Raw genomic sequence first — 72,089 nt, forward strand, 5'->3', positions numbered from 1 at the left:
AAGTGCCTAAGTATGGCGAACAGCACCACATAATGCCATTTTTTTTTTTTATTCAAATAATCTGATGCAGAACTACACTACTTTGTCAAACTTCCCGGAAGTGCAGTGCATCCTTAATGTACAGCAGCTGCATGTGGTTGTCATTTTAATATTATTTTAATAATATGATTTAAATGTGTATTAAACTTTTAGTGCTTTTCTGCACCAGTCATACTGTGCAGTAACACTAACAATCTCTTGTTTTTTAATTACATTCAGTATACAGAATTATTAGTAACTGTGTACAAATAGTAATCTGAAAACATCATTTTCTTTTAGATTTTCATTATTAAATATATTATATAGTAGTTTTAAAAACATATGTATTTAAAAGCAAATAAAGCATGTAAAAAAGCCTAGTAGTAAGCTGAATGACTTACAAAGAATGACATTTGGTCACGTACTGTTAGTTGCACTGAAGCCTATACAAGCATATAAAGGGTTTTACTTCAAGGAAACCACAGTTTTGCCACAACGACGCAGCAATAATTACAACAAAATGTTTTTGATTTATGATATACTGTTTTGTATTGTGTTTCTGAGTAATTTCTTTGCAGTATAATAGAATATGAAAAGTTTATTTTAAATTTAGCTCTCCCAAGCACAGTGATACATAGGTGATTCATGGTATAATTCTCAACTGTCACATGGAAGGCCTGGGTTCAATTCCCAGCCAATACGAGAGCTGAACTTTTAACAAATTGGCCCTTAGGATTATAAAGACTCTTTTTCAAATAATAAAATATTAGAGTTTATGTAATTGAAAATATGTAGACTGACCAGGCTCATACCTGCTTAGCTTCAGTGGGTTGCCAGTTGTGAGTTGCCAGGATAATAGCTGCTGTTAACTAAGATGATAACATGCATGTGGGTTACATAATGCCAAACTACTGTAAGTGCATGGCATATTGTTGGGAAAAGTAGCATGTTTATGTTGTTATAGTGAAAAGTAGACCTCACAAACGTTTGTGCTATATGAAAACTCCATAGTCTACATTAGTTGAACCTCAGAGTCCCAAAAAAATCTTTGTTCTACATCTGTGTTCTTGATGTGTGAAGAAGCACAAACCAAAACAGCAATAATTAACTTACCACCAGAACCCAAAGTGTTTACTGTTTTATTTGTTAAACCATTTGTAGCTAATCCTAATCTTCAAGATTAAAGTGTGCATTAAATCTGCACATGTATATTTGTGCTTCAGAACATGATGACCACGTAAAAGTCTCACTGAATATCACATGATATCAAATTCCTGTTTTTTTATATTTCTTCTGTGTCATCCTTCCTCCACCTCATCTCCACCTTTGCAGCAACCCTTGGTCACTTTTCACTCTGCTGGGGGTCCCATTCTCCTTGTCCTTAAAGAAAGGGAGGAGAAGGGGGGGATTCAAGGGAGATATTAACACATTTTTGGTTTGGTTTTATTACATCACTACCCTTAAAACTTTGTTGTTGAATGTTTATTGTCTTTTTCATGCCACTTTGAGGTGTAATGGAAAATGAAACTGTCAATTAAGTCAATCTAGGCCAGCTAGAGAGAAACAAACTGAATGTTCTTTTCAAATACTGTAGATTCCCCAGAAGAGGAGATTATATGTGTTCTCTCTCGCACTTCCTGCTCCTTTTTATGATATCATGTTCTGTGCCCCAGATCAGGATGTTCTGTTGGCTTTTTAAACCTAGTACCTTCAACACAATGCATTGTAGATATCTGATGAATCCATCCATTCATCCATCCATTTTCACTCCGCTTTTCCTGCTAAAGGTCGCAGTTGCAGCAAGCCGAGCAGATCCACCCAGACTTTCCTATCCCCAGCAACAGATTCCAGCTCCTCCTGGGGGATCTCCAGGTGCTCCCAAGTCAGCTGAGAGATAGAATCCCTCCAGCGTGTCCTGGGTCTGCCACAGGGTCTCCGCCCAGTGGGATCCCCCCACCTTGACGTTGTGGTGTGGCTTGTGTACTTCAGGAATGCAAAGAGCTATGTTGTCTGGAGCCTTGTGCTCCTGGCAGAGTCTCCCTTGGTGAACAGGTCTGAGTTAACAGGTCAGACAAAGAAGGGCGCAAAAAAGATTCTCATGACAGTACAAACTAAGATTTTTGTGTTATAATTTTTACATAAAATGCTTAGTTGAATAGAATATAATCTAAAAATGTAAATTAAAAATATGCATGGCATAGTATATCATGAATAAATAAAAAATTGTATTTATTATAAAACCATGAACATTTATGATCTTATCATTATCTAATCAGACAATTTTCCTGACCCCCCCCCCCCCAAAACCCAGCTCAGGTAGAGAAGTCTGTCATGTAAATTGACCCAGAAACCGATTATTCTAATTGCCCACTGTCATTATGTTTTTAGAAATATTTCCTGCTGTCTGCATACTAATACTGATCAGCTTAGTACTTACAGAAAACCTTCATTTAGATGCCATTACTAGTTCTACTGTTTTGCAAGCAATCATTAAAAATATATTGCATAAATGTTTTTGAGCAGAGCATATTATACATTGACTCAAAAGGAAATTGCAACATCAACAATTTAAATATACTGTTCTAAATATAGAGCAGACTTGTACTGGATGCAATGCAATGTACTGTACAGTGCACGATCAAAATAACACATTCAATTGTTCTTTTATTTATGTGATCATTTGCCTTTAAATACATTATGATACTGGACAATTTTAAAGCCACTACAGTACTGTATGTTGGAAATGAAAGCACCACAAAAGCTAGGTGTGGCAACAAGTAGAAAAAAAGGGCAATATACAAATATACAGTACATAGTGGCTTTAAAAAATAGTATTTAAAAGTAAATATATATGCCACCTATGAAATGTGATTTCTGTTTAAAGGCATCTTTAAATGTCCTTACTTTTTCAACGATCCTGGAAATTGTTGGTCTGGTGGTCAAAATGGCTGGTAGATTTGGTTTTCTTTACTACATAGGTTTTTTCATGTTATTTCATCACTACTTATTAATATTATGTTAATTTTTAATTAAAAGGTATTATGTAAAATTTAATAAAATGGCAAAACAGTATGTATCTTATTAATTATATTTTATTATGAGAGACAGAATCTTTATTATGCCCCAGGGGCAATTTGTTAAAAGTGCATTGCCTGGGAATGGAACCTAGACCTTCCCTGCAGCAGGCGAGAATTCTGCTGTTCATTCTGGGCTAGAATGGGCTGGGCTGTTGTCTTTGTGGGTCTGCTTCATGTGTGAGGTCTTCACTTGGCAATCAGGTTTCCTCCTGATTTAAATTCACCCTATAGGAACGATCCTGAGATGGTCTGGTGTACCATCCAGGTGAAAGCAGTTGTCTGTTCTTATGTGACCCTTGCATGAATTAGCAGCTGTTGGATATTGGATAGATAGAAAAAAGGACAAGCTTTCAGAAGATAAAGTTAACAAATCTTATTACAAAGTAAAACACAAAATCATTCAGAAAAAAAACATGAAATGATTTGATTAGATGCAATTTTGTCTTGAGGTGATAGGAGTGTATAGCTATTCCAAATACTTTGTAATATTTATGAATTGAGCTTTTGTTGTTATAGTGATAGGCAGAGTGTATCCACACCAAAAGCTTGAAGGTATGCAAGTTATGAAAGATGCATGAGACTCTTAGCAATAGCACAACACATTTTCTTTGATGGATAGACTCTTATACTAACAATATACAGATAGTTATTTGAAGTCAAAATAAGCAATAGAAGGCTTGTTTTTCAATTTCACTTTATTAATAAAAACACATTGAAGAGAATCTATATGGTATTCAGTTTAGATCCCTGAATCCCTGCATACACTTATTGCCTGACCACAATTTATTCAAGAGTCAAGAACCAAAGATGTTTGCTAGAATGAAATTTGCAGCACATTTTACTCTGAACAAAAATGCGAACAGTGTTACCAGGATGAAGAAGTCAAGACTCTCAAATCAAAAACGTTTATTTAACTCTATAAATATCTAATAAAATATTTTAGAATATATCTGTTGGAGCAAAGATATCAGTTGATGTTGTACATAAATATTCCAATCTTTCAAAAGACCGAAATCCCTTCTAAAAAACATTTTAAAACAGCACATTCACAGATGAAAAAATATTTTAAATACACATTCAAAATATTTTCCATTGCTAATGTACTGAAAAGGCTTCCAGTAGAGGCCTGTGTGTATGCCTGACTGCTTGCTGCTTAGCAACAGAACAGAGTAATGCATATGAGTTATTACAGTAGGTGTCTCATAGACTAATGAATGTATCAAATATATTTGAAACTGTAAGAATAAAAATCTTAGAACTGCTACAAACAAGAGAGGGCCATTGGAACCATAATGTTCAATTAATTTCAATGTCAATAATGAAAGAATTAAGCTTATCATCTTCAACAACAATAAGTTGCTCGCTAACTCAGATTACTGGGCAACTTATTCCATACTCACTAGATGTGCCTTCTGTACTCAGTTTTAAAAACACTGAAGAACTTTTAAAAATGTCCCATAAGTTTCCACTTGGGTTTTGGCTTTTATTTCTGTTTTTCAGCCGTTGAGCTTCTTCAGGTGTGCTTTAGCTGCCTTAACACAAGGAACGCTCCACAGCCAAAGCATGTTTTTTTCTTGTTGCTTTTCAACATGGAATTTACCTTTATTTGTTCCTTTGCAGCAAACACATGCTAGACAGAGCTCCCAACTTGAACTTTCATTGTACCTTACAGTTAGCAATTAAAATCAATGTAATTATTTTTAAAAAACACCGTCCTGTAATAACAGGGGTATAAGTACATTTGGAATTTTGTGTATAACTTTTTGTATTAATGTAGTGTTAGAAAGTATTTTAAGAATATGAAAATCCTCTATTGTTGCTTTTCACATCCTTAAAACACACAATAACAGATTAACAGCATTCTAAATTGTCTTTTGCTTCTGCTTCTTCTTTTTGGTCTTTTGTTCAAAGTCGTTCGGGGCAGGATAAATAAAAGGGAGAGAGTGGGAATGAAGTTAAATATATTCAGTAGTAAAGCTGAATAAATTACTAACTAAAACAGTGCTCAAAATAATTTTACCTCTGCTGGTGTAATCCACGCATCCTAGAGTACAAGAAATTGTAGCACTAATCCACATAAGCAACACTCTCAGAAAAAGGCTGCATCAAGCTTTAATACAACTTTTATTTATTAGGAACATCATGGAATAGCAATGATTGTGTGAAAAAAGATATGGAGCTATGTGAAGTGAATGACGAAGATGTGCTCGACAGAGACAAGTGGAGAAGAGCAACCAAAGCAGCTGACCCCAGGACAGTCTGGGACTAAGGCTGTGAAAAAGAAGAAGAAGAAGATCATGGAATAGCAATACAGTTAATACATTTTAAGCAAAATTACTATATAAACATCAATAATACATTATTATTATTACAATAATAATGTGAGAACAGAAATAGTAATTTTATGGTAATTTTGACATTACTTCTTATTACTTTATTATTTCTGAAATATACCGTATGATATAAAAACTTTTACTTTCAAATCTGAGGATGTCATTTGTCTTGTTGTTTGTTAGTTATCCTGGTATCTCATCCATCTGTATCTTTCTCACTGCTAAAGGTTTTAAAAGGTCCTTAATATTAAAGATACAGTAAATCAATAGTGATATCATAAATATAATTATACAATATACTACATATGGCCTGCAAATGGTTGTCTGCAGTAATGCATAGATGTGATTAATAGTAATGTGAGGGTGACTGTGATTTAAATTCCTCTCCTAGTCATCCAATTACAATGGACTATTCATTCTTTAAATGACACCTATTTCTAAAAAGTGGACTCTACTTGGCTTTTTAGCGCATAATATAAATAGTACTGACCAATTAAAAATCAAACTTATTTGTTAATTATTCGTGGATTAGTTAGCACTGGTTGTAGACGTTTAAGCTGCATCAGCATGTGTAGGCTACAAAGGAACAAGTAAAGATTTATTCCATGCTGAAAAGAGAAGAAAAGAAACAAAACTTTTAGGCTGTGGAGCCTTCTTCAGGTGTGAAGTGAGTGTTTACTTGTTCCTTTGCAGCACCAGTTGTAGGCTACGTTGTCTAAATTATATCTAAATAGTGTCATTACATTTCTCCTAATCACAAACTAGGTATCAGTGCTGAGTACTGTCTCATTAAAATGAATCATCACCTTCTAGATTGCATGAAATCACAACTGAAATAGAAGCAGAATTTATTTCTGAGCTGTTTACTTCCCTTGTTTTTATTCCCAGATTCGGTATGATGATTTAGGAGACATGAATTAAATTCTGAGTAAAAGCATACTAACATTTTAATAATGATGACTTTAAGTTAATTTTTCGCTTTATGCAAAAGAGTAAATAGTAACTAAAAACATCAACAAAACACAGCATTGATTCATCACAGTTTCATTGCAACATCAATCAGTTTAATTAATCATCTGGGTAATCAAAATGGACATAATTTTCAATAAATGTGTTGGACTTTACTAATTTCAAATGTTGTGACCTTTTGCTTCAGTTATAGTGGAAATATTAGTTATGCAGCATCAGCTATCATACCAGAACCCATGATTTAATAATACTTTTGTGACCTTTGTCTGTGAATTCCACTAACAAAAGTAGCTTTGATTTTTTTTCCCACCTGCTGTAACGTTAACCCCATCCAGTTGTTTACAAATTATTTTTATCCCTCAACTCACTTAGGTTTGGTATCGATAAATGTGAGTCGGAGAAGGGTAGAGCAAGCCTAGAAACACAAATGAACTTTAGAGTATTTCCGAGTACATATAGTATGGAAGAATATTATTAACCAATAAACAATACACCATTTAGAGCAGTGCTGTTAAAAATAGATAAAAGTGGAAAAATAGTAAAATAGTAAAAATAGTAAACTAGTTTGAAGATATACTTTATTATTGCTATTTAATTCTTTATCTATGCGTTTTCAAACCAATATTTCATTATGCAGACCAGGGAAGCTGTGCTGTATTTGATGCTTTTCTTTAGATGAGATTTCAAACAATGTCCCTCATTACTTTGTTATTAAATGTTGCACTGTTCATCAAAGAAGGGATGTTAACCACATGTTGTGGCTAAATTCCACTCTTGGTTTGGAAATAGCCTACCTAAACTTCCCCCCCAAATCCAATAAAGGAAATAATTTGTCACATATTTGTTTTATCTGTTGTGTAATAGCTGAACAAACTCACACCAGGGACAACTTCCCCAGAAAACAATAAACCTACAAGTATGTTTTTGGACTTTGTGAGGAAACCAGAGTACCAGGAGGAGAACCACATGAACGCAAACACTAAGTGAATCTACTGTACAACTCCACACACATAACACCCCAGGTGAATTCAGAGCATCAGAAGAAACCAAAGAAAACCAGTAGACGTTTAAAGGACAGATACCATTTTCAGAGCAAGGTGATGAAACAGGTTAAAATTGGTCTAGATCCTAAAGGAAGGGTGACATCATCAAGACAAACCAGAGGGAAAGGCATCATGTCGAAATCATTGTTTTACATGGAGTACAGATGCAGCCATTCAAAATGCGCGGGCGATACCGCATTATTTTCCGGTACGCTGTACGCAGTCTACCGCAAGCTACCGGTAAATACCGCGAGTTACCGGTAAATACTGCTAGTTACCGTAAATTCTCCTATAATACGACAAGCAAAATAATAGTATCCGGAATTTCCGCAAGGTGGAGCTAATAAAGCTCAACCTCTCATGTTTGAGCTGTGGCCATCGGTCTTTAACGAAGATATTACTAATAGTATTAATAATGATTGACCTTGGACAAGCTGTAAGTGTAAACTCAAAGTATTGCCCTGGTCAACATTCTTTTTTTCATTCACCGTCTTTGTAAAAGTAACACCACAGCATTTCACAATCACGCATTTGTTTCCAATCATGCAAAGTACAGTGATTCACCATGCCTTTCACATGCTCATAAAAGAGATTGATTTAGGAACATAAACATATTACCGTATGCAAACTGTACTGTATACAGTATGTATATGTATATTTAATGTCTTAACTGTGCCCGTTTAAGTATTGAATATTCATATCTAATTTTACCACTGAAGGGAAATCTTAGTAGCTGAGCATAAAAAGAATAGGAGCATACTGCAACACGTGTGAAGGCCATAAACGATATTAATTTTGGAACATAAACATACAGTATATAGCTGGTCTTGGTACTTTAAAGAAAAAAATACACACCAGTATTCCATTTCTCCCTAAACATTTTAACCTTCGAAGTCTTTAACTAATGTGATACCGGAGTCAACAAGCATACTTTTAGAATTTGATTGATAGGGAATATAATATGGAATCGCGTATCTAAAGAATTTAATAACGGTACGATTATATTCGTGTACTGCGACAGGGCTGTGTAAGGCTGTTTCGCCTCCCTGTTCATGCGAGTTCCCCTGTTGCCTACGGGTCTAGGTGCGTGACTAACAACACACAGGTTTTGTGTTCGAATCCAGCTGGTGCTGGCCTTTTCTTTTAACAAACATTTCTTCGAAAAAATAGAATAGCGATATTATGGACAAACAATTGACTTTTATATTTCAAAATATCGCAACATGATCGATTCTAAGTCATTTTTGATAACAATGAATAGTCACCTTCTTCCCTTCTGGCAGCGGTTCCTGCTTCTATTGTGTGTGTGTGTGTGTGCAACAGAGTAAATTTTTATAGAGAAATGGAGGCTGGACAGTATGCGTTACAATATAAACATTTATATTGATTTCAATCGTGTTCTGATTTAAATCGCAAACACGTGTTTAATTATGTGTTTTTTTATCATAATCAGGCTAATGCATTTCTACATTTTCTGTATGAACCAGCTTAGAGGTTCATACAGAAAGACAGCTTGTGTTTAAATTGAGTGTAAGGTAATTTTACTTACACTCAATTCCCTTACACAAAGCAGAAGGGAAATCTTCTGCCCCTTATGCAAAACCCTTATGCAAAACCAAACCCTCCTCCCATCCCAGTTTACCCTCTTTATCATCCTCAAAATCTACCTCGATTTTCAACTTACTGTAAAGCATTACTGCTTACTGGGTTTTTGAGGGGGAGGTGTCTTTCGCTGGAAATCTCGCCTGCCTCAACTACTCAACCCCCTCTCTCCCGGAGTGCTGGCTGTGACTAATTAAACCGGTTTCAAAGGTATTCAAAGTAGGAAGTACAGTGTTAAGTGGTAGCTGGGCTACTCCCTCAATAGAATCGCTTTAACATGCTAATGCGTTGGTTTAACAGTACGCTGGGCAAACGTTCCGAGGTCAAATTCTTCCAGCACGGGGGTACCTTTAAAGCGGAGACGATGGCACCGAAATTTTTTGGCGCGCCTTCTCTTTAAAGCCCTGGCCAAATATGAAGACAGTACGTACAGTTATAATTCAAACGGAATTAAAAACTACACATCCCAGTTACCATGGTGGTGCTTGTGATCATTGTGTTTAACCAACGAAACAGGGCGAAAAATCAGTCACATGACTTTGGGGCAGAGTTTCGAAAGTCCCTTAAATACATTGAGCACAGCTTTCTCACCACTTAAGATTGCTTTTGATACCATCCTTACACAAAGCAGAAGGGAAATCTTAGTGCCTGAGCATAAAAAGAATAGGAGCATACTGCAATGCGTGTGAAGTCCATAAACGATATTAATTTTGGAACTTAAACATACAGTAAATGGCTGGTCTCGGTACTTTAAAGAAAACATACACACCAGTATTCCATTTCTCCTTAAACATTTTAACCATCGAAGTCTTTAACTAACGTGATACCGGAGTCAACAAGCATACTTTTAGAATTTGATTAAAAGGGAATATAATATGGAATCGCGTATCTCAAGAAATTAATAACGATATAATTATATTCATGTTGCAAAAGAACTGCAATGGACATAAAAACTCCCTTGCTTTTCACAGAGCGTTCCATAATTGCGAACTATGAAAATGATTTAAACTGCGACACTTATCATTCAACCAGAGCTCGAAATATCACAAGGATCCTCTAGAGCACAGCACAGACTGTATTAAAAGAAATCGCGTATCTCAAGAAATTAATAAGATATAATTATATTCGTGTAATTCGTATAATTATATAATCAGTTTCGATGATATGGTTGAATAAGTGTCGCAGTCACGCACCTAGACCAGTAGGCTACAGGGGAACTCGCATGAACAGGGAGGCGAAACAGCCTTACACAGCCCTGTCGCAGTACACGAATATAATCATACCGTTATTAAATTCTTTAGATACGCGATTCCATATTATATTCCCTATTAATCAAATTCTAAAAGTATGCTTGTTGACTCCGGTATCACGTTAGTTAAAGACTTCGAAGCTTAAAATGTTTAGGGAGAAATGGAATACTGGTGTGTATTTTTTTCTTTAAAGTACCAAGACCAGCTATATACTGTATGTTTATGTTCCAAAATTAATATCGTTTATGGCCTTCACACGCGTTACAGTATGCTCCTATTCTTTTTATGCTCAGCTACTAAGATTTCCCTTCAGTGGTAAAATTCAATATCTACAACGGGCACAGTAAAGACGTTTACAGTAAGTCTTTCTAAGGCAGACCAACGGACCACGAGTGCCCCTGTCGTTCAACCAATCACGTACCGCGTCGTCTTGCATCATGGTACGCAATTACCTGCAGTACGTGTCTGTACCGCGCACCTTGAATGGCTGCATCTGTATGTAGAGATGGGACCTCTGTTTTCACAGGATACTTTGCAGGTGAGCCACTATTCAGGATCTGTCTTCATGGCATTTAGAGGAGACAGGCAGATAACAGATACGTGTCCAGATGTATGGTAAAGAACAGCACTCAGAGCTAGTAGAAGGGAATCTATTGGGAGTGAGGAATGATGAATCCTGGACTATTGACAGAGATGGGAGCAGAGATATTAAGGCTTGGAGGAGATAATTGGTGATTGGAGCACTTGGGCAAACCAGCAGGTTTGGAGAGCTGGTGAGAAAGCCTAGAAGGCTTGAAGCCTAGCAACGGCACCAGCTGCTGCATAGATTGCAGGATAGAGGGGACAAATGGGGATCTTGGGGAGGTTGAGGTGATGACGGACTGGAAATGGAAATGGAAATGGAAATGACCAGGTCAGAGAATGGACTCAAGTTCATGGAGGAAATCAAGATCAGACTGGAAATCCATGTCACACTAAACAGATGGAAGGAGTAGATTAAATGGAGAGCAGTGAGATGTAGAACAATATAATGTTAGTCAATCAGCTGAGCTCAGAATGAGAACGATTGGGAGAAGTTGCCAAGTGGTTGCTCTGTCTCTCTCTATATAAATATCTAGATAAGATCACTATATTGGCCATATACAATTTCTTGTAGTAGGAATTTGTCTTTTTGCATACCCCAACTTACTCTCCATGAGACACACAGACAGGCAGAGAAAATAACTGTTGGTAGCTCCAGTATAGGCTTGCCATTGGGAAGAGTTACCCATTTTTGCATGATTGATGTGTCAGTGTTTGTTGTGATTTTTTATCATGGATGATTTGATGTACTGTAAGATAAGATCAGATCACTTTATTGTCCATATACAATTTCTTGTATTAGGAATTTGTCTTTTCACATACCTCAACTTGCTCTCCATGAGACACACAGACACAGAGAGAAGCTTGGGGTCAGAGCACAGGGTCAGCCATTTATACAGCACCCCTGGAGCAGCTGGGGTTAAGGGCCTTACTCAGGGGGTCCAATGGAGTACCGGGATTTAAACCGGCAACCTTCCAGCCACAGGTACAGATCCTTAGCCACAGAGCCACTGCACTGCCCGCTATTCTTAACTAATTTAAAAAAGTAATGAGGCAGAACAGACTTGTTTGATCTAAACCTTTATTTCTAGTCTCAGCTTAAGAATGATGAATAGGGACTGGCAAAAAATAAAGAATACACACTTCCTCTGAAGGGTGGTAGTGGGGTGTATTTATCCAAGAGATAAAATGTATTTTGAGGGGTCATTACAAATAAAAATTAAATGTATTCATCACAATGCAAGACTGATGTTATTTAAAAATGTACAAGATGTTTACTTTACTTAAATGTGACTTATGATTTAGAGATTAGGTATGATTGGGTTGATTTTGTCCACAAAGAGTGTAAAAACAAAAATCATGTTAATCCTGCTTATGTTTTTCTAGTGATGTACAGTATGTGGTTCTGTAATATAAATTACAAATAATTTCCACATTTGTATAAATGTTATCTTAAATATGTTTATTTTAGTTACAAAGCTGAAAATGATTTTAAAAACAGATGTCATTTAGATCATTAAAACAGTTATAATTGTAGACTTTTACCTAATTAAGTACTTTGAAATCTCACAACAGATTTAATATATTTCAAGTTTCAAATACAGTCAAAAATGTGACTTGTGACTAGGTGAGAATGTAGTTCAGTACAGACTTGTCAATGACTTACGTGTGATGTGAATGATGGGGAGGGATGGCAAACACGGAATAGTGGGAAAGATGAGCAGATTACCTGTAAGGTATCAGTAATCAGACACTGTTGAGAGTATGTTTTCACTCTGGAAATGTCATTTATGTAGCTTCATTTAAAATAAATTGTTACAAAAAAAAGGTAGAAAGTAATCTTAAAATGTAGGCTGTATTTGTATACTAATTAAATCTAAAATAGATATTTAACCAGATATAATTAGGCTTTCAACACAGTGAGTATATTAAATTAAGACCTCTTGGCCAATTTTAACTCACATACACTTGCATATTGTATGCTTTTCTTTTACTTGTTTTTGTTTAAATAGGGTCTTTAACTATGCACTACACAGGAGTCAGAACTGGCTACCGTGACAAAATTAATGCAAGTATAACATATTTTGACATTTTGAGAAGATGCATGCTTTGTACTATAACATTATTATTCATGCCTAGATTGAAGTAACCCAAAACTATCTTGGCAAAGTTAAATTGCGTGTCAAATATTAAAAGTTGGATAAAATTCTGCTGCTCCATGTTACCAAGACATGTATCAGTATTCCCCACCACAATTTGGCTTTGATTATCAATATAGTGAAAAACGTAAAAATAAAGTGCCCTACTGCGAGAATTATCTGAAAAGAAAACAATCACATTTCCCACTTCACCTCACATTCAATTCCCAGTCCCTTCACTATTATGACAAATACAGAGATTTCACTTTGCACTGAGGAACCCTTGAGAACAGACTGAAATTAATGAAAAACAGAGAGACTCTGGGGTTAATTCACAAGTTGGCAAGTATATAATAACACATTTTTACAGATGAAATTTTCTATAATTTAGTGCACATAGTGTAGAATCCAACCTGGCAAAAGAAGATGAACCAGAATTACCACGAATGTGTTTTATTTTACTCTTCACTGTGTTTAACAAACGCATTTGTTTCATTACCACATTCCTAAAATAAATATAGCAAAGGACAAAAATATTTTATCTACTCAGTGACCACTCATAATTAAAGCAGTGATGATGTCCAAATGTGGTATCTTATTTCATTATCCATTATGAAAAACACTGAGAAAACAAAGGTATTATAGACAATAGACAAAAGGATTTACATGTTATGAAAATATTGTTTTCTAAATGTTTGTGTCCTGTCAGGATGTTTTTTGATCTTGCGTTCCTGTTTAAAATAGCAAGTAGCTGGCCTCCTGACTGAGAAGAACATGCAGTGGCTTGCAAAGGGATTCAGATATAGTTGCTTGAAAGCAAGCAGTATAACAAGTTATGACACTTCAAAGTGGCAAATGATATTTGTTATATACACAACCTACTCCACTTTCTCAAAAGAAAATAAGTAAATAGGTAACATGAAAAAAAATAAAAATTATGATTGCATAAGTATTCAAATCCTTTGCTGTAGAAAACCTAAATTAATTTAGTAGCACAAAATTACCTTATCAAGACACAATTAGTTGATTGGCTCCTGACTGTGAGCAATACTAGTGGTTCACATGATTTTATAATGTAGATGTATCTATCTCTGTGAAATCTGTCTGTCAGGTGGTGTATTTCAGGTAAAGATTCAACCATGCTTTCAACAAATCTCAGAGACAAAGTTTAAGAAAGCAAGATTAGGAGAAAGGTCAAATCAAAAGCACTGAATATCTGAGCACTGTAAAGTTGTTCATTGAGAAGTGGAATGTATATTATACCACTGAGACAATGCCTCACTCCGACTGACCCTCCTAACTGAGCAGGTTTGAGATGCAACTGTGAAGTCATTGAAGACTTTGAATGGGCTACAGAGTTCAATGGCTGAGATGGGAAAAGATGTGCATGAGTCAACAATTTCCCAGTCGTTTGACCTGTCATGACCTGGAATGACCAGGTGGACAAATCCCATATGAAGTTTGCATTTAAATGACACAGAAAACACATCACAAAAGATTTTGTGGTCAGTCAAGACAGTCAAGTCTTTGGTCTAAAGCATTACATCTGATGGTTCCCTATTGTCAAGTGTGGAAGTAGTAGTATTATTTTCCAGTTCTGCTTCTGGGAAGTTTGTTAAGACTGATAAGAACATAGGGAAAAGTACTGACAAATCTTAGAGGTAAACCTCTTTCACAACTAAAAGTGGGACAATAGTTCACCTTTCAATATGACAATGATCCAAAGAACAAGTTCAAAGCTGTTTTGCTATGGCTTAAGAATAAGAAAATGAATGTCTTTTAGTGATCCAGTCAAAGTCCTTAGTTGAATCCTAATGAGAAGCTGTAAAAAACTTGAGAACTGCTGTCCTTATCCAAACCAAGAACAGCTTGAGAGAGGTTGTGTAAGTTTTCTAAGGAGAATGGGTAAAAATGACAACAAGCTGGTGTTGGAAACTGATGTTGTAAGGAATCCCTGGTGGGAAGATAAAAGGATCCTGTGCAGACGCAGGCACGGGTAGTAGATGAGGCAGGCAAACAATCCAAAACGAGAGGCAAGGTCGTGGTCAAAAGGCGTAAGGTAAGTTGTAATCCAGGGAGTACACCGGTGGCAAACAGGCGAGAGGCGAGGTCCAAAGTCGAAAAGGCAGAAGGGGAGTCCAATAACCAGAATAAACGAGGTACGGGAAAAACGCCAGGTAGAGCTCTCAAGGAGTAGACTCAATACCGAGCAGCGGGAAGCAGGTTAAGATGGTATAAATAGCACTGCGTACCGCACGGTGGAGTGTGTGCAGGTGGGTTAACTCGTGCGGCGGCGTTTGTTAATAATCACCCGCTGCTGGTGCTGATTAGATCGCTTAAGAGTTGGTCTTAACTGCCTGGTGGTCGTGACAGATATAACACCAACATACAGTATGCTATCACCAAATATTGTCAACATAGTTCTTTTTTTTCTCTTTAGTTTTAGTTGATATTTACTGTACCTTATCTTATGCTTTCAGTTTATATTTTACCTTTACCAGTTACCTTTATGTTTTCAGTTTGAGGATTCAGGTTTTGAATAAAAAGTTAAGTTTATAAAACAAGTATGTGTAACTGTGTAGTTTCACATTATTGGACACTATTGAAGGAGCCTGAATATGTTTTCAAAGCACTGTACATATTTTATGAAAGTAATAATGATTCAAATTATCATTGTTAATAATAAAAATTGTTAATAATAATAATCATAATAATTAGTGAATATCCATTTAAAAATTTAAGAAATACCTGCTATTGGGAGTTATTTATAAAACTAGCGATCTGTTTTAAATAGCAGTAAAGGGTGTAACTAAAGTATATAGCTGTACTTTTTTCAGTTCATTGTTAACTGGAGTTGTAGTTGCTTTTTTCATCCACTGAAAGTGCTTCATAAAAAAATATGATGGTAAATGACCTTTACTGGCAGAGAAAATAACTGCTGGTAGCTCCAGTATAGGCTTGCCATTGGGAAGAGTTACCCATTTTTGCATGATTGATGTGTCAGTGTTTGTTGTGATTTTTTATCATGGATGATTTTATGTACTGTAAGATAAGATCAGATCACTTTATTGTCCATATACAATTTCTTGTATTAGGAATTTGTCTTTTCACATACCTCAACTTGCTCTCCATGAGACACACAGACACAGAGAGAAGCTTGGGGTCAGAGCACAGGGTCAGCCATTTATACAGTGCCCATGGAGCAGTTGGGGTTAAGGGCCTTACTCAGGGGCCCGACGGAATAGGATTCCTCTGCTGGCCGCTGGATACAAACCTTCAACCCTCCAGCCACAGACGTAGATCCTTAGCCACAGAGCCACAGAGCCACCGCACCACCCCTATATGTGCAATGTTGTGTTGTCAAGGATGTTGTCAGGAGAAAGGGGTTTTATCATATTTCTCATCTTTATTCTTTCATACTGTTGAATTAGACAATAAAGTGATTATTTCTCTTTTACTGATCATGACACAGGCAAAGGCAGAAATCCTTTGGAGCTATGCAGATCCTGTGCCTAAAAATCATCCTATATTTCCTTTACATATACATTTGTGGGATTACATTCAGAGACAGGATTATTGTAATTTTTTAAAAAGATTTAAACATTTTTGGTGAATTCAGAAAATATTCTAATCAATTCAGAATTCGCAGGGTTTGCCTCTGCAATGTATTGTAACGTTACTCTGAAAAGGTGATCGGGATCCAATGCAGACGCAGGAAAAGGTGATAGGTTTGAAGGCGAACAATCCAAAACAAGGAGCGAGATCGTAGTCAGAGGGCGAAAGGAACTGTAGGTCGAAATCCGGTAAAGGCACTAGAGGCAAACTATCCAAAATGTGAGACGGAGTCAAGGTCGAAAAGGTAGGTAATAATCCGGTGAAGACACTGGTGGCAAACAATCCGCAGAACAAGGCAAGATCCGTAGTCCAAAGGCGAAAAAGAGGGAGTCAAATTCCAGGAAGATAAAAGGTAAGAAACGCTAGGTAGAGCTCACGAGAAGTTTACTCAATACCGAGCATCAGTACGCGGATAAGAGAGGCTTAAATAGTGCAGCCTGCTGCATGGTAAAGCATCTGATGATGAAATAACACGTGCGGAGGCATTTGTAATTAACACCCTGCTGCTGGTGCTGATTAGTCCTCTTCGGGGCTGGTCTAGGCAGGCTGGTGGTCGTGACATGTATGCCCTTTCCATATCATTGTTGTAATATTACCTGTAACTGTAATTTAGGAATACAGATTTCTTTAATTTTTATAACCACTGTTATGTGTTATATTTTTCAAAAGCACATTATTTTGTGCAAGCTATTATGCATTCTGTTGTCTAGTTAAATTACATTTAACATTTATGTTTGAAATGTACTCATTCCCTCTTATTAACCAGTATTACATGTTATTATATTATATCTTGATAGTAATAAAGGAGGTTATTAATGAAAATAAATGGTATATCCATATCATTACATTAAATCACAGTGATTGGTTTCTTACTACATTCTTACATTCTACATTACTACATATCTTACTAGATTCATAAAATTATGAACAGGATAAATGATGTGATGGTTATGGTTATGTTGTGCTGGCATATTGAAAATGATGGAAATAAACCAGCAAGTGTCAACTAACCAATAAAAGCCAGTGTTCATGTCCGACATTGGTGACAATTGTAAAGCACACTATGCTTCTAGAAATTAATGAATGTGACATAAGGGCTAAGTATACCAAAAATCTCCACTTATTGTTCCAAAAGAGGACCTAATGAAAATTAGATCTGAAGTATTTGTACAAAAAGAAAACATATTTTGCTTGATCAATGCTGATCACATTTAACCAACTTTACATGATTTGTAGAATGTGAATAGGGTTTTAATACTATGTATTTGTTAGGGACCTCAGGTTGGCTGTTTTCATTTTTCCTTCATGATACCGCAAGATACAGCACCTAATACAGACTTTTGGGAAAAGCATCTTATGAATTCCTGTAAATATCCTCTTTTTTTACAAATAATGAAAGGGTTAATGAATTCCAGTATAGTTCTTTCATTCAAGAGTTTTGATACTCCAAGACCTCTTATGTTTCATTCAGAATGGCTGGAGGACTAATATACTGTAATGCCTTACTAATCACTGCAAATGTACAAGAAAAGATTCATATCAGTCCACTGCATTTTACAATGGAGAAGGAATACATGGATGTACAAATTCAAAAAAATAATTATTCTGTTATTTACTTTGTAAATATATAATCTATAAAAAGGTAAATGGCCTTAGAATTTGAGGTAAGAAAAACAAAACAAAAATCATAATGAGATTAAGAGATAAGTTACTAAATAAGGTAGCATGGTGGTACAGTGGTTAACATTGCAGCCTCGTACCACTGGGGCCCTGGGTTGAAATCCCAGGTGTTTTCTAGTTGGAGTTTGTATGTTCTCGTGCATGGGTTTACTTCAGCTGCTCTAGTTTCCTCCCACTGTCCAAAGACATGCTGGTAGATTAATTGGCTTCATAAAAATTGGCCCTGGTGTGAGTGTGTACAGTCTGTACACTGCAATGAACTGGTGTCCTGACCAGGGTATATCTTGCCTAGTACTCAGTTCTTGCTGAGACAGACTTCAGTGTCTCCTTCTACTGGATAAAGCAGTTAAAAAATTAACGGATGGATGTTGCTATGCAGTAAAACGAGCACACACACAAGTTTTTTAACACTAAAATATGTAAGTGCCAAGTTATAACTCAGTAATATTGCACTTCCAATCCAAGCAACAGTTTTATTTACCAAGGTATTAACAGGGCAGCCAAATGGAGGGTGTGAAAATGGGGCAAAGCCACTAGAGGGCGATGTTGACACACCCCACCCAAACACACAGGAAATCAAGGAAGTGGCTGAATATGGCTCCCGATAAAAATACTTTCCCGAAAATAAAACTCAGAATAGACAGGAATTGACGATTCAGACACTCCCTAGTGTGTGTGATGGTGAGACCTTAGATCTCACAGTGAGATTTATTTTGGAGAAGTTTAGTGGGTTTAAACATATTCACATTGATTTACATCTTAGAACAAGACTTACCTTATTAAGCAGCAGACTGGACTAAATGGGATCTGTGCTAGTGTTTTCCAGTGCTACTGGTATTGGTGAAGAAGGATTTAGGGGCAGTTATGCAGACAAGTATAGGAAGGGAAAAGTACTTCAGGGTTGATCCATAAAATAGGGATGGTTTACGTGCAGCTTCTACAGCTACGTTACCTCTAAAGATACTCTACCTATAAAAGGGGGATCTGTTCTGCAAGGTTATTTAGTTATAAATCATAGAAACAATGAAACAAAGACTCTGTAAGAATATATATAAAACAATCCGATCAGAATTATATTTGCATGTATTCACTTTAGTTGAAAGCAAGATATATTTTTAGAAGTTGCAGGTTTCTTTTTTCTTAGTTTATGTCACCTTTCAGGATCCTTTTTACAGTGTTTCAACAATAGTTCCATCTCCTTTTATCTTATGTTTTTTAGCACAGGGTTTCAACATAGCCCATTTTCTTTCATACTTAATATTTCTTCTAACTTCCACTAGTGCTCTTTTAGGTAGCTGGAGCTGTCAACTTCAAACAGAGAACCCAACCTGTAAAACTCCAAAGCAAAGCTTTTATTCCTCCTATTCTGTCATAAGAACTTTACTATGAAATTCTGAGTGTACTTGATTAGAATCTTAAGCACTCTGTGAAGATCTTTATAAAACAAAATGTATCTTAATGACCTTTAGGATATTGTGCTTTAAAAGAAGTAAGCACAATGGCACTTAGATATAAAAAATTGTTATAATACAAATAATAAATACATAATGAGGACAACATGTTTGAAGTCACACTTCACAGCATTCAATTCATCACTTTATTCATTTCTAGGTCTAGATGTCTGTTGATGGCTTTTTTCTTACAATCCATGTTTTTTCCCCCAAGCTGTCAGATTTACTTCCAATTAATGTATATCTGTTACAGTCCAACAGTTCCAAAAAGTATGCTGTTCTGAGCTCTAAACTTTTAAAACTCCTCTTGTTGCCATGGTAGTTTATCTATATGATGTCTAGCCACAGACCTTCATCGTTAAATGTGAACATTGTTAGTTTATTATAATACCTAGACATTAAATAACTCAAGTCTATATTGCATAATTTGGCATTTTAAATGCTGAATAAAACACAGAAAGGTTGCTGTGGGAGCAGAGACTGAAAAATAGAAAAAAAAATAATAAGACAATATTGTATAGAAATTGGTAATTATAAATTTGTGCTGCATGAAAGTGAACCATAGTAACAATACATTGCAATTAAATAAAAAAGGGTTTCCTCCAATTTAACAGATTCCCAATGAAATATACAATTCTGTTAACTGTGGATGTTTTGTTAAGAGAAATTTTGATTTTATTTTCAAATTGTAATATTTTTAATTATTGGTAATTAATTATAAATTCTACTTTGTACCGTACGCTTCTAGGTTAAGACGGAGATTGTTGCAACCCTTACCGAAATAAGAATCTTTTTATTTATGGATGGACATTTAGTTTGAATTTCAAACTCACACATTACAGTCTGAACACATTTTTGAAAAAAAACTCTCGACCCATTATCAAAATACTGTTGCATGCAAATGATTGGTCCAATATGTGTAGCAATCAGAATGTAACCGGAATTTGTTTTTAATCCATCTTGGGCAGACTAAGTATATATTTTCAGTTTCTTCTAGAAGCCCTTGAAGATTTACAGAAAATTCCAGTTAACGGCATTTACATTCAAGGGTTTTGGAAGATGTTTGTGTTGTAAATTCAAACAAAAAATTCAAACAATTTTTTGAGACAGCAGCTTTAAAAAGCACCTCTACCCCTAACGCAGACAGAGGCTTTGATAGTTATAGTGGTAAACATAAAAATAATAAAACAAAATGCAAGCACTTACAAGCACTAATAGTTGTGGCAATTCAATATAATATAGAAAGTTATTTTTTCCTGACCATAAGACGGGGCCATGACCCATCTATTCATGTTGCTGCTTATAGGGAATTCATCCAATTATTTCTTAAAAAAAGGCAGGGTATAAGTTTTGAGAACACGGCTGTGCAGCCTGTTCCAAACACCAACTACCCTTTGCATAAAAATATCTCCTGTTCTCTGTTTCAGTTATACCTCCCATAATTGTCTGTTGTGTCTTTTCAATATATCATTGTTGATCCCGAAGAAGTCCATTGACTTGCCTAAGCCTGTGAGGATTTTGAATACCTGAACCATGTTCACTCAAATTCTTCTAGTGGTGGATAATGCACTTCAAAATATATATTGTAGCGGCTGCTGTTTTCTCATCAGACATTTGACATGGAGAAACACTAGGGTTGTTATATTTTCAGGAGGGATGGGGTGAGGTGTCAAGTTTCTAAGGTGATGAAGTATAAGCTTTAGGAAAAGCAGTGAACAGTGTGTGTTCATGACAGAACTCGCCTGCAACTAGAAAAACTGTCATATGTTCCCTTTTCTTTTGTTTTCTGTTACCAGTTTGATATGGAGTTAGCCCTTTCTTGTACATTAAATGGACATTGAAAGTTTCATCTTTTCACATCACAGTGTCATATCTTAATTATTCATGTTACAACATCATGATATTTTAAATGTTGCAAAGGACATATTATGTGGCTTTGATGAAGATAAGTCAATATATGACATTGCTGTGAAATGGAGCATTAAGCAATAAATAGCAAATTATGGAATAATCTTATAGTGGTATGGTGGAGCAGTGGTTAGCATTGCCCTGGGTTCAGTTCCTGGTGGCTATCTGCATCCTCCAAAAACATACCAGTAGGTTAATTGACTTCTGAGAAAATTGGCTCTGAGTGTGAGTGAGTCTGTGTGTTTTTCTGTCTGTCTGGTGTCCAGAGTATATCCTGCCTTGCCAAGATAGGCTCTGGCTTCTGTGTTACACTGCATTGGATAAAGAAGTATAAAATAAAGGGTTAACCTAGTCGTGGCTGATTTGCTTTAAATTTTTCCATAATGTCCTTAAGAAATTTTAAACGGACTTCTTCAACTGTACAGGACACAGCAGGTTAGACTCTATCTCTCTAACAATTCACTCCATAGGACAAAGATTCTGTTTTATTACTATTAAACATCAACATCAACACACCAGTTAAGTAATTTATGTACTTGTTATTTAGTAAACCCTTAATAAAGTTTGTTCTAAAGTTATTGCCAAATTGTGGTATTTTGGGGAAGCCCATACACTAGTGATGAGCAGGTCAGCTTTTTGTGACCTGCACCCGCCCGCGGTTGTGCGAAATGAACCCGCACCCACCCAAAACGATGTTAAATCTTTTTTGTTTAACCCGAGCCCGCCCAACCTGTGGGTGTGCGTCAACCCACACATATGCAAAATCTAATGCAGTTAAAGTATATAAGAGATAGAGTATATACATATATAATAATAATAATATAAACAAGAAGTACAAGAAATGATCAGAATGCAATGGAGGGAAATAGGGCTGCAGAGAATTCCTCAAGCTGCGTTTATGACATTACTGGTACAAAGGACTGCGTGGAAGACTTGCCATTGTTAAGCCTAGTAATGTCAGTGTATTTAAGTAACACCTAAAAGCAAGATATCGCTGAGAAGTTTTTTTTTAACTTTGTGAAAAATATACGTTCTGTAGCTAGAAAAATATTGCATTTTTAAAAAAGGTCCTGAACTGCAACAATTTTACTGTTGTTTTTTATTTACAATTTGCAACAGCTTCATTCAAGTCGATCCACAGATCCAGGTGGGAATTAGGTATGGGGGCTGTGGAGGGTTTTACTTTTGTTTCCTCTCATTTTCGAATTCCTTCACGTTTAAATGATTATAATATCCTCTACTCCTGCAGTCAAACTTGCATTAACGATTTGATCATTTCAAATCTTAGTATACAAATTGCTACAGTTTTCAAAGGAATAAATGAAGTTATCAAACAATCTGCTTGTTTGTATTTTAGACTAAAACACTGTCTATTAGTTGCTATAAATTAGTGTTTTCATTCAGTTCAATATGTAGTGTCTTTGCGCATCATTGTAACAAGGTTCTTTCTCCCTGTACTATACTATACTTATACCCCAGCTTAAATTAGACAAGGTTAAGGCACCTCACCAGCTGAATGTGAATCTAACAAGCACTGAAGCCAGGTATGTAACCTTTTATACCATTTTCTCAAAATAGAAGCATAATCAGTAAGCCACCTTTTTCTAACAGTTTTGTTTTTATTTTTAAATTAAATGTATTTGGTTTTTACTAGAATTTTTAATAAATACTCAGTAGATGAGGGTGAGAGAAAAGATTAACTTAGTTTTAGTCTATTGTTTATTTTGCATTAAATACTTGTGTAAGCTGTTGTTTTGTCTTCTTTGTGTGTGTAATGATAATTAATTATGAGGTAATTAGCAAAAGGCCATTATTTAACCAGATTTATTTTTCCAGGAGTTTGCATTTATTTATTGTTATTATCATTAATATTATTCTCCTTTCTGCTGTTCTCCTTTCAATAGAAAAATGGTGCAATTGAAACTTACCATAGAGATTAAACAAAAAAATGTTAATTTCAGTATACAGTATAGCGGCAAGGCTTATTAAAATACAGGAATTAAGTTTGCTGCTCCCTTGCCAGTCCCTCTCTCCTTCATCTCTGTGGTGCTGGATACAGAGAGGCCATTCCATTTGGTTCACATTTAAGGTGTTTTTTCTAGCTGATAGAGTGTCCTGATAAGGAACAACTCCCAATGCTGAAATTCTCCAGCAACCCTAATAAATGGTCATCTCTGGCGCCTTACTGTCTGGGAGATTCCAAGGATGAGTCATCCCAAGTTGTTTACAACCCCAAGGTCAGAGTGCATGGTTACTCATCCTCCACCTAGATCAGCCAATCAGGAACTGGTAGGGCAGGGTTACCCCATGTGGGTCTCGGATGCCCACAAAACTTTCAACCAATGAACGACCGTAGTTCATCCAGGTAAAACAGGCAGCACAGGGCTCCTCCGGGCTCCTCCCAGAATTTCTCAGACTCAGCTCGGACAACCAGGTAATGGCCAGTGTGTCCAAGTGCCAGGACATTCCTTTGTTCTAAGAGTTGAGAATGGAGGTCGCCAGCGCGTAACCAAAGGATCCACCCGAGGTTAGCCAAGCAGCAAGCCTCATGTACCCATCGCTAATGCTCACATGATCAAAAAGTGAAATATGGTCGGAACTGTGAACAGCTGAATATCAGTATTCAGAGCTAGCGCTACATCAGGAATGAACCGGTCTTCTTCCTGTCTAAAGAGTGTGACCTGCTTGGACCCGCAGTCACTTTTCTCTTGTGCACAAGCTCTTGCTAGTTCAGCCAACACTAACTAGCTGGTCTTCAGAGAGCATCAGCAGCGTGTCGCAGCAGAAATCTCTTCCCCCTTCTCCCATATCGCACGTCGAACCAGCACAGCTTGACACCGGGCCAGAGAGCGCCGACCGGATACAGCAACAGCCTGCCACTGTTTCTTTGTGTCCGCGGGGGATCTGAATCCACACAGTTTGGATAACTATTCAACATTTTGCATTACAGCTCGAGAATTCAATTGTTACCTCAACCTGAGTTGATATCAATTTAATTCCTATGAGAGATGTACTTGCTTTTGAGTATCTAGTGTAGAAGTTGTAAACCAAGTTCATTTACGAAACAGTCAAAGTAAATGCACAAAACCCCTACATTTATTGGTGCCTCGTGAGAGGATGCCTACAACAGTATATATATATTATTCTTATGTACGGTAGATAACAGCTAAAATGCTTTCAAGAGGGTTCTGTTAAAAAAAACAAGACGCTGTATACCGCAGCATATCCAGCTTTCTACAGTATCTATCTCAGCACCTCTACCGACAAGTTTTGTTCTACACAATAAGATATAAATGGAATCAAAATCAATCCAAATAAAGTCTGGCAATATGTGTTGAGAAAATTATAAAAGAAGGGAAATGTATTTGCTTTTATTTCAGCATTATACCTTCCAGTTAAACAGTTGTCATTAAAGCTGCTTTCATGATTAGAGCACAGTACTGACACAACAGAGGAATGCATTTGAAGGAATGCAAGTCAGTAAACAGGTAGCAACACCAGCTTTATCAGCAACTAGCTTTAGATTAGATGTCTGTGGTGGGCAGTAGAAGATACTGTGGTGACATGGAAGAGTAAGTAGGCTAATATAGAAGTAGGAAGGATCAGGTAAAGGGCTAATGTTAGCTGAAGTCTGCTGGAACTGAATGAATCAGGAAGTATCTTAAGCAGAACCCCTATAAGGGATGCCAGTTGGACATTAACCAAGGGAGGGGGCAAATGTTTGGGGAAAACTCATCACCAGTAGGAGCAGAACTTGTTGTTTTAAGTGGAGAATTCGAATGGAGAGTTCAAAGTGCTACTTGAATGAGAAGAGGTAAGAAAGTTAGTCTGGTGCTGACTTGTAGGAGATGAACAGAATAAAGGTAAGGTTGTAGTAATGCCAAGAGTGAAAAATATCTTTCACCACTGAGACTGAAACTCCAAACACTAGAAAACATGCATGCAGTGCTATATTTACTGTAGCTAAAGAGCATTTATACAAAGGGAGCAAAAGTACATCATTAGAATTTGAGCTCTTCCCAAATATTTGTTAAATAAGCACCATTGAGTGTTTAAAAAGTAGATGCAACCAGCAGTATTCGGGGTATTGCTATCCCGATTTTTAAATGCAATGTAGCAAATTAAATAACAAAAATAAGATATGCTAAATTCAAAGATCATTTTCATCGATTTATATTTTTAATTGCATGTACTTTAATACATGTACATTTATATTCAATTAATATAAAGCTAGGATAAGCATGTATTTTGTGCTATTGGTTTTCGGAATAAGTTATCTAAAACATGGTGATTTTTTAGCTTCTGGAGGGGTGGGAAAGTACTATAAACAGGCAATAGAGTGGGTAGACTGGAGTGTTGGAAAGATTATTCCCAAATATACACTGAATATGTAATACAGTTAATAGTTTACAAATACTCCAAAACATACAGTTTTACATACTTGCCGACCCTATTCTAGAGGAGGAAAATAGCATATGAATATACATATAAATGCCTGTTTTATTCATTAACATCCAATTATTCTAAAAACATACAGTATGTAATCTATCATGTGTTCCAGTCTTGAATGTTTGTTATATCTTTGGATCATGTTAAACAAAGAGGTTTATACCTTTCCTTCCTGTCTCTCAAAATGTAACCAGAAGGAATAATATTAAGCTTAGCCAATGTCTATGTCACAGTACCACTGTTAAGTCATTTTTAGCAGGTAAGTTCTTCACCTGATTTTGGTCCTGAAATAATGTTTAATTTTATAAGAAATTAAGATTAATTTATTAGCCATATACAATTTCTTGCATTAGGAATTTGTATTTTTGCATACCACAGCTTGCTCTCGATGAGACACACAGACAGGGAGAGCAGCTTGGGGTCTGAGCGCAGGGTCAGCCATTTATATCATGCCCCTGGAGCAGTCTTGGAGAGTGTCTTGCTCAGGGGCATAACAGAGTAGGATTCTTCTGCTAGCCAAGGGATTGGAACCAGCAACCTTCCAGATACAGACGCAGATCCTTAGCCTAAGTGCCACTGCATCTCCCAAACGACTGTATATAATGACTTGATATATATCGGTGAGAATTGCACTACCACTCCAGCTGGAGCTAACCCTCCAATAAGGCTTATAACATATAAATTGATGAATAGCTAATTTTTCTACGAAAGGTGTCCAGAAAATACATTAACATACATAATTAGTAGATTATTTTATAATGTAAACACAGATGCAGCCATTCAAAATAATGATTATACGCATTATACGCTGCGGTATAATGCGGTGGGCGTGTCACATCAAAACGCGGTATAACGTGGTATAACGCATCATTTCGCGTCATACCACAAATGACCATTATATGCAAATTAGATTATGTTAATAGTATCCGGAATCACCTTGTAAATCTGCCAGGAGGAGCTAAAAAAGCTTAACCTCTCATGTACAGCATTTCAGCTTTTAAATTTAAACTGTGTATTACAGCATTTTAATCATCATACATTAAAAAGTTGGTATATTTTATGAAAGCAAGATTGCTCAGTTGGGGAAAAGTACACAACCTACCTTTATCATAAATATTTTAATTATGCAAAAATATTTTATCCATCAAAGTCTTTACCGAAGATATTACTAATAGCATTAATAATGAATGACCTTGGACAAGCTGTAAACTCAAAGTATTACCCTGGTCCACATTCTTTGAAAAAAACAACAACTATTTTTTCATTGACAAAAAGTAACACCATAGCTTTTCATTGATCACATATTCGTTTCCAATCAACTTACAAAGTAAGTTTTGAGAATCTCTGATTCACCATGCCTTTCACATGCTCATAAACTATATTAATTTAGGAACATAAACATATAATGTAAACTGTATATTGCTGGTATTGGTAGTTAAAAAAAAACAGTATGCCATTTCTCCCTAAACATCTTAAGCATCAAAGTCTTACATGTGGTTATTTCAGAAACGTTTTTACGTGCTCCTTCTGACCATATTACTGTACGTTTATATACTTTGTGAAAAGTGATCGTTTTAATCTTTTCTGCGAATACACTCGAATGTGAGTTATGTGAGTCAGATTATGAATGAATAAAAGCATTTTATTAAAAAATGCGTTTGCGTTTGTTTGGCTGCTGTACCAGCTGTACCGAAAAATAAAGTGCCCTTTTTCATTCAACAAGTGTCTGAGTCACTGTGTCCATCCTATATAATAATGCCACAATATTATAAACGCCCCAGTTAGGCTGGGCAATCCAATTTTTGAATTAAAAAAAATTAAAAATGAGATGTAACAATGTGTTCCTGCTTAACTTAGAAATTGCATGACTTTAAAAGCGATAAAAACAGGTTTCGATAGTTAATAACCACTTTTTGTGCATGGAAAACGGGTGATTTTTCTTCCTCGTCATCAGATCTTTCTTGGAAAAATATGTTACCCGCTGCAATCCGGGCACAGAAGGGTTAAAAAGAAAGTCAGACAGGCAGGGGGGAGGGGGAGTTGTGAAACTGTTACCTGTCCTAGATAAAGCAGTTAGAAAATAGGTGAATTTACACCTGTGAAAAGCGTTCTACATTTAATCCAATATAGAAGACATTATTCATAAAAAATGATCTTGTACGGTCTGTAAACTGAAAATGTATGAAGGAGACCCATTGAATATCGCCTCTTTTTACACTTGGAAGAACATTCCAATATTAATGTGACGCTGAAGATATCATTAATAACCTTTTAAATCTGAAGGAAGATCTAAAGGGATCCACACGGTTCACGTTCCTGCTTGCTATTCAGAGGGAAAGACGGTGACGTCACCATGCAGACGAGCAGACACACCCTCTAATGTCAGGCGTATGCGTTAAATATATTTAGATCTTTGAATTAATATTGTTATTGATTTCTTAAGCCTCACAACATTGTCCAATAATACTCTTCTTGTGTCTAATTTTTAGTTAAGCAGGATTTGAGCTACAGAGCATAAAAAAAAACAGGATTCACTTTTTTCACATATTGATGATAATGATATCAGTAGCAGTTTGAAACTATTCGTTGTTATTAATAAATGCCTTAGATTCGAACACGTTGTGATATTTAGAAATATAAAAGAGTATATAAACTTAATATGGTCAGAAGGAGCACATAAAAATGTTTCCAAAATAACCACATGTAAGACTTTGTTGCTTAAAATGTTTAGGAAGAAAGTGGAATACTGATGTGTATTTAACTAACAATACCTTCAGATGCGTAATGCTCCTATTCTTTTTATGCTCAGCTACTAAAATTTCCCTTAAGTTGTAAAATTCCATATAAATATCCAATACTTAGAGGATTAAAACATGCACAGTAAAGAAATTAAATGATTAAATCTTTTCACTAATGACCAATGCATTACGAGTGCCCCGTCGGTCATTTTGGCCAGCCAATCACGTACCGCAGTACAACGCAGTGGCTAGTGGGTAGTTGCATGCAGTACGGGTTTGTACCATGCATTTTGAATGGCTGCATCTGTAAGCTTTTTCATGTTTCGTAATAAAGAAATTGAAACATTCTTGTTAATATCGTGTGTTACGACCCCAAGTATCTAGAAGTAAAGGGGTGTAACATTTAGGATAATTTTTGGAAGCAGGTGAGTTCTGGTGAGGGAATAGAAACTGTGATAGCAAGGGTTGGTGCAAAACTGATGATTTTAAGTTGAATAAGTGACTGGTTTGTAATTGGACACAATAAAACACAGGGTAAGGGAACTAGAGTGGTGCCAAAGAAAAGAAAATAACAAACAAAATGGAGCCGGCTAAGAAAGTGATGGAAAGCTAACCTGACTACAAAAGAAAACCTGTAACACACGGTCTTTGTTGTCTTCAACACCCTAACTAACCTCCACTGACTACCAAAAACCTTACAAAACAAACGGCACTCACCCGTACTAAACTAGTGTGACTAATACAAGAATCGACTGTGTGTGTGCAAAATGTACCCAACAACCTGAACTAACTCTATACACAAAAGTTCACAGAAATACAAAAGTGAACTATGAATACAAACGAGAGTAGACAAGTAACGGTACAAAAGAACACAGAGATTGATACAATAACAAGTTTGGACAAGGTAATGGCAAAATAAAGATAACACAAACAAACGAAAGTACAAAGAGACGAACAGAAACAAAACAACAAAGCCGAAGCTATACTAAAATGCACACACATAAAGCAAAACAACAAAACCAAAGCCAAGTGGGACCTAAGTCAAACAAAAAGCCTCTTCCTTCTGAAAACCTCCATGTTACAGAGTGAATAAGATGAGTTGTGATTGGTCGAGAAGCTAATTGAAGATGATGTCATATGGAAACAATAGTGTAATGCTGGGCCAATGGGAAAGGGAGAACAATCTAAGTTAGAAGTGTGGAACATAATAACAAACACACATAGACCACATACTGGGACGTAACATCATGGAAAGCATTTACACTTCATAAAATTCAGGTATGTTTTAAAGTCATATGCAAATTCAGATGCCTAATTAAAAACTATTCAAATTATAGCTGAAAGCAATAACAACTTTATAAATACTTAAATTTGATCTGAAATGCCTTTAAAAAACTCGTCAATTCTCTTCTTTCTAAAATCATCTGGAAATAAGTTACTAAGAGCATATAAGGAGCCAGCTTTAACAGATGGTGAAGTTTACTGATGAGACAGAAAGGAAACTGAAGAGTTGATTAAGAAGGCTGAATAATTATGCAACAAAAACCTGGCAGCATGCCTAGTAAAAGCAGTGACCCATCAATTTACTAAGTCTTTAAAATATTAAGTGTGCATTCCCTCCACATTTGAAAGACTGTATGTGCCAATCAGAATATGTTAGAAAAAGTTATATTTTAATAAATAATTATATTTATATTCATGTTTTTATATTGTAATCTAAAAAGTATCACTCTTCTAATGGTGAAGACAGAAAAGGGAATAAAACAGGTTTTTATTCATTAGTGCAACTTAATATTATGGCATAAATAGGCAAAGAATTAATGTTTATTTCTGAAATAATTTATTGTATGCATTTCTTTAAACATTAAATCCATTTTATTTCATTGTTCTATATTATATAATTCTTAAGTAATATTCTTACCAGCTAAAGGCAGCAGGCATAGTGAGTGAGAAAACATGGTAAAATAAAATAAGAGATGACAACAATTACATGACTTTGTTTGCATTTAAGGACATACAGATGCAGCCATTCAAAATGCACGGTACAAACCCATACCGCTGGCATCTACGCGTGCACCACCGGGCCGTACCGCGGTACATGATTGGCTGGCCAAAATGACCGACAGGGACACTCATGGTGCATTGGTCGGTAGTGAAAAGATTTGATCTCTCTTTACTGTGCACATTTTAATCCACTTAGTATTGAATATTTATATGGAATTTTACCACTAAAGGGAAATTTTAGTAGCTGAGCATAAAAAGAATAGGAGCATAATGCATCTGAAGGTCATAAACGATTTTAATTTAGGAACATTAACATATTACTGTATGTAAACTGTACTGTATATGGCTGGTCTTGGTATTTTAAGGAAAAAATGCACACCAGTATTCCATTTCTCCCTAAACATTTTAAGCATCAAAGTCTTACAGTACATGTGATTATTTTGAAACATTTTTACCTGATCCTTCTGACCATATTACTGTACGTTTATATACTTTGTGAAAAATGGATCGTTTTAACCTTCTGCGAATACACTCATTATCGGATTAAACAAAAGCATACTTTTAGAATTGGATTAATAGGGAATATGATATGGATTTGCGTATTAAATCTTATCTCCCAGAACCACCAGGGCACCCACAGACTAGCATCTGACAGTTATCATGCATACTACCATGTTTTAATTACAGTATTTGAATCTTTGCATCACATAAACATACCCAATTAACACAAAAATTCCTACGAGTATCTATCTAATGCACTGAGTACATGACACAATTTATCCACAAGAGACACAAACTACAAACCCTATGAAGAACCCCATTGACTCCTGTCATCAGAATCAAATGTTCTCTGTAGAGTCCTTTTCGTCCAAGACCTTTTCTGGGCCCTAAACATGGGTCATAGCTTTTTCTTGGGGTGAACAAGTGTTCTGTTGAGGAACTCTTGGAAGTGTCTCTTTGATGTCCTGGATGTGGGCAGAGCTGATCACTCAGGGCTCATTGATCAGCTGGCTATAGGCAGATGGCCAGGTGTAGCAATGCATCATTCACACCTTGTGACCCTCCCAGTCACAGGCACAGTTAAAACTGTTTTGCAATCCCCGATGTAACCTCTGAACTCTGTGGTAATTAATGAGTTTCTGTGCAAGAATCTGACAGAAACATGTCCACTTAAGATCAACACAATCCCTGATACCTGATGACCCTACACCCATTTTTTTCCACTCTGTGACAATAATGCCAGGTCAGCAAAAACAAGATGGCTGCATCCTGAAGATAAAGCTTACAATTCTGCTAATGGGATCCTCAAAGGTTGGGGGCTAAAGGCCAATAATACAAATGGCCTTAACCTAATAAGAGACCTGTGTCCACAATTAAGTAACCCTTTATTGGTTATCACTGATTCACATTGGTGCACAAATTCAACAACATAAATTATAAACCTGAAATGTACTGATGATTGCTAACCTATAACAACAAAATAAATAATGTTTGTAAACAAACTAGTAAATATTAAATGTATGAAGATTAATATTACAATTTTCTGGGGTTGCATATTTTAGAGATATCTGAAATCATGGTACATTCATACTCACACTGGAAAGATAATGAAGCATCACCTGGAAAGAGATGAAGCTGTAAATCTTATTGGACAACATGAATGTCTTTACCAGCATTGTTCCATTGCATATCTGCGGGTAGATTTCTCACAAGCTATTTTCTAATCTCAGTGAAGACATTATGGAGAGTCTCCAAGTCTCTGTATTTTTTTTCTTAAAAGCTTTTTTTTAAGATTGCTTTATTTCCCAGTTTTCAGGAAGGCCACCCACAGAGGGATTCAACACTCAATAAACTCAGAAGCCACTGACACAGAATACTGTACTTTGGCACATGCATTCCACAGAGTATAACAGAGTTGATAAAATTGCCACACATTTTTTTTTGTGGATATGTTGTTGTGGATAACTTAATGGATCATTTGAACAAAGCAAAGAAACCTTTTGAAAAAGTCACATGGGAAATCACTAAAGACACGCCAGAGTTGGGCAAGTTCACTGTGTGTCAAACACTTCAGAACTTCTTTATTTTATTTTACTTCTAGTATTTACCCAGTCTATAGATTCAAGAAATAGCTAAAAAAATGACTAGCATAGAATTAATAAGAGTTTTAAAAAATCAAGTTTTAAAATCAACTAAACATTGTTCATAGTATTCACAGCATGTATCATGTGTTAATTTAGAACACATCTCTAAAATAGAAATTAGTAATATACTGTAAATCATAAAATGACTGCCATCTACAGTACATACCTTTTTTCTTTTTAAAATTCAGAAATTACATTTATTTAAGAAACCAATTATACAGTATTTTAGACTGCTTTTTAATCCACCTGAAAATAATTTAAGCTAATTACAAATGCATGTTTTTGAATTGGAAAAGAGATATTGCTGTCATTATTAAATATCCCTTGTTGTCAATAGGTTTCTACACTTATTTGTCTGTGTTTTATAGCATGGGTAGCATCATTATTGAGCTGCTATTAATCTTCTAATACACTATAGATGGGTTTTGTATTATATAATGCAGTAGATTGCAAAGATGACATTTAATACAGTTTAATATAGCTGGCTCAAAATACAATGCAAAGTGTTTGAAATAAAAAAAGTAATAATAGGTCATGGTTGGATATATTATTGATTTGTATTATTATATACATTTTAGACATTTTGCATCGTTATCTTTTCATTATTCAGAAACTTACGTTTTTGACATTTTGTTTTTAAGATGTCAATTAATACTGATCTATTTTGACATTATAAAACAGTTGGCTTTTAGATCTATGGACAGGGAAAGAGAACAAATCATGATGAAGTACACAGGAGAATCAATGAAACTTATTTGATTGGTAAATGTGATGGATTAACTACTGCAAGTCTTAATATTTGCTGTTCATATACAGTTTACCTTTAATACTTTTCCATTCAATGTGAATTAAAGATTGCTGAATGACACACTTGGTCTCTTTTCCCTCAAATATTTCCCTCTATATTAATAAAATATGTCATAATTGTACAAAACATCCTATGAGGGCTGAGTGAATTGTTTAAACTCATATATATATGCAGTATATCCTATACAGTATGTTATGTCCCAGTGTGCTCCGTGTGTGTTTTTGTTTCTATGTTCCACACTTCCTGACTTTGGTTGTTCTCCCTCCCCATTGGTTCATTAATTCATTCACCTTGCTCTATTCCATCATTCTTAATCAGCTTCTCGACCAATCAGAACTCAACTTCTTTGGTATTTAACTTGGAGGTTTTCAAAATGAAGGGGCCTTTCACTTGACTTTGGTTCTGCTTGGCTCAGCTTCGGCTTCAATTTCGCTTCACTTATGTTTTGCTTTGTCTCTCAAAGTGTTTTGCTTCATGTGTGTGTTTCTGTATACCTATGGCTTTGTTGGTTTATGTTCATCTCCTCTTTTGTACTCCTTGTCCAAATGTGTTATATCAACCTCTGTGCTCTTTTATACCCTAATCCATGTGTCTACTCTCGTTTTCCCTTATTTGTATTCATAGCCCACTTGTGTATTTGTGTGAACTTTTGTGTAAAGGGTTAGTTAAGGTTGTCGGGTACATTGTTGGTCTTTGTATTAGATTTACCTATCCAAATTTGTTACAACTATCTTTTCCCCACACCGAAGATTTCTTCCTGCGTGCCTCAAATTCCCTTAATATGGCACTCCATATATCCCTAGACTATCGGGGTGTGTAACACTATAACTCCCAATTCTGTAGATGTCTAACATCTTTGCACAGGATTGTTTATAATTATCAATGCATTTTGAATTAATTCAGCTCCTTCTTATCTGTGATCTCCTCCTTAACATCTCTGTTGTGATGTTACCTAAAAGAATTCCAGTAATGGAATGCACAATATGCAAAGTACAGTCAAGTGACTTACAGCTATGATCAGTAATTGGACTACCAGTGACTACCTAGGACTCAGACATTGCTGGTTCAAATGTGGAGTATGTTTACAGACAGCTGTCATCAGGACTCTCCAAACTATGGCATATACGCTATATTGAATCAGACTGGGTGTCATTGGTTTGACAAATACCTGTGACCAGTGTAGTTTGCCAGGCATCTCAGAGTTTGCTTTGCTGAAGTGAGATGACAACTCACTATTTCACTTCAGTATCTGAGCTGAACTCCCATTCATGCTCTACATTGCTATTTCAGACACTCATTGTGAACAGGGTGGCCTTGCAAATAGGCAATTGGCAATCTTCATCTCTCCTGTGCAATTAGCTAAGTACTGATCATTTAAGTTTTGATGAACAAGACTACAGTCTGCCAGAAGATGACTTTTGTGACAACCTAAATGTTGGATCTGAAAACAACTCATACATTGAAAGTACAAAAAAAATCCAAGGAAACAAAACTAATTAACAAGGTTTCTACCTCATTCTAAATAATATCTGGCAGTAAAAAAAAAGTGTTTTTAAATATTCTAAAATGTCATTCTATTGAAATCTATCCTACCATCTATCCTACCCTATCCAGCAGAACAAATTTAATGTTTTCAAATGATGTATTCCATACCATCTGCTATTTTACTCATTCAAAATATACCATTGACCATTTTTAATATTTTGATTTAGGAGGCATAAAGGAGTGGGGAATCCAGAACTGGTGCCTTGCATGTTTCTGCTGGAGACATTCACTGACTCTCCTCCACTCTGACAGCAACATCTATTCAAACACAGCAGGTCCATGCTTCATCTCACAAACAAAATGACATACTGTACCATTAAGAAAAACACTTAGCAGGTACAATGATACCACACTACAATCATACTGTATACCCATACCACATCTTCACAACACCCACTTAGAGAGCATACTGCAACATCATTCACTGCCTCAAACATAGAACACATTTCTACTACTACACAGCAACAGACTGGACATTCTCTTCTGCAGCCACAATATACTGTATGACAGTTTGAGAATGAATGTCCATCAGGCCTGGAAACATACCTGAACAAGAGTAATGAAGTGGAGAGTGGTCACGAAGGGGACAATGATGGTACACAGATTGTGACTTCAGGGACAGCGGGACAGCCAGTGTGACTGGGTAAAGCTAAACACCAATGATCTCTTTTGAGAAGAAGATTTTGAAATAATTGGATTAAATAACAATGTGTTTAAGATGAAAGGTGTCTAGGCTTGATTGTTTTTTAAAATTACATTGAATGGCCAGTGTCAGCCTAGGTGTTAATGCAATTTGTGACTTGTTCTCAGAACTTCCTCCCCTGACCAAAGGCCCTCCTCACACAGATGCCAGGCAATTACCGCACAGCGCAGAGGTGATTGATAGGGTTGAAGGCAGGTTTGAATGTGTCTGTGACCACCAAGTTGGGCTTTAGTCTGGCCAGTTTCTTAATGAGCACAGAACAGTTAGCTCCTTCCACACCTAATAGATCACAGGGACACTTCCACCCCCTGGGGAAAGAGTCATTAGTCCATGTTTAGAGCTTCAAAAATCTGTAATCGGGGATCTCAGGACTTTTGGAGAAGGAAGAGATTGTACAAGAGATTGCAGAGGTTAGACTCAGGAGACTTGGACACTAGAGACTGGAAGCAATGGAGGAAAGCCCCAGCATCATCTTCATATCCCCTCAACCCAAAACATGACTTGGACACAAACAGGGAAGAGGAGGAAACAGCAGGAACACATTGTTCAGCACACCTGGGACTGAGGAGGATGCCTGTTTCTTCGCTGTGGTGTAAAGAGGCACATAGGGTTACAGACCTGAGCTTGTTCTGAGAACAGCATTGAAGGACTGTTTGTTTATGACATCTTGTTCTGGTAACTGGGTTCTTGGACTTGTTATGAAATAAATAATAAAAAGAATAAGTCATTTCTTGTTTGTTTTTTATTGCATTGACCTCTGGTAGTGCTAGAAAGCCTACTTATGGTGTTTATTCTTTAAATTCACTATGCTTCAAGATAGGCACAATAGTTCAGATTCATTTTGGTGAATGTTTGATTTTGCGATTATATTTTGCTGGAGAATCTATAAATTATCCATGGACTTTGGAGCTTTCTTAAACAGAAATGCCAGATATTCCTATAATAAAAGATTCATTTGCATAATGCTGTTTTATCTTATTATGAAACACACTGTTGAAAGTTTAGGGTGTATTGTGTCTTGTGATATATAGTCAGTCATGCTCTGTTTTGACTTTTGTGGTAAAATCATATATAATCCACCTGTTGTGCTGTTTCCATCTAAAGTGTAGTGGTTAGCATTATGCTTTTACATTGTTTGTTTATTAAAAAATAGTTTCACTGCTGTGAAAACAAACTTAATAGTTTTGCTTAGAGGATAATGGTGACCACTTGTGATACTTTGAGAAAGGATTGAGAAAATGTTGTTTTGGTAATGAAAAGCATATCATTAAAAGCAAAAATACATGTGTCATCGAATATGCCTCTGACGGAGGACATAGTGTTATACTGTCTTGAGCAGTCAAATATACATGCAAACTCTCAATTATAATTATATATTTATGCAAGTCTACATATAAGCTTACTGGTTTTCATAATGCAAATATTCTAATTCAGTCCCCCCTTTCAGTGTCTGTTTGGTAGAACAACCAAAATGTTTAATCCTTAGTATCATACTAAGAATGAAATCAATTGGTCTCCATCTTTATTTTGCAGTTTTTGTTTGTTGCAATTGAGCATGCAGCTGGAGATGAGATGAAGCCATACTACAGATGCAGCCATTCAAAATGCGCGGGCGATACCGCATTATTTTCCGGTACGCTGTACGCAGTCTACCGCAAGCTACCGGTAAATACCGCGAGTTACCGGTAAATACTGCTAGTTACCGTAAATTCTCCTATAATACGACAAGCAAAATAATAGTATCCGGAATTTCCGCAAGGTGGAGCTAATAAAGCTCAACCTCTCATGTTTGAGCTGTGGCCATCAGTCTTTAACGAAGATATTACTAATAGTATTAATAATGAATGACCTTGGACAAGCTGTAAGTGTAAACTCAAAGTATTGCCCTGGTCAACATTCTTTTTTTCATTGACCGTCTTTGTAAAAGTAACACCACAGCATTTCGCAATCACGCATTTGTTTCCAATCATGCAAAGTACAGTGATTCACCATGCCTTTCACATGCTCATAAAAGAGATTGATTTAGGAACATAAACATATTACCGTATGCAAACTGTACTGTATACAGTATGTATATGTATATTTAATGTCTTAACTGTGCCCGTTTAAGTATTGAATATTCATATCTAATTTTACCACTGAAGGGAAATCTTAGTAGCTGAGCATAAAAAGAATAGGAGCATACTGCAACGCGTGTGAAGGCCATAAACGATATTAATTTTGGAACATAAACATACAGTATATAGCTGGTCTTGGTACTTTAAAGAAAAAAATACACACCAGTATTCCATTTCTCCCTAAACATTTTAAGCTTCGAAGTCTTTAACTAACGTGATACCGGAGTCAACAAGCATACTTTTAGAATTTGATTAATAGGGAATATAATATGGAATCGCGTATCTAAAGAATTTAATAACGGTATGATTATATTCGTGTACTGCGACAGGGCTGTGTAGGGCTGTTTCGCCTCCCTGTTCATGTGAGCTGTCTTGTAGCCTACTGGTCTAGGTGTGTGACTAACAACGCACAGGTTGTGTGTTCGAATCCAGCTGGTGCTGGACTTTTCTTTTAACAAACATTTCTTCGAAAAAATAGAATAGCGATATTATGGACAATCAATTGACTTTTATATTTCAAAATATCGCAACATGATCGATTCTAAGTCATTTTTGATAACAATGAATAGTCATAGTAACTCTTTCTTCCCTTCTGACAGCGGTTCCTGCTTCTATTGTGTGTGTGTGTGCAACAGAGTAAATTTTTATAGAGAAATGGAGGCTGGACAGTATGCGTTACAATATAAACATTTATATTGATTTAAATCGTGTTCTGATTTAAATCACAAACGCGTGTTTAATTATGTGTTTTTTAATCATAATCAGGCTAATGCATTTCTACATTTTCTGTATGAACCAGCTTAGAGGTTCATACAGAAAGACAGCTTGTGTTTAAATTGAGTGTAAGGTAATTTATGCTTCTAAAGTCATGGTCAGCATTTATTATTGTACTGTGCTGTAAACTTTTTCTGTGCCTAGTCACATTATTTTATAGCGTTTTTATTGCGTTATTAAATCCGGTGGCGCTGTGTGTTAGTTTCCTGACTCCCATGTCACATGGTCTGTGATTGAATCCCATGGAACTATGACTTTATTTTTTAACAAACATTTCTTTGAAAAAATGAAACGTTTCCCTTGGTCAGAGATTAAGTAAAACCTCACTCGCACCAAACAAATTTATGTTTCTAAATATCACAACATGATCGAATTTAAGTCTTTTTAATAACAATGAATAGTCACCTATGCGTTACAAAATATACATTTATATTGATTTGAATCGCGTTTTGATTTAAATCGTAAATGCGTGTTTAAATATATGTGTTTAAAGGCGATATACTGTATAAAAGCGCTGATTCCTATGGAGTGTGTTCCGCTGGGGATTCAAAAAAATTATTTTAAATAGGCTGATAAAGCTTAGACTACTGTAACTGTATTCTAGCCTGTATTACAACAGAACATTGGACAATGCAACGTAAATTGCAAAAATGCACTTGGAATCTGTCCAAGCCCTCCTACAAAAATTATTTAAACTGCGACACTGATAATTCATCTCTAAATAAACTTTATTTTATATAGCGTTTTAAGCGAAAAGGTAATTAGATTGCTCATAAACCTAATCGCTTTTTCTACATAAACACAGTGTGATTGCTCTCTGAAAATGCTTTTCCTTTATATTTACAGTAGGCTCAGATTTCAACTATAGATCGTATTATTATAAACTTTCTTGGAAAAATGTATTTTATGTAAACCATGTTTGCTATTAATTCATTTAGGGCTAAAATACGTTCATTGTCTTCCAATCGAGTCGAGTTGACATTGGAAGCTTGCCACACCCGGACTGTTAAACCAATGCATTAGCACGTCAAAGCCCATTGAGGGTATTGAGCCAGTATTGGCTTTAGTATTCCCCCCCTCTCCCCTCAATTCAATTCAATTCAAGGTGTTTTATTTGCATGACAGATGGGTACAAGCAGTGTTGGGTATGTATATTGTAACACTTACGGCCGACAGGCACTGTGTAAGAGCCGGCATACCAGAGCAGCGCACCGAGGGAGCATCTGCATTTATAACTTAGTTTTTAAAATTAGTCAAGCAATATGAAGCATCTCCTTTTACTTTTAAGTCCCTTAAATACATTGAGCACAGCTTTCTCACCACTTAAGATTGCTTTTGATACCATCCTTACACAAAGCAGAAGGGAAATCTTAGTGCCTGAGTATAAAAAGAATAGGAGCATACTGCAACGCGTGTGAAGTCCATAAACAATATTAATTTTGGAACTTAAACATACAGTATATGGCTGGTCTCGGTACTTTAAAGAAAACATACACACCAGTATTCCATTTCTCCCTAAACATTTTAAGCATCGAAGTCTTTAACTAACGTGATACCGGAGTCAACAAGCATACTTTTAGAATTTGATTAAAAGGGAATATAATACGGAATCGCGTATCTCAATAAATTAATAACGATATAATTATATTCATGTTGCAAAAGAACTGCAACGGACATAAAAACTCCCTTGCTTTTAACAGAGCGTTCCATAATTTCTAACTATGAAAATGATTTAAACTGCGACACTTATCATTCAACCAGAGCTTGAAATTTCACAAGGATCCTCTAGAGCACAGCAAAGACTGTATTAAAAGAATCGCGTATCTCAAGAAATTAATAAGATATAATTATATTCGTGTAATTCGTATAATTATATAATCAGTTTCGATCAAGGTCTCTAAAGCGAACAAGAAAAAGAGGATTTTCGGAGGGCAATTACGCTGTATTTATATAGAATAAGTGATTTATGAGCAATCTAATTTCTTGTTCGTTTAAAACAGTGAAATGTCAGCTGCAAAAGATCGCACCAGAAACAGCACTCTCTCTGCCTGTCATAGACGTTCAGGAAAGGCTGAATGAAGTCATGTCAAGTACAATAATTCGGTGATCAATAATAACAGTTGTAGGACAAGAAACAAAAGATAGTGAAAACTTAAGATTTTTAAGGCTAAAACTCAAATTCATTCTACAAATTAAGGCAAATGAAAATTCAGGACGTTAAAGTGCTAGAGGTGTAAAAAATACAAAAATGCACATGAGCAAAAAGTTTTAGAAAAACCTTTCTTTTCAGAAGACTTAGTGTCTGTATCTGCTTCATTTTCTAATTTTGGTAGCACCTCTAACTGCTTGTCTTTCTTATATGTATTTACTTTGTAATCTGTGGTCCTTTTATCTGTTTTTATATCTACTGTATTACTTTGAGATGTCACTTTTAAAGGTGATATATAAAATAAAGTTTTTTATTATTGTTATAGAGAAACATAATCAGTTTTCCCTGGTTCAGATAAAAAGATCTAAAGCATACTCGTTTGTCACTGTTCTCATTCCCTTTGCTAAATAACTTTTCATACTAATCTGATCAATCTAACTGCCTGTTTTCTGTGCTTTCTCTATCCTGCTAGATTTGAAATTATTCTGAAAATTTTCATCTTGAAATAACTCATTTCTAAATACCTTTTTTCACTGTTAACATCTTGCAGCAAGTCTGCGACAAAATATACACTTAGCACAGTTCATCCTGCTACCAACATTGAATAAAAAAATCTTATGATTTCTATATTTATGTCTTTATTTAGTGGTTTCATTAGTGACAAAGGCTAAACTTTCTTGGAAAAATGTCTTTTATGTGTTGTGGAAAAAACTGACTTGCTTTAACAAAATATGTTTACAAATCCTTTCACCTGGCAGTTTACCTGAATGCCCAACTATCTGAGAAGCCCTCCATGAAACCACAGTTGCTATTAATTCATTTAGGGCTCTGACAGAATTGCTGTTTTGTATGCATGCTAATTTCTGATTCCTCACTCTGTTTCATGTTTATAGATAAGACTATTGATCGCGAAGGGAAATTGATGTACATGTTTGCATGTTCTTTTGTAACATACACCTTTTTGTGATTTTTTTGTATATCTAAACAAGTGTTCCTGCATCCCTCTTCTGCACTATAGTCATGGCTTTTTTTCTGTTTGTTTATTTCAAAGCAACACCTGCTCCATTTCTAAAACTTTTTGCCCATGTGCATTTTTGTGCACTTTAACATCCTGCATTTTCATTTACATTAATTTGTAGAATGAATTTGAGTTTTAGCCTTAAGTTTTCACTATCTTTTGTTTCTTGTCCTACAACTGTTATTATTGATCACCGAATTATTGTACTTGACATGACTTCATTCAGCCTTTCCTGAACGTCTATGACAGGCAGAGAGAGTGCTGTTTCTGATGCGATTTTTTGCAGCTGACATTTCACTGTTTTAAACGAACAAGAAATTAGATTATGAATCAGTTATTCTATATAAACACAGCGTAATTGCCCTCCGAAAATCCTCTTTTTCTTGTTCGTTTTAGAGACCTTGATCGAAACTGATTTTAGATGTCAGAAAGGATTTATTTTCTCTGTATTTCCTACATTGCTTTGTCGAGATTTTAACTTTATATCTAACTTTATATCTAGGCTCAGATTTCAACTATAAATCGTAGAGTAATTAATAGCAGTAAATACTGCTGTTTTGCGCCCTCTTACCACAAAAATATGTTTTGTAGTTGGGATTAACTTTATTTCGTACGCGTATCTACTCCGATTCGGACACCGAACAGTTAAAGATGGCGGCAAATCAGACACCCAGAGGGGGGGGGGGGGGGCATCTTATCGCCTCCATAACTAAAATGCCAAATAGGAGTGGCTTAAGCGACATACACAGTCGTGTAACTGACAGTTTGAGGTAGCCTATCGTGTAAATTTCGCTTTGTTGCTGATAGGTTAAGCTTTCGAAACTCTGCCCCAAAGTCATGTGACTGATTTTTCGCCCTGTTTCGTTGGTTAAACGCAATGATCACAAGCACCACCATGTTAACTGGGATGTGTAGTTTTTAATTCTGTTTGAATTATAACTGTACGTACTGTCTTCATATTTGGCCAGGGCTTTAAAGAGAAGGCGCACCAAAAAATTTCGGTGCCGTCGTCTCCGCTTTAAACCCCCGTGCTGGAAGAATTTGACCTCGGAACGTTTGCCCAGCGTACTGTTAAACCAATGCATTAGCATGTTAAAGCAATTCTATTGAGGGAGTAGCCCAGCTACCACTTAACACTGTACTTCCTACTTTGAATACCTGTGAAACCAGTTTAATTCGTCACAGCCAGCACTCCGGCAGAGAGGGGGTTGAGTAGTGGAAGCAGGCGAGATTTCCAGCGAAAGACACCTCCCCCTCAAAAACCCAGTAAGCAGTAATGCTTTAAGTTGAAAATCGAGGTAGATTTTGAGGATGATAAAGAGGGTAAACTGGGATGGGAGGAGGGTTTGGTTTTGCATAAGGGGCAGAAGATTTCCCTTCTGCTTTGTGTAAGGATGGTATCAAAAGCAATCTTAAGTGGTGAGAAAGCTGTGCTCAATGTATTTAAGGGACTTAAAAGTAAAAGGAGATGCTTCATATTGCTTGACTAATTTTAAAAACTAAGTTATAAATGCAGACGCTCCCTCGGTGCGCTGCTCTGGTACGCCGGCTCTTACACAGTGCCTGTCGGCCGTAAGCGTTACAATATACATACCCAACACTGCTTGTACCCATCTGTCATGCAAATAAAACACCTTGAATTGAATTGAATTGAGGGGAGAGGGGGGGAATACTAAAGCCAATACTGGCTCAATACCCTCAATGGGCTTTGATGTGCTAATGCGTTGGTTTAACAGTCTGGGTGTGGCAGGCTTCCAATGTCAACTCGACTCGATTGGAAGACAATGAACGTATTTTGGCCCTAAATGAATTAATAGCAAACATGGTTTACATAAAATACATTTTTCCAAGAAAGTTTATAATAATACGATCTATAGTTGAAATCTGAGCCTACTGTAAATATAAAGGAAAAGCATTTCCTTCGCTGTGTTTATGTAGAAAAAGCGATTAGGTTTATGAGCAATCTAATTACCTTTTCGCTTAAAACGCTATATAAAATAAAGTTTATTTAGAGATGAATGATCAGTGTCGCAGTTTAAATAATTTTTGTAGGAGGGCTTGGACAGATTCCAAGTGCATTTTTGCAATTTACGTTGCATTGTCCAATGTTCTGTTGTAATACAGGCTAGAATACAGTTACAGTAGTCTAAGCTTTATCAGCCTATTTAAAATAATTTTTTTGAATCCCCGGCAGAACACACTCCATAGGAATCACCGCTTTTATACAGTATATCGCCTTTAAACACATATATTTAAACACGCATTTACGATTTAAATCAAAATGCGATTCAAATCAATATAAATGTATATTTTGTAACGCATAGGTGACTATTCATTGTTATTAAAAAGACTTAAATTCGATCATGTCGTGATATTTAGAAATATAAATTTGTTTGGTGCGAGTGAGGTTTTATTTAATCTCTGACCAAGGGAAACATTTCATTTTTTCAAAGAAATGTTTGTTAAAAAATAAAGTCATAGTTCCATGGGATTCAATCACAGACCATGTGACATGGGAGTCAGGAAACTAACACACAGCGCCACCGGATTTAATAACGCAATAAAAACGCTATAAAATAATGTGACTAGGCACAGAAAAAGTTTACAGCACAGTACAATAATAAATGCTGACCATGACTTTAGAAGCATAAATTACCTTACACTCAATTTAAACACAAGCTGTCTTTCTGTATCAACCTCTAAGCTGGTTCATACAGAAAATGTAGAAATGCATTAGCCTGATTATGATTAAAAAACACATAATTAAACACGCGTTTGTGATTTAAATCAGAACACGATTTAAATCAATATAAATGTTTATATTGTAACGCATACTGTCCAGCCTCCATTTCTCTATAAAAATTTACTCTGTTGCACACACACACACAATAGAAGCAGGAACCGCTGTCAGAAGGGAAGAAAGTGACTATTCATTGTTATCAAAAATGACTTAGAATCGATCATGTTGCGATATTTTGAAATATAAAAGTCAATTGATTGTCCATAATATCGCTATTCTATTTTTTCGAAGAAATGTTTGTTAAAAGAAAAGTCCAGCACCAGCTGGATTCGAACACACAACCTGTGCGTTGTTAGTCACGCACCTAGACCAGTAGGCTACAAGACAACTCGCATGAACAGGGAGGCGAAACAGCCCTACACAGCCCTGTCGCAGTACACGAATATAATCATACCGTTATTAAATTCTTTAGATACGCGATTCCATATTATATTCCCTATTAATCAAATTCTAAAAGTATGCTTGTTGACTCCGGTATCACGTTAGTTAAAGACTTCGAAGCTTAAAATGTTTAGGGAGAAATGGAATACTGGTGTGTATTTTTTTCTTTAAAGTACCAAGACCAGCTATATACTGTATGTTTATGTTCCAAAATTAATATCGTTTATGGCCTTCACACGCATTGCAGTATGCTCCTATTCTTTTTATGCTCAGCTACTAAGATTTCCCTTCAGTGGTAAAATTCAATATCTACAACGGGCAAAGTAAAGATGTTTACAGTAAGTCTTTCTACGACAGACCAATGGACCACGAGTGCCCCTGTCGGTCAACCAATCACGTACCGCGTCATCTTTCGTCATGATACGCGATACCGCAGCCAATTACCTGCGGTACGTGTCTGTACCGCGCACTTTGAATGGCTGCATCTGTAACTAGCATGCACCTTAGTATGTACATACAGTAGCTCTACACTATATCCACAAGTTCATATAGGATGGTATTTTACAGTCATCATCTCACCAAACAACATTGGGTCTGAATAAGATAACTTCATTTAATGATGATGTGATTAATGATGATGTTAATACATTGACCATTTAGTTTGAAAAACTAGTGTTTTTTATTTCTTATTCTGTAAAGCTTCCTAAACTTTTGGATTTATGTCTCTTTTTTATATCAATTTGTTTACAATTTCTCTAAAATTAGGGGAAAGTAAATATTGACAGAAAAGACACAATTAAAGGGTTACAAGTAAATAATTACCACAATTTGATTACAGGAAAAATGAAAAAAAAAAATTAAAGTTAAATCATTCCTACTCTCTAAACTCAAGCTAAAGTCTTAAATTTATTCTCACCTCCTTTCGACACTTTTATAAATCACTGAAGTTTTTTTTCAAAGGGACTTGGTAGGTAGGAGGAACAAAATACATTTGTTTCCATAGTTACATTGGCTCCCATTATGGAAGGCAAAGGCAAACAAAGTTGCTAAGTGCAAATGTAATTTAAAGGGGGCTTTTGTTGGAAAACTGCAATTGGAGTTCAAACTACCCAATCAGAAGAATGCGAAATACAGAAATATGTTGCTGCCTCAATTATTTGTATAGGGTTAAAAGATTCTGCTTAACGTTTCACTTTTTATTGAAACGTTAAGCAGAAGAGAGAAATGTTCAGACTTGAGAGAAATGTTCAGACTGCTTTTATTTTACTTCACTGGGGTGGCAATTCTAATAAAGGTAGTCCTTGTATATATCTCCTGGTAGACTGAGGAGGAATGATTACAACTGTTTTGGGTTCTATGGATTCAAATAACTACAAAATATCACTAGATGTTAGAACTGACAGACAGTCATGTCATGTTTCGAGATCCATCAGAAGGTGGCAACTTAAGCCCATATGTACAGTATATAGAGGCATCGGTCTAAAAATGTTCATAATAGAGCATTATTCTTTTTTTGTGTTCACTAGTTTCTTCTATTAGTTCTGAAAGCCTTAGACAAAATGTGTCTACCCTGGACCAAGGCACCGAGGTAGGGAAGCAAAGAAAGATATTCTGTTTTATTTTCCCTTCAGTGATGGAGGGAGTGAGAAGGGGACACTCTGGCTAGTGATCTAGAAGGTGGTTCTGACAAGGTATGATAAGTAAAAATAAATAAATAAAAGAACAAGTTCTATTTATCAGCAAAGATTCCTTCTCATTCACCTTCTCATTCTGAGTCTACACAAGCACTTTAAAATGACAATATAGTATGTATTCTTTTGATGTCTAAATGAATTTTCTTTTCTCCCATAGCACATGCATGTTTTTGTTTTAGCAGCTGATGCACCCAATCCTGCCATGCCACAGAACAGAGTGATGAAGCCAGTTCATAGATGGGGATTATTAGGAGACTATGACTAGTAAAGACCAATGGCAAATTTGGCCAGGACGCCAGGGTGATGCCCCTACTCTTTTCAAAAAATCACCCTGGGATTTTTAATGACCACAGAGAGTCAGGATCTTGGTTTTACCCGTCACTATACTGGGGGATTATGACCCACACAGACCACAGGATGAGCACCCCTTGCTGGCCCCACTAACACCTCTTCTATTTCTGTGCTCCTTTACCTTCTCACTCACTTTGAGAAAAACCTACCTCAAATCATACTTCTGTACCTGTTTTTTATTTAAAATGCATAAAAAGTAGATGTATATTAGCAGTGAAGGCTCTCATTTCCTATTGGATTCCTATTGCTGCTGTACCCTTGAGCACGGTACAATACCCAGATCACTCCAGAAAACCTAGCAGTATAAATATGTACAAATATTTGTATAAAAATGGTAACTGAATTTTCTGGAAGTTGCTTTGAAGAGAATAATTAGCTAAATTGACTGCAATATAATCATTTTATTTTTTGCAAACAACAAAGTAATCTGTAGTGAAATTTGTAAGCATTTCATCTACCATCAGCAAAAATCAACCAACTAATGTAAAGTATTTTGACTTCCAAACTGATTAACTGGCTTAATGAGGATGAACTTCCTCGGGTTTTCTTTCCATCTTAATCATCTTATCCTTTTTATGTATTGCTCATTATGGTTGAACACTTCCTTTGAACACCCTCAGCCATCTGCAGGTTATCACAGTCAGCCGAAACAGCCTCGAAATCATTTAGCCAAGCTTATTCTTTTGCTTAAGTAATAACTCTGGAGTATTTCCCAAATAATACTCCTTGTTTCCTTCACAAGCTAAATTGAAACTGAAAACATTTGGTTTGATTCCCCACAATCAACAAATAATTAAAATGTACAAAAAAGTGTTAATATGTTGTTTCCTGTGATGCACTGTTAAATACATGTGCAAATGGCCCTGAATTCAGACACAATCAATCATTAACAGATAGAGTCAAAGCAAAATACAAATTTGCCATCCTTATTGAAGATTTCCCTATGTTGAATGTGGGACACCTGGTAAAAATACTCATTCAAGTGAAATCAACAGCAATCACACAAACCTGTGATGTTAACACATTCAAATTAAATTCAAATTGACTGAATCCACATTAAAAAATAACAACAACATTAAAATCAAATAAAATATTGTAATTCTATACTTGATATTAAGTGATTAGTACTCTTTATAAGAACTGTACAAGCTCCACCCTCATCTTGATGCCACCTACAGTATAGTACGATCTTGTGGTCTGTGTTTCTGTCTTCAAATAGTATTTCAGTGGGTCCTTTTATCTTTTAGTAACTTGTTGCAGAAAAAAAAATCAGTGTAGATCAAAATTCCACAAACAAAAGAGTCTTCATGGTAGTTATAGTGAGATTCTTTTTTTTTAATTGCCAAACTGCAAGAACTTTGCTGCCTTAACTAGGGCTGTTAGTCTACCAACTTATACAGTATTGTCCATCTATTGAAAAATGTTCTGCCATCTTTCAGAAACAGGTGTTTTCTGACTGTTCCAGTCAGATAAGTGACAGGAGATTATTGGTTTTGCATTTACCCATTCATCAAAAATATTATTCTCATCTATCAAACTTAGACTGGAAATTCTTGTGTGGCAAGTCATAAGGCTACTTTGCATACAATCCCACAAAGGCATGCTTCTCAAAAGGGTACACTGAAGCTGAAGCAGGCTTTCAGTGCTCCAAGTAATTTGAAGTTGCTGAGTTAAAAGTCTCAACCACATTGTACATTTACTCGCTATATTTGCCCACCCTCAAACAAATTCTTAAACAAATATTGCATCACAAGATGTTTGTGTCTGATGTGATCTCTTTCAGATCTTCTTTATATTAAAATTTAAAACTTATTTCACATAAGAATTGTTTTTCTCAAATACCCCTACCATCTTCTGAAAAGTGACTGCTTACTGTCAAAAGTAAGCCACAGTTTTTTCAAGGGTCTTTAAAGACTTTCTTCAGCACTATTGTGCATGTGCAGGCTCTTTTGACAGAACATATTCCCAGAGCCAATCAAAAGTCAACAAAATGCTGTAGTCAAAGAGAAAGGCATCATAAACAATTTAGCTAAAGTAACACAAGTCTTTCATTTCGTTCTCCAGCACAAAGAATGTAAATGTGAAAGCATTTTAAATAAACTATAAGGGTACTCATCCAGTAAAGGGGCACAGGTTGAGCACTATAATGGTTCAATACATTTTCATGTACGTAATTGACTGCTACTGGGATCTCCTATAGAGTTACATGTTAAATAGCACCACATTAATACTCTGTTAATACTCTATAATGAAATGTATAAAGAAATAGACAAACTAATCTTCTGTAGTGCCTTGCAAAGATAATTACATTGGGACGGAACAATGATAAGATGAAGCATGACCAATGAAGAGAAATGATTCTTGTCAGCTTATTTTTAAATGTACTGAAAGTCAAGTGAAAAATATATTTGTGTTGTAAATATTGATAAGCACACACAGTAAGAAATGTTAGATGAGAAGATGCTATTCAGCCTATTTGTTACATTTTCTGGCTGTACCACAGTAATTCAAGGAAACTTTTTGAAAGAAGCCAAGGCATGGGCTTGACTGATTAGCTAGTTCTACCCTTTCCCTTCCCTTTCATGTAAAAAGACCTCAATGTTTTACTCTGGTTTGTGTTTCACTTTCTATTTCTTGAACTCTATTAGGTGTGACTAATGCTTTTCAGTTTTGAATAACATCCCATCATAGATTTCTGTTTCCAAGACTAAAAGGATCAAGTTTCCTTTCTTTTTGAAAAGAAGTTACCACCAATGGGATATCAACAAACTAAGAAAACCTCAGAGCACTTATACCAGCAAGGCAGAAAGGGCAGCCAAAACTGAGACATCCTGCAGTAACTCCACTCATTCTCCCCAGGGAATTTGGAATAATCCATTATTATATTCCTTTTTAGATATTTAGATATTTTAAGATATACTTTTGTTTCGACAAGTGTCCATATATCTGACTTGAAGCTGACTTTTCCCTATTTTGATATTTTGATATTACAATATAAACATTTATATTGATTTAAATCGCATTTAAATCGCCTTTATTTAAATCCCATAAATAAAGCTGATACTGTTTAGACTTTTAATTATTTAAAACTGTATTACAGCAGCACAATGCACAATGCAACGTAAATCGCTATCTTTGTCTTCTGCGTAATAATGTTCACCTCTCTGTCCAGCAAATTAATAGTAGTAATAATAATGAACTTTATTGTATATGGCGCCTTTAAAGCTGGCTCCTCAAAGCGCTTTACAGGATAAAAACAATAACAACAGTACTGTTAGGCTGGGCAAACGATTTTTTTTTAAAGAAATACAAAATGAGATATAATGATGTGTTCCGGCTTAGACATTAATGAAGAGCATAACACGTGGGCGGCCAGCGGGAGTGCTGGCTGTGACGAATTAAACCGGTTTCACAGGTATTTTCAAAGTAGAAGGGGGCGAGATTTCCAGCGAAAGACACCTCCCCCCCTCCAAAACCAAGGAAGTACAGTACTTACTAGTTAAGAAAGCTAGGCTCCTCAATGAAATCGCTTTAACATGCTAATGCGTTGGTGTAACAGTCTGGGCTTTGCAAGCTTCTAATGTCAACCCGACTACGGCGAAAGGAACCCTTCTTTCATTGGAAGACAATGAACATATTCTATCCCTAAATGAATTAATAGCAAACATGGTTTACATAAAATACATTTTTCCAAGAAAGTTTAGCCTTTGTCACTAATGAAACCACTAAATAAAGACATAAATAAAGAAATCTTAAGATTTTTAAAATACATGACTTTGCTAAAATTTATTTAAAAATAAAAACGATTTCAAACGCCAGCGGAGAGAGAGAACAGGGGAGGGATGTTGGTTTTGCATAAGGGGCGGGGGTATAGAAATGAGGTCTATTTGGGAATGTGGAGTTACATGTTCTGGCTGTTTGTGAATTATCGTTGTTGAGTATGGAGTGTTGAGGCAAAATGCAATTTAGCGCTTTCTGGCAAGAGGAGACCCCCAAATTAATAATGTAACATGCTATTGTTTGTGCATGAACATAGTTACTGTATACTGTTATTTCTTTAGATACGCGATTCCATGTTATTTTTTAATCCCTGGCGGGACTGGGAGTCCATAAGAATCGAGTAATAGGTTTCATTGCGCTTTGACAGATCGTCTTTAAATCAGTTGTTGATTTAAAGGTTGACAGTAAATGTTTATATTGTAATGCGTACTGTACAGCCTCTATTTCTCTATAAAAATCTAAAAGATCGTTTGCACAGCCTAAGAGGGGGAAGAATGCACTACAATAGATTAGCATACTGTAGAGGGACACAGTATAGGCATCGTTGATATGAGGACTTTTGAAACCAAATTTCCCAAATTTAATATGTGCTTTTCTATGTTTATTGTCAATTGATTGTCCATAATATTGCTATTCTAAGCAAGGAGCACTTCACCCTGCCTGCTGTGGGAAGAGTTGGCTTATTCCTTCCCTCCCTCACCGGTTCGACCATCACCCTGCTGCGGCCTGGTGTTTACACTATTTTATTATAACATTTATATTGATTTAAATCGCGTTTTGATTTAAATCGCAAATACGTGTTTAATTATATGTTTTTTTAATTGTAATCAGACAAATGCAACATAAATTGATACAGTATCTTTGTCTTCTAAGTATCTTAATAAACTTTCAGCATAGCTTTCTCACCGTTTAGATTTATTTTTCTTGGGATTTTGGGATCAAACGTGGAAGGATTAGATTGTAATAGTTTTTATTTTTTAAATACGTTTTAGAAAAGTGTAATCTATACTAAAAAGCTGTACACCACCTGCTATACAGATACATATTGTAATACTTTCGGGTTTGGATAGGACGGACACAAGAACTCAGACTTGCAGAGTTAAAGCAAGTTAAAGCCTTTATTTTTCTTCTCCATCACCACCTGCTAGCCCGGCTCTCCCGCGCCCCCGCCCGCCAACAGCGCGAGCCAACACATCACCCGCACGCCCGAGAGAGAGAGAAAAGAGAGAGGGAGTAAGACCCAGGGGTGCAGAAGCAGGGAACTATTTACACGGAAAACGGATACCTCCCCAGACTGTACGCCCGCTACACTGTGGGACAGCAGCACTGGTCGGCGGCCTTCCTAAACCCTGCCCTGACCACTTTCACTCCTGTCCTGCTCTTCCCCGTGCACCCCAGCTGGGCGCTCTTCGGCCTCTGCCTGGGGCGAATGTATATTTAGATATTTAGACCCGGCGCGGCACCGAGAGAGCATCTGCATTTATAACTTAGTTTTTAAAATTAGTCAAGCAATAGGAAGCATCTCCTTTTACTTTTAAGTCCCTTCATTATCATTGAGCACAGCTTTCTCACTTAGATTACTTTTTGATACCATAGGAACGTTTCATCTACTGTATACAAACACCACAAAACTATTCTCGATTGTATTTCTGAATGTTATGTTACACCTACAGTAGTTCACTGTTTTAAATACATCTAATTAAGAAAGTTAGGTGTAAGCACTTTAGATCTTTTTTTCTGAACCAGGGAAAATCTGATCATATTTCTCTATAACAATAATAAAAACCATTATTTTACATATTACCTTTAAAAGTGGCATCTCAAAGCAATACAGTAGATGTAAACCACAGATTACAAAGTAAATACCCGGACAAATGCAAACGCGTTTTTTAATAAAATGCTTTTATTCATTCAGCAGAGAGAGAGCGTAAAACCTGGGCATAACAGCTGTTCCTTTTTCTGATCACTCGCTCTCTAGATAAACGTCTCACCTGTCCTGTTCTTTGTTTTCCTATTTTGCTGATTATGCCTGCTGTGATCCACTCCTGCCCTCACACCTAAAGAAGACTATTTTAAATTTCTTTGTGCGGTCCATTGTGCAATTAACCCTTGTATGTGCTGTCCTTAAGGTGATATCACATAAAGGTGATATGTAAAATTATGTTTTTTATTATTGTTATAGAGAAACATGATCAGATTTTCCCCGGTTCAGAAAAAAGATCTAAAGTATACTAGTTTGTCATTAGTATACTTTTAATACAGTCTTTGCTGTGCTCTTGAGGATCCTTGTGATATTTCAAGCTCTGGTTGAATGATAAGTGTCGCAGTTTAAATAATATTTGTAGTTAGAAATTATGAAACACTCTGTTAAAAGCAAGGGAGTTTTTATGTCCATAACAGTAAAAGAAAATGCCTGACAAAGTAGGGCTTGGACAGATTCCAAGTGCATTTTTGCAATTTACGTTGCATTGTGCATTGTGCTGCTGTAATACAGTTTAAAATAATTAAAAGTCTAAACAGTATCAGCTTTATTTATGTGTTGCAATTTAGAAAAAGTCAAAAACCGCACTCAAAATGCAATTTAGAGCTTTCTGGCAAGAGGAGACACCCAAATTAATAATGTAACATGCCACTGTTTGTGCATGAACAAGGTTATACTGCTATTTCCTTAGATACACGATTAAAAAAAAAAATTTGAATCCCCAGCGGAACCGGGCATCCATATGAATCAAGTAATAGGTTTATTCCATGCTGAAAAAAAGAAAAAAGAAAACACATTCCATAAGAATCAGCGCTTTTATATATCGCCTTTAAAGGTGGCTTCTCAAAACACTTTACAGGATAAAAACAACAACAACAACAACAACAACAACAACAACAACAACAATATTGTATTTCATTGCACTTTGACAGATCGTGCTTAAATCAATTGTTGACTCTTCTCTCTTTACTACTTGTTTGGAGTGACTGAGCTCCACTCTGTACCACACAATGATCACCCCAGAGTCTCTGCCCCAGGTGATTTGGTTTTTTTTGACAGAGGGCAAAAAACTCTCTCGCTTGCCCTCCCCCCCCTGTGTATTGTCTGTTTTTTTTGTGCTGTCCTTTGACAAAACAAGGCTTGCCAGATAATGCTAATCGAAACCTGTTGTTCTAGCTTTTAAAGTCGTGTGATGTGTAAGCGGGAACACATCATTATATCTTACATATGAAAAATACATAATATAGCTCCCAAACAAATGCAAACGTGTTCTTAATAAAATGCTTTTATTCACTCATAATCTGACAATAATTTAAACAAGCCAAAGGTCCAAGCTGCTGAACTTGAGAGCTGAGGGGCTAGCCATAGAAGACTGGCTTTAGAGTGACCAAACAACAAGTCAATTGCTAAACAGTAAAGAATTACTTTGTTTTTGTTGTCAGTGTCTTCTGTATTCACACTGTGAACATTTTTCTGGAATCCAAGCACTGCCAACTAATCCTGATACAAACACATTTGTAATTGAAAGAAAAAGTACTTATACTTCTTCTTTCAGTAGTATAAGCACAGCAGCCACATCACCCTGCAACTCACAACTGGCAACCCACTGAAGCTAAGCAGGTGTGAACCTGGTCAGTACCTGGATGGGAGACCTCCTGGGAAAAGCTAAGGTTGCTGCTGGAAGAGGTGTTAGTGGGGCCAGCAGGGGAGCTCACCCTGCGGTCCATGTGGGTCCTAATGCCCCAGTATAGTGACGGGGACACTATACTGTAAAACAGGCGCCGTCCTTCAGGTGAGACGTAAAACCAAGGTCATGACTCTCTGCATTCATTAAAAATCAAAGAGCATTCCTCAAAAAGAGTAGGGGTGTTACCCCGGCATCCTGCCAAATTTCCCATTGGCCCTTACCAATCATGGCCTCCTAATAATCCCCCTCAATGAATTGGCTACATTACTCTGTTCTCCTCCCCACTGATAGCTGATGTGTGTTGAGCGTTCTGGCGCACTATGGCTGCTGTCGCATCATCCAGGTGGATGCTCCACATTGGTGGTGGTGGAGGGGAGTCCCTGTTACCTGTAAAGCGCTTTGAGTGGAGTGTCCAGAAAAGTGCTATATAAGTGTAAACTATTATTATTATGATTATTACTTAAATGTCCCTATATTCCTTCAAGAAAAGGGTAAAATCTGTCACTGTGGGGATGGTCATATTTGATTGTCTGGTGACCAAAGAATAGGTATCTCTTAAGAGCTTTGAGTGGAGAGCTGTTTTGGAATTCCAGCTGAAAATGATAAAAAAGAAAAAAAAGAGTTCATAATTAGCCTCTTTTTATAGTTGCCTGGCTGACCTAGCTGGGAATATATGTGGTCACTATTCTTTGACCTGATTATCAAGCATCAGATTCTTAAATCTGCATTGTAAAGAAGCACAGAAGAGTATACTAATACCAACTGGAATATATGTGAAGGCGTAACAGTATATACAGTATGTGCCACTCAGGCGGACAGGAGAGGTAGACCTTTGTCAGGGGAGGAACCTACGCAAGAAGTTAACATCACAGTAGAAGTGGAGAAATGGAAGCAAACTGGGGAGCAAGGGCTGAGCAGAGTGCTTTCAGAGGCTGAGCAGAGCATACGCACTGGGAACGAGGCTAAGTGGTCTGAGCACAGACAGGAGAAGCTAAGACTGTGAAAAGCACAGTTGTGGTCATGCAGGAAGGGGTCAAAGCCAGAGTAATGAAACTGAACACTGACCTAAGAACCTAGAACCAGAACCAAGAGAGAACTGTCAGGTTACAGCAAAACGAGTGTCAGAACCAGAGAAACACATCACAAAAGTGTAGTAACAGGAACAGGCAAAGTCTGAACCAAGGAAAAGTTGAGGAAGCCTGAAACACAGGGTGGAATCTGGGAGCAGATCTAGATAGGGGAGGTTAGGATTTCAACCAAGGCTCGGGTTGGATAAGAAAGAAACAAGAGCAGCAAACTACGGGACACAGGAACTCGGAGAACTGGAGAACAAGGCTCAGAAACAGATTCTCTAAATGAATGTATGCTAGAGTCCAGAGAGCAGACCTTAAGCGCTTTGCACCATCTAAGGCTGGGGTGCTCATAATAGTGCACAGGTGATCAGTCTTTCTGTCTGATTATATGTCCATGATAACCAGTGTTGACAGGGGAGTGGAGGTGTGGCCTATTACCATAGTAATGTCAGCCCCATGATGACAAGACAGAAGGAAGTTCAGTCTTTGAAGAATGGGACAAAATTCACATTGAGGTTTGGTTGAAAAGCTGGAAAACATGTACAATAATAATGCAGGTAAGAGGGAAATACAAGATTCTCTTGGCAAAGCAGGGCACAACAGCCACTTACTGTACAAGGAGTATGACTAAATTGAGACTAGAGCAAATGCATTGCAACCTTTGGACTTTTGAACTATATGAGATTTTATATTGCACTTAAAAGAATTGCTTAATATTTCTGTTGTGTTATATCAAAACAGGAAAAAAGAGCAAAGCTGATATATGTGTGGCCTAGTAAAAGCCATTAAGTTAAAACTGTTGTAAAGGTAATTCACTTTAGATGTAAAAAATGTGAGAAGTGCACAATATATGAAATAAATCAGTCAGGAAGGGAGCAATAATTCTGTAATAAAATTGTCATATTAAATAGATACCATTGGCAGGTGCTGGAAGTAGTAGTTTTTGGAAAAAAGAAGGAAGAAAGAGGGCAAAATTAACTTCAGTGAGATATCATAATCAACTTCGTACATGATGAAATATCTGATATAAGCCTTTGATTTTAAATAGAAGAACATTAATCTCTGTAAGACAAATATTGTTTTATTTTTATCCTAGGTCATTGAGACTGTAAAGTTTAAGTAAACAACCAGATTTTTAAAAAGCACGGTTTCTGGAATGTTTTGAAGAAAATACAATAGACTAAGCTTAATGTTTCTTAATATTCACTTAATTCCTTCTTATACATACTACAGCAATAGTCTGGATTTGTAACTGGAGAGCTGAGAGTTCCAAGATTAAGTACTTTTGTTGTTCCCTTGAACACTGTACTTTTTCATATAGCACATACAGTTAAAACAAAAGAAAACCAACAAATATATAATATAATATATAAAAAAATCACAAAGAAACAAGAGGGATTAGAAATGTAGAAGATTCAAGGAGCAGATACACCAATTAAATAAAAGTATTTCTAAAGAAGAAGGTTTTGATCATGTTTGTACAGTATCTTTCTCTTAATAGCCTAATAGTGTATGATAACATAATTTGAGGGACTGCAGCTTAAAGATAGAATAAAAACTCCATTAAAAAATCTACAGGAATACAACATTGGAAAAAACATCTGTAAAATCATATTGAAATTATACCTATGTGTAATGAATATACCCCTGCGTATAACAGGGATCTCAGCCTCCCGTGGTGGGGAGTTCTCCTTTAGCTCAGCCGGCAAGTTCCTGGTCGCGTGACGTCGGAGACCCAAGTTCGCACCCAGGCAGTGAGGGACGAACTGGTAGGGCAGGAGTGGCAAGGGCGGAAACCCAAAGAACCATTACATATGATAATAGTGCATTCCAGGTGGTGTTTAATTGTCCAGGACTGGCACCTCAGTACATCTGTGCAATTACTTCCTTTATAATATTCCTTAGCCTTCCTTTCTAATAGCTTTGATTACAAATTCTATTTCAGTGCTGAAAAAGAAAAAATATTTACATAACACTTATAGCAATATTTTAAATACATTTCTTTTTTTCTTAAATCCTGTTTTTTTATATAAATTACATAAGAAGCTAAAACAGGAAAATTGTAGAGAGTTCTAAAAATCATTCGGGATGTTAATTATTTCTTTATTTGGTGATGTTTTGAATTGTGATAGTAAAAAATACATTATTTATATTTCATTTTGTTACAGCATGAAATGTAAATAAGAAAGGTTTGACATGAAGTTATCTCTTACTTTTTTCTAATCTGAATCCAGGGATGAAAGCTGCTCTTTTAAAGATGAAGGAATTAAGAAAGTAATGCTTAGCAAAAAGTAAAAGAATAAAATAAGACTAAGGGCCTCATTCACTATTGGGCAGTAAGTTTTCTTAAATGTTCATTAAAGTTTTTAACCAGATATACTTTCTTCTACAAAGGCCAAAGAGTTTAGGGTTGTCAGTTACAAATCATTCACATAAGCTTTAGAGGTGTGATTTGAGTTGATATGCTTTAATGATCTAATTCACCTGGCTGCAGACAATACTGACCATGCCAACGATTAGACTTTTGGAATTCCCATAACAGAAGCACTAGAACCCTTCACCATGGGAAACAAGCACTTGTAGGCTTCTTTGGTGCGTGCCACACATGTACAGTACTTGTCTGCTTGTTGAGGACAGGGTGAAGGATGACTCATTGGACCATATGAGATTTTTCCACTGCTTAGTAGACTAGTGCATGTGTTCTTTACACCACTTTATTCGCAAAAGTGTGTTTTTATTTATGTAAAAGCGGTTTATGCACTGAAACCCAAGTGAGTAATCCCTCTCCTTGAAGTTCTGAATCGACTGTTCTTGATAAAATTGCCTGCTCGCACCTTAGATTGACTTTTGCACTCAACAGCTCATTTGTTGCTCATCTCTTTTGGACCAATGCGTGGACATCACAGTTAAAGAGCATATGCTTTCTCTTTCCCTCAGATGTCCATGCCATCATAACCTTAGCCACTGTTCCTCATGAAACATCTGCAAGTTGAGCAGTCTTCATTACTGAAGCTCCTGCCAGATGTGCCCCAACAATCACCCTTCTCTCTAAGTAATTTAGATTTCTTCTAGCCGTGGTAGCCAAAATAGTAGGTTAAGTGGGTCCGCCTAGCATTTGTATATATACTGTATGACCCTAAGATGAGATATTAATTACATAATTAACTCAGGGAACACACCTGTGTGAAAGCACATATTTTGCAAAATAAATTGTATCCTTCAAGTGTTTCCATTATTTTGTGGATTGATTAACTTTGATATTGTAACATGGGCAATAATCACACAGAGAAGTGGTAATGGAAGTGTCCTTTTATTGATCTGAAAGGCATAGCATGGCTATCCTTAAGGGCCTACTCTCTCTAGCCGATAAGAGAAACACTACTGTAACAGGGAGTGAAGGTGCAGGGTCTTGACTAATACAGGCCAGGCAGTTCAGGTTGGGAACCCGAACTTCCTCCCCCCCAAGTCCCAGAGTTAATCTCCCTGATATCTCCCCACAATCCCAGACAGGCTCCCATCTATCCCATCATGCACTCCTGAGGCTGACATCACCATTGCTTGTCCATTCAGTGCCCCATCACCACCTGATGAGGGCGCCACAATACAAAAGGCTGATTTCCTGTTGTCTCAGGGAATACAAAGACATAAATAACATCAGGATTAAACATACCGTACATCAACTATAACATTTGTTATGGTTTACTTCATAAGTTAAATTAGTCTCATATAATTAATCACATTGATATTCTCAAAGCCAAAAACAAAAATTCAGTTACTGTCATGATCAAACATTATTAAACATACGTTTTTTACATAATATTTGAGATAATGTGAACATTTTTCTCATCATAGACCTGCTGGCTAAAAATTACTTTAAATTTCCAACTAAAGAAGTAGCTGGGATGAACAATTCTCTGACCCCTTGCTGCTAGTTCTGTGCAAGGATCCAAGAATCGCTTAGATTGATGACAAAGAAGCTCCACATCGATGCGCTGAACTTGGTTTTTTTAACATCAGACCTGGATCCAAACACAATTGAGACTGGTGAGGAAAACTAGGTTTGTCTCAGGTTGTAGCACTATTACTGAATATACTCTGGTAGTCAGACTTTCAACAAAAAGACCCCACTGCATTATTTCAGTTGATCAAGCAACATTTACAATTGATTTGGGAGACACAAGAATTGCCTTGTTTAGAGAGATTCCACAGCACAATTCTGTTTACATACAGAATCATTCTTTTGTGACCTGGAGTATTGAACTAAAGTTCAATTTAGACAACATATTTTAAATGAAGCATTTAACACAACATGCCTTTATTTAAATTCTGTGCATTTATTTATGTTTTCTAGTATTCTGATTGTCTTTTTTATTGCTTCCCCATATTGAGATGTACATGTACTGTAAATGATGTGTCAACATAAACACCTATTTTTTTCATAATTTACCTCTTGTGGTTCAGCTTTTCCTATTTAGCATTTATAATTTAAGGTTTTAGTACCTGCATGCAAAATGCCCCACTTGTTTACAATAAATGTAATCTATCATGTGTTTGCCCAGTCATGAGTTTTATCTAAATCATTTTAAATTTAATTTGCTGCTTATACAGTGTTTGGTAATTCTCAAAATTCCTTATCATCTGCAAACTTGTGTAGTTTACTATTCTGAAATCTAGACTATTGATATGTATTAACAAGAGCTGTGGTGCTAATAAAGACCCCTAAAGTACTCCACTAATTACATCATCCCGATTAGAGTGAAATTGAGAACATTACCCTTTATGTGTGTTCAGGGTCGGCCCTAGCCTTTTGGGGGCCCTAGGCAAGATCTTGGAAAGAGGTCCCTCCAGATCATGGTTCGTGCATGCACTACTGTTATTCAGCAACCAAGGCAACCTTATTTTACTATTTAGAACAATTAAATAAATTAATTATATAACTAGAAAACATATTAACCAGCTTTGAAGAACACATGATAAGTTACGAACAAGAACAAGAACAAGAACAAGAAGCACAGATCTTACTCTTATCCCATAGGATAATATATTCATAAACAGGAACATTAATAACAATAAACAGGATCTCTGTTACTTCAAAATTATGGCAAATTATAGCTTACAATTTCCTGCATTGAACCCTTTGTAGAAAGGGACTGTGGAAATTAATATGTAATTAAGTAAGAAATAAGTAAATGAAATAACTAGGGGAGTTGAGATCAGTAAGTCTGTGCAGACGGAAAAAAAATTAAAAAAGAATGCTCAAGTAATCAGTTTGCCTAGATTCCATGGGGCAAAATCATCAATAAAATGATTGGTGCTCATGATGGCCAGTCCACTGAGACGGCCTTGTGCCATGGCTGACCTCAGGCGTGTTTTAATCAACTTGAACTCTGAAAAGCTCCTCTCTGTTAACGCCACTGTCTCTGGGATAGAGATTGCAACCTGAAGGGCTACAGGTAGGGTGTAAAAAGTCAGTTATTTTTTTAATAATCAGATGGGTTATGTGAATTCTTCCTACAATATATTGTTGCAGTGTACATAGTAAACAGAGTGACTTAACTACACAACAAGTGATGCAAATATTATTTTTCTTCTTCTCAGTAGTTGTACTTGATATGTTAAAAATGTAAATTTAATATTCATAATTGATAAATCAAGTTCTTTTCAATCAACCCAAGAAATTTGACAGAACATTCCAAATCCCTGAGATTTCAAACAGTTCCTTGCATTTTTTTTCCATCAACCCCATCCCTTATTTTGACAGGATTTTTTAAATGTTGTTAGTGGAATATAAACATTTTCTGAGATTAACGTTTATGTCAAAGGAAAGGGTATTTTTATATTGTATTTTTACTACACTACATAAACCTATAATTCACTGACTTGTATTCAATTAAATATTAATTACATTGTTTTTATTCTGGATTTCCTTTTGCCCTTGAGCTAAGTTCTTAATTCCTAGTATTTTGGTTTAGCTTGTTGCTGAGATAGGCTTTTATTCAAATTATTCAATTGAAATTAATGGAATGGATAATTAAATTCTCTGATAATTAAACTAAACTAAACAAGTGCAATTGCTTGTTATATCAACAAATGTAAACACAAACTGAAAAAAATAAATCTAAGCAAATAGTTTGAGGTGAAATAGACATTATTTATATTAAAATATATTTGAGTACTGTCTGTTAAAATGCAAAACCAGATGCATTGATTTTTCACAACTCCTACCAGCTCACAAGTTATTTCTATCACTAAAATGTGATACAAACCATTCTAATTTTCACCTTTTCATTGTCCTTCTGAACTGCTAATTATAATTGTCTCACACTCACCAGTTCTAATAAATCTGAGTTGTCCTTGATATGGGCAGATTAAATTCTCTGAGAGCTCAGTTTCAGATGTGGTTGCTTTATTGTTGTTTTGGAAATTTAACAGAAATGGGAACCATCATTTTTAAATCTTAAGATAGCATTTTATTAAAAGCAGAGTGATTGTAAGACATTTAACTCCATCTTAGTCTTAATTAAATGTGCAAATGTCACCCTCTTAAGAGATTTCAGTAAATCCATCCAGTTTATATATATATTTATACTCTGATGCACTCAAAAAATAAAAAAGACATGGAAAAAAGGACAATGAGAAACAGAGCAAGGTAAAATCCTAAATGTTTGTTATAAAAAACTGTTACTAATAAAATTAAAGCAGAAGTAACAGCCTCTCCTAATTGCCACTATTTTCCCTATAGACAGGCTGAAGAAATACATGTGGGAGGCACATTTTTTGCCAAATGTTCATTTTTTTTAATAACATTAATCTTGTTGTTTCCATAGGGGAAGGCTACCAGGGGAACTGCACAAATCTGTGTCCTGGTACCTGTCCAATCAGAGCAGAAATTGGAAACCAGCAAGACAACTGAATACTTGAAATCTCGAACAGATTTCTAAATAGAATCATTCCTGGTTCTGAAATACATTTTTGATTTCCTCACACACTCTACCTTTGGTCGAATCCTCAAAGTCCCAACACATTGGTTTGACTTTGTCTTTGTCTCTGGTCAGTAACTAGGTTATTCAGTAGTAGAAATGGGATGTGATGAGAATTTCAGTTAAATTTTAGGGTTCCTAAATGTAAGTCAAACAGATACAAACATTCCTTTGTCCTAGTATCCATTAAAGCTGTCAATGCAAATGTCAAGGATAAACACAATTTTGACTCTAACAACCCACTTGAATGCAACATGTTTAGTGATGTGTTACAAATGCTGCATGTTGTTATGTGTTACACATGTGCAACAGAGTAATGTGCAAAGGTTTTTTTATTTTTTGCAATAGCATAATATGCAATCTACTTTTTCTTTTCTAGTCTAGTTTTCTAGTTTTTCTTTTCTTCTTCTTTTTTTTGTTTGCATTCTATTTAAATGTACAGGAGTGCTGTGTGTCCATTAAAACTTTCCCTCAGGAAACAATTTAAAAATCTTATCTTAAAATCCCTGACAGAATACAAGCATTATATAAACAGATTAAGTTTAACAAAACAGAGGGCAGGAGAAAATGCAAATGTCTCAATGAAATGTGCTGAACACTCAAATTTACAACACAGGCCCCTGGAAAATTATACTGTAGTGCTCTCGGGTTCTTGTGGGTATGTGCCCTCGCCGCTGCCACCTCAGGTCGGCCCCCTACCGATGGGGACTCAAACCCAGGCCTCCGGTGTCACTCAACAGGGACCCAGCCAGTTGAGCTAAAGGGAAATCTCCCTACAGCCCTGCGGCTGCGGTCCCTGCTATTCACAGGGAAGAGTGATGACGTCACCACGCTGGTAAGCCGACTCGAACAACGTGCAATTGTGACCCTATGCGTTACAATACTAACCTTTCTGTTCCGATCACAACAGCAGCAATAAGAAGAAAAAAAAGTCACAAACACTAACAGATGTCTTCCACCCAGGGGACGTATACTTCAGGTAACTAGAGGGAAGGGAGAAAGGTTAAAAAAATACAATGACACAAGTGCTTTGTCTTAGCACTTGGCTTTTTTCCCTTCTTTCTGCTTTCTGTTCTTTTATTCAATTAGAAGGTGTAACATCTAATAGTATTCCTGTCTGCCAAGAAGCTGAGGTGCAAGCCACATTTTTTTCTAGTTTTGTACTTAGCAATGTGATTCGCATTGCTTATTTATTAGATGATGTCAATGAATTAGCGCAAAGAAAGTTTCTTCAAGACATGCACATTTGGTTAACCAGAGGTTTTATCTGAAAGCATATCACATGAAAAGAAGCTTTATTTTACATTCCGACACAGAAGGAGAAAATCGATCACTTTAAAAATGTACTACAATTACTAATTAAGACATACACATGATAAATCCAAAAGTAAATTAAAATGAGCCACAATGTATGGAATAATGAAAAACTACAATAAACATTATATTAATTACAATCACTACCACAATATGTTGCAAGGATAATATAAGATGTACTTATTTACCACAAACAGGTATAAGGAAGATCCTTTTTTTCTAAACTTCAATGTTTTAGTTAACTTAGTTATACAAGTTTTGTTATACAAATGTTTTTAGATCTAAGTCAGTTTTCAGTCCATAAGTCATCCAGGTATTTTTCAGTTCAGTTAAAATATAAGAGAAAGGAATTGCCACCAACTGTAATGTAATGAAAAGCAGAGGTATTAATAAAATAAGGAGGTAATGCCCTCAATAAGGAAATCAAATAAGAATCAGGTCCTGGCTCCAGCTTCCTATGCAAGCACATTATAAAGTGTAAGAATAATTTCACCCACTAAAGTCAGGGATCACTGAGTGTTACATTGCAAATGTGTCTCTTATTATTGTTAATGTAATTACCCAAACTTAAGCAAGACAAAAATATTTATTAGCAAAAAGTTATGCTATATATTACATACAATATTACACAATATACAACACTTACAATATGAACAGAAATGAACAGGTCTGTAAATTCTAGAGCCCTACCCTCTATATACATAAACATCCCTAAAATTTTGCCACTGTAATCTTAATATAAAAACAGTTTGTAAAGCAAAGATTGAACCTGTATCCTATTTAACACAAACAGTCCTAGCCAGGACTAAATCACCCTCTCTAAACAGATGCTCACAAATGAATACGTACCCATTTACCATTCAATAAAATAGAGACTTTTCAAGTATGCGCATTCCACGGTAAAGTAATTAAAAGTTTCAGATAAATAAGACAGCAAATCTCTTTAATAATAAAGCTCAGAGTCTGGTGCTCTTCCAGTGTTCAGATCTGATTATAAGTCTGATTCAAATAGGAACACTCTTATAGCACAATCTGATGGTGAGGGTGATGGATAATGATGAGGTCTCACTGTTTTCCACTTCCTTCTGCCTGTTCCTCTACAGTATTTCTTCTCATGGAATCTAGCATAATGACCTTGTCATTATCACGAACACGGACTGAAATCCGTGTCAGATCTTGTAGAAGACCCTATGCGATGCGGTAAGAGCTGGAGAAAACAGGAGGCGTGGTAAAAGGGAACACCCAGGGGTTTAATAGTGCACAAAATAATAGTGACAGTCCGTGAGACAGCGTACGGGGAAGACAAAACGGCATCCAAATCCAAACGGGTCCAAGGGCAGGTCAAAGCACAGTCCGAGAGTCCATCAACTAGAAATCCATACTGGGACGCGACAAAGTTAAAATCCACGGGAGGGGGGAGCACACGGACAAACAAAACATGGAGGTCCAAGGGTGACGGGGCGAGATCCTCTAGACCCCTCAGGAAGCAGGAGGTGTCGGGGATGAGGCCTATGCCCTCAGGAGACGGACGTAGGGTTTCCTGGTGCTAGGCTGGCCTCGCGACATCTTCCCCTAATGATGAGCCCTGAGGACTGGAAAAGCTGGTCTTTAAATAATAACGCCAAAAGGGTACACCTGGAGAGCTTAATTACACGGACAATAATGGGAGCAGTGGAGCGCCCTCTAGTGAGGGATGTCAGCCGTGACAGTCATGACTGTAGTCCCTCCCCGTTAAGGGCGCTCCGGCCCTTTCACTTCGGACATGATTCCCCTGTGTTTCTCACTCAACCTCGGATTGTGTCGTCCGCATAGGGTCTGGAAAGAACTGTTCGTTACAAACCTCTCTACGAATGGTCTGATCACTGTTGAACATTGATGTTTTTAGAAGGGGAATTGCAGTTACTCAGACTGGTTATTACAGTAAATCTTTGTAACAAATTAATTGATGGTATTACAAAATGTTACAAATTTCAAATTAAACGCAAAACAGAATTAAACATAAAAATCGAGACCTTTGTGAAAGTACTGTCTAGTCACCATGTTTTGGAGATTTTGCAAGAATGTAACATGAAGTGGCCCTTCCTGCTCACTAGTCACTGTAATGATTTATATAATGCTATATATCAACTTATATGTACAGGATGTGCAGGAGACATTTCACCGCAGAAATGTTTCAACGTGATCTGAATGCAGTAACAGTAACAAGTAAGTAATATTTTTCAGCAAAACAATCTCGAAGTAGAGATTTCTATTGGATTAAAAGAAAGTCTGCTTGTTTACAATATATTAATAATAGGGCCGCTTAAAGTCACCTGAATCACAGAATACGGCACTGTGCTTACCTAGACATTTTGTCTATTTTGTGATGCAATTTTTTCCACGTTACTGTGTACATTTTATTTGCATTGTGGATTGAAATCACTCATCAATGCCAATTCTTTCCAAAATCAAAATACAAAAAAAAACATTGCTGCTCCCCTTTAATATGACTGACATAATGATGTAACAGTGACTTCATTTAATTTGAGTTAATCATTAGGATAATCCGTTTCTTGTACTATGCAACTGTGTAAATAAAGCAAAACAATTTTCATTGATTCAAGCCTTCAGAATCCTGTATGTTTCCTGGGAATTACAAACATTGAAACTTGGTTTCCCCCAGCCACAACAGTACACTATTAATATTACCACCTCTCCTAGAGATGTGAACTTTCTCAATGTCCACATACTGTACCTATGAGAGAAAATTGTATAATTAGCTTCAACAAAATAAGCAGCCTCTGGGTTAGTCAGACTACAGCACCTTATGGAGCTACAGTGTTCAAATATTCTTTATTTCCAATGAGATTATAGTTTTATCAGTGCTTGGTTTTCCACTTGAATACAATATTATATAAATAACAGCCTGTTTATTGCATTAAATACATTCTTTATATGAATGTTTTTACTTGTCTGAGAACGTCCATAGTATTCACATTTTATGGTGCTATTACACTGAGCACAAGATCCACATCAATAATAATCATCAGGCAAGGGTCCCAAAATGTTTGATTAGCTGAGATTAAGCAATCTGCCATAATCAAATGATTCAATAAATTCTGTCTGTGTCTAAAAACCACCAATGGGCAATCCAAATATGTCTCTATTTCCTATTCCTAAGATATACAGTACAGTACCTTACAACACCTTCTGTATTGTACTTAGTATATTAGTATTTAATATAAAATAATATACAGTAGTATATAAGTATTGAATAAAAAATCACGTTTAGTTTGTAGAAGTCCTTCTCTCTTTTGTTAATTAATCTGAATTAATTAGCTTAAAGTTGTCTTTAATTATCTCTAAAAATTAATATACTGTAGAAACTAATAAATAACATATATATATATATGCCCTAAAAGTTAGGTTAGTTTTTGAGATAATATACAGTATAGAAACTAGAAAATATTTGTATCCTGTGCAATAGAACTTATTTCTTACATCCACCTTTTCTCTGATACTTTATCCAATCAAAGGTGACAGTCTTCTCGGAGACCTTTTTCAGAGATGAGGCCACAAGCATGGGAACAGTCCTGCACAGGACCACTATTCACTGTCCTTAAATGTCACCAAGTTAAAGAGGTTTTGTAAAGAGGAATGGGCTACAATTAGCCAAACGTGATCCAGGAAATGATGAACAGCTTTAGGAAATGTTTCGTTTTTTACTCTGTATTATGTACTTAGTTTGTGCTGTATAAAGTAGTGTTTGTGTTGTTCTGGTTCCGGACATGAAGCACTTTTTTTTTCAGATCCTCTACAGTGGCTTAGGAGAACCAAACTTTTTTGTTGTTGTTTATTTTTACTGTAGTGTTTATGTTAATTCATCCTTAAATACAGTATAATACTGTATGATTTTAAAGCCACTATACTGTATATAGTATATGGAGCATGCATACTGTACTGTATATGCTTCATGCATTCTGAATGGTTGGATCTATATTAACTCCATGCAGATAGCACCCCAGGAATTGAACACTATTCCCACAGCAATGCTAATTATTATGTCACTGTGCCACTCTTGTTATCTATAGATTATTATAATTAGTAGGAGTAGTTAAATGTAAGAATTGTATTCTTCCCAATTGTAAAGTTAAAAGTCAAAACAAGCATTCGAAAATACAATCAATGCAACTATTGAAAGGTAATGTACTCTACTAAAATCTCAATACAGGGGTATATTTGTGTAAAGACTCTGTAATCAAAGGATTTGCAAACATGTCATCTGAACAAGATCAAAATTGGTTGATAATCAATTTTTGACCAAAACATGTACAGTAAGTTCTTTAATAAATTGTTTTAGCAATAAGTCAGCAGATTTATGAAATTTGGAAATAGTAAAGAATAAAAATGTCAAAAAGATGTTAAACAATTCTTCCAAAAACTGCTGTGTGGGTTCATACTGTATCTTATTTTTCTATAAAGAAATATTGTCAGCTAATTGCCTATTACCTTTTCCATGTTACAGTATGTACTTATTTTGTATAACTATACCTCCTTGTTTATCAGATTGTTTTATCATAACAGAAGGATCCCCTTTCAAATATTAAAGTTCCAAAGTGTCTCTTTTTGACCATTTTCTATATTTTTTCAACAATTTTCAACAAGCATATTATATATTTGTTTTGTTGTATTCTGATTAGAAGCAAGCAAAAAAAATATATATTTTTTCCTTAAAGGTGTCCTTAAACCAGATGTTAGATTTTCTAAATGACTAACTGTTAAAGCATTAAGCTTCATTTGTTAAAATTTTAGTCAGTGGTATTACCAAAAAGTCACATAATGTTTCATTTCTAAAAAAAAAATTAATTAAAATTAATTTCAAAATCATTCATTTTTGAAGTTGTCAAAAAGTTAAAGTCTTATTTAATAAGATTAAATAAAAATCTGAAATTAAGATAGAAATAGAAATAGAAAGCATCTAGCAATTACAGTCCAAGTGATTGCTGGTTCAAAGTCGTGGTATGGATCTCAGTAAGTGTGTTTCTTTGCTCTCTTCTTTCCCCAGTGCTTTTATGATGTGTTAAATATTGTCAAATGGTTTTGTCCAATATCTGTTGTCCAAGAAATACCATCTGAAACATCAGAAAGCAATTGAAAAAATATTGAATTTTCTTTTTTACAAGAGTATGGAAATGACCTGTTGTAAGGTGTACGTCAGAAGCCCTGCCAAGGTGAAGTTAATATAGTAGTATACTGTACAGTAGTAATTCCTAAGACAGTGGGAACTTGAAGTTTAGGAACAAAGTGGCAGTCAGGCAGTTATCTTGGGTTAAGCAGAATTCGCATTTTATCTGTGTTTGTCAAACAGTTTTCCTCAGCAGTTTTTACGGATGTACCATATATTAACAAGAGACATAAATGGCGGTTGGTTGGTCTGGGTTATGCAAGATAACAAAATTGCATTACATTTTAATTGTTTTGTTACTTGAATAATACAGCTGTCAAACCTGCATTTCACAGCGGGTTTATACAATATCCCTCTAACATGTGTGATGAAACCTGTGAAATCCCATGTCACTCAATGGACACAAAGGCCTTATATGGGCATATACTGTATATTTTGTGTGCATGTGAATAAAATCTGCTATGGAAGTCACTGCTGAATTGATAAGCATGTTGCTCTAGAATGGCCTCAAAGTAAATTTTATTTAGTAAGAAATGTCAATGCTGCATTTGAGGCTCAATGACTATAAGGCACTACTATTAAATCATCTTATGGATCAATGGACAATGTAGACACTACACTATACAGTATACTGTACTACACACATGCTTAAACATATTGTAACAAATAGGGGGTTAAGTAAATGCAGAAAAATTTAAACAGGATAAACAACAATAATTAAAATAAATAAGTGTAACCCCTGAATGCTACAGTAACTCCTTATGCCAAGAATTTATCAGAGTTGTTGGTATAATGTAAGGTACCTGAATACTTTTTTCTCTGGCACTTAAATAAGCAAACTCAAATAAAATTCTTTATTAACATCAACACAACTACACGACACACAATGTCAGACACATAAAATTTAAAGCTTTAAACATAAAACTTAAAGCTATTTACACAAACAAGGTATCTCAGAACCCTGCATTCCTACAGTACCTCTCCGCTGTTAAATTTGACATGCTCTCCGACTAGAAGTTGTGTCGAGTCATGTAGTGTGACGTCGGCTTTAGAGAAACATCAATCGATATATATTCTTAGAATTTTAACCAAGTAATTCAAATAAATAACTAATGAACTGACACAAATAAGTGTCTGTGAATGTTTTACCTTATTGATGCCAAGTTAACAGTAAAGCTATGAAGTCTAACTATTTGAGCATTTTTTGTTACTTTTGATTGCTTTTTAAGCTGCATAAATAGTATTTAGATATTAATAATTCAGTGTCTAATGCTTTAACTTTGATGTAGTCTTTCCATCTTGAAACACATCTTGTGACTTTGGCTTCCCACTGTTATTCCCCCAGCACTCCACACAGTTTCTGATTTTATCTGTCCATACCACCTGTGACTCTGTCTGATTCTTTAAAATACAGTACTGCATAAAAAGTGAAAGCACCCCAGGAAATCTGTTGCTATGCTCTTGACTACCATCCAGAGATAAATGTATACTTCTAAAGCTTTACCCTCTCTGGAAAGTGATGAGAATATTTTGTATTGAAAGGAATTGGAGACTTATTACTTCCAGATCACAAGCCTTGCATCTGTACTGCTCAACTGGTTACATTTCCACCTCAATACATGTTTTTTTAGTTCTTATTTTAGTTTCCTTTTCTCAATAAAAAAATCTTAATTGTATAATTTATTGTTTGCAATTCATTCCAAGAATTGCATATGTGTAGAAAAAAAAAATCATACACAAGAATATATTAAAACAGTATTACATGTAATTAATCTTTTTTATTATTTTTATAGTTTGAATGGGTCCCCTCTGTGCACCACATCACACACACGCATGGAACTGCAATGGAACACTAAGTGAAATGTATTAATAGTTTTTGCCTGTGATTTTTATATATTGCTTTAAACTGACAACACAAATAAGAATATCTGTAGTTTTAGATGGAAATGATTAATTGGGTACAACAAAACTGACAAAACAATCTAACTGCTTTTAATTAGTTCAGAGTAAGTCAGTGCTGGATTCATGAGTGGTTACACGCCTAGTCCTGTACTGTATATAAATTAACATTTACAGAAAGAAAAGAGGGACATAAAGAAAGAATGAAACGCATGAGCCATTATGGCTTAAGAGCAGCAGCAGGATCCAGTTGCAGAACACTATATTCAAGTTTTTTTTGCCTATAATGGTAGGCTTCACAACTGGAAAGAGAAGTTCTAATGTCACCGTTCAGAGAGGTACAACTGAGGAACAAATAATACCTATGTATTTTGGGTCTCATGCTAAGGAAATTGGTGCTGTTTCATTCTGCTGAAAATACATATTACAATACAGATTGAACCAATGTTGAGATTTGAAAAAAAACAAACAAACAGAACAAAAAGCATCTGTAACTCTGTAAAGGTCACCAAAACTTGTGAAATGAAGACAGGCATTTTCTGTTGCACTTAGTAACTGGGATTGTCTGGATCCCCACATTTACATTTTAGAGGGAAATTTGAAAAGATTGATCAATATGAACATGAACCTGTTAATTTGGATGTGTAACCTCTTTATCTTAAATAGCAAGCTGATGCAACACTTTTTATTGCTTAATAAGATAAATTACTTTTTGTAAAAGGATAAAACTGCTTGATAGAATGTGATGTTGTGATTTTTAACATACAGCACATGAAGCCAATTTAATTATGCATCAATTTACAAAAATACACTTTCATTTCAGGATTTCTTGCATAAAATAACCAACAACAGAATTGTGATCTATACACA

This window comes from Lepisosteus platostomus, chromosome 3 (genome assembly GCF_059453375.1).
Source record: "Lepisosteus platostomus isolate fLepPlt1 chromosome 3, fLepPlt1.hap1, whole genome shotgun sequence".
Classification (NCBI taxonomy): domain Eukaryota; kingdom Metazoa; phylum Chordata; class Actinopteri; order Semionotiformes; family Lepisosteidae; genus Lepisosteus; species Lepisosteus platostomus.